The sequence below is a fragment of the Panthera uncia genome (assembly GCF_023721935.1).
Source record: "Panthera uncia isolate 11264 chromosome B2 unlocalized genomic scaffold, Puncia_PCG_1.0 HiC_scaffold_24, whole genome shotgun sequence".
NCBI lineage: Eukaryota > Metazoa > Chordata > Mammalia > Carnivora > Felidae > Panthera > Panthera uncia.
Window position 1 is genome coordinate 9,278,113 of NW_026057580.1, and position 62,286 is coordinate 9,340,398.

A 62,286-nucleotide genomic window follows, 5' to 3' on the forward strand; every position below is an offset into this window, starting at 1 on the left:
CTCACATTCACTGATGCCACCCTGATGTGTATGTGTTATGTGGGAGGGTTGGAAGTCTAAGCTCAATTGGCCTTTGCTGGTGGGGGTGGAGTCAGATTTTCTGTGGGGTTTGGCTGGAGTAGAGCAGTTGTCTAAAGTTTTCTGCCTTGCTAGGCTGCCCCCACCTCCTTTTTTCCCCTTGACTTTTGGTGTTTCTTGGTTGCTGACTTTTTGAGCTCTAAGTCTGAGATACATAAGGCAAAGGGGAATCTCAGGGAACTCACCATTGCGTGATTCCTTGGGTCCTGAAGTAGCTAGCCAGCCTAGTTTCTCTTCACCTTTCAGAGTCTTCTTATATTTGTTTTATGATAATGTCCATGGTCTTTAGCTATTCCTTTAGCAGGAGGAACAGGAAAAAGTACATCTACTCTCTATCTTGGAAGCAGAATTCTTCTCCCCATACATTTTGAAGTTGACAAGGAAATTCTCAGTTTTAAGTTTAAGTATATGTAAATTTATGGTCAATATTGGCATTTGAAAAAGAAAACTGTTAAGTCATTTAAAAAATGTATCCAAGAGTTTATACCTGGCATCTGTTTCATAAATATAAACATTCAGATTTTTTTATTAACTTGTTTTGTTTTTTATTTTTTAAAATGTACATCCAAATTAGCATATAGTGCAAGAATGATTTCAGGAGTAGATTCCTTTGTTTTGCATTGTTTTTCTTTCCTCCAGTTTCATTCTCAACTTGCCTAAATTTTATCCTAAATCTAAACATGCAAAATATTTTGGTTGAAAGCCATATTTACTTCTCTGCAAAAGCAAAATCTATAGGGATGCCTGGCTAGCTCAGTCAGTAGAGTACACGACTTTGATCTCTGGGTTGTAAGTTCTAGCCTCACGCTGGGTGTAGAGATTACTTAAAAATAAAATCTTTAAAAAAAGTCCAACAAAATCTATCATATAAAGTTTCTGTTGCCATAAATTTCTAAGAGTTAAAATGTTTCTTTTGTTTGACTTATTGCAATTGGGTATGTACACAACAGATCAAAACAGTATAAATCTATTACACATTTTTATAAGTAATTATCACCCATAAAAAAGTAAAATTATCTTGGCAATGAATCTCTTAATGGGGTATATGGAGCTTTTTCCAATTAAAATTAACGTATCTGTGGATAAATAATACCTTTTTCTAAAATGAGACAAAATGTAGCATCAGTTTTATTTTGAATTTTCCTTTTATATACATAAGTACTTGGAAACTTTGTGCACATAGGTAAGTAGGTGGTAATGGATGGAATTTTGCTGTAGCAATTTTGCTTAACTGTTTAAATTTTTGCATACTTTTATTTTTTAAATCACATAATGAAGCATCCTCAAAAATTATTTTAAATAATGTAACAGCTGACAACTTGGTTAAATCCTCTTTCTATTTTATTGGAAGCAAATTATAAACCACCTGACTTACAAAAAGAATTTATGGCGGTGGGGGCTGGGAGAAATGGGTGAACTAGTTTTGTTTTGGTTTGTTTTGTTAGTTTAAATAAACTGAATTTTAAGAATTGAAAAGGTAAAAGGTATGTTTGTGCTGTCCTTGACATAATGACCTCTTTGGTCCCTGTTGTTGAAGCCCGCAAACTTCACAACTGAAAATTTTGATCTCATTTTATGGCTTTGAATCAACTTTATTGAGGTATACTTTACATAAAACAAATGGAAACATTTGAAGTATCCCGTTTCATGAGTTTGGGAAAATGTATATACCATATAACCACTATCCCAACCAATATATAGAATATTTTTGTTGTTCCCAAAAGTTCCCTCTTGCTCTTTTAAGTCAGTTCTCCTATCTCTTCGCGCTCCCTACTGTAGGCAGCTATTAATTTGATATTTATTTATTTTTATTTTACTTATTTTTAATTTGATTTTTATCACTGTAAATTGGTTTTGGAGAAAAGAAAGGGATTTGTTCCTTGTTCTTTAACTCATTTGTTGTCTCAAGTTTTTGGGAAGCAAACCTAAATATAAACATATGCAGCTAATCTAATTATCACAAGACATGCTTCTATTTTTTTTTTTTAAATGATTGATTCTTGTGAACTTTAGACAATGCTGCAGATCATTTGACTTAGTTCCTCCACTTACTTTCTTTGTAAAATTTAAAAATTTTGCCTCTTGGAAAAATTTGTAAAATCAATAGTGATTATGTCTCAACTTAAATGATTTTGTGACTTTGGATTAAGTTGAGTTAATCAATAAGTGACTTTTGATTACCTACAAAATTCTGAAAAGAAATAATTCATAGAGAAGAGAGAAAGAGTACTGGGTCATCAAGCAACTTTGTTGTATACACTCTTATCTGTATCTACTTTTGCACAACTCAAATTAAGGTGGTAAATTCAATGGGGGCACACACATTGGTGTATTGTATTAGTGAAGTTAGTTACATCTTAAAGCTGAAGTTAATTAATATTGTCATATAACTACATACATATTTCTGTATGTTTAAAACACATACATAATGATGAATTAAAATTAACAAGCAAAAAAGGAGAGAGCTTGTCGTTCAAAACTGGTCTTGGAATATTCATTATACTCTTTTTTTTTTTTTTAACGTTTACTCATTTTTGAGACAGAGAGAGACAGAGCATGAATGGGGGAAGGTCAGAGAGAGAGGGAGACACAGAATGTGAAACAGGCTCCAGGCTCTGAGCTGTCAGCACAGAGCCTGACATGGGGCTCGAACTCACGGACCGCGAGATCATGACCTGAGCCGAAGTCAGACGCCCAACCGACTGAGCCACTCAGGCGCCCCGGAATATTCATTATACTCTTAAAGAGGGGTAGAAAAATTTCTTTTTTCTTTTAGTGTAATCTTCCCAGCTAGCAGAAATTTATCTTAGAATACTTTCACTCAGAATCCTGATAACTTTGAGTGCTTTGTGCTGATAGTGTCATTTTCTTAAATTATTTTTAAAACAAATACAATTCCTTTGTTTCTGAGAGACCTAAAACTTATATTTAGTTTTAAATATTTTATTCTCATTCTGGTTATTGGGGTAGCAAAAGCTAAAACAATTGTTCACTCTCAGGTATCTGTGCACTTAAATAAGTAATCAGTTTCTGCCTAAAATTCTTTTTTGTTGTTGTCTTCCTGAAACCCAGATCCTGGACTTAGAATATTAAAACTGTCAATATTTTTTACTCTTAAAAACAAAAACAACAAAACAGCAACAATGACAAAAAACTTTGGTTTTTCCCGTTAGGTAGCCATTACCCACTTGACCACTAGGTAGCACAATGGCTTAATCTTTTACCTTATAAAATGCAGGAGGATATAAGTAATTAAGTGCATTTGGCATGCTCTATATACTTTAAATTAATTCTAAACTATCAAAAGAGCTACCCTAACGAACCCATGATGTGGGAAAAGCTAACAAATAAAGAACAGTTCAACCTTCCTTCATCAATTCTGTTCAGGTAGAAAACAAGAAATGTTTTAGAACTGTGTATGTTTCAGAAAGGGTAAATGCATATATATTCTTGTTCAGATTCCAAGTTAGGCATGGTGACTTTAATATATTTGTCTTTAAGAAGATTTTGTTTCTGGGTTTAAGATACTCAGGTTAGGGGCGCCTGAGTGGCTCAGTTGGTTAAAAGTCTGACTTCAGCTCAGGTCATAATCTCATGGTTTGTGGGTTTGAGCCCCACGTCAGGCTCTGTGCTGACAGCTCAGAGCCTGGAGCCTGCTTCGGATTCTGTGTTTCCCTCTCTCTCTGCCTTTCTCTCTCTCTCTCTCTTTCTCTCTCTCTCTCAAAAATAAATAAACATTAAAAAAATTTAAAATACTCAGGTTAATTGGTAGGAATCCTAGTATGCACTTTACAGGATGGATTAGAAGACTGTGGAAAGTTGTTAATACCCTATCTAGAACATGCTCTTACCTTCTGAATAATGACTTATAAGTCTTTGTGAAATTGTGATATATAGAAGATTCTACCCCTTTATTCAGATATTGTTGGTTACTGTAATTGATTCAACAGAACGATCTCATTTTGTTACAAACAGATATTTTCTACTTTTTTCTCATGCTTGCCTGAAGGACTCTGCTATAAACTACCATTAAAAATTTGGTCTTCTGAGCTTTATTACAAAGCTGTAATCATCAAGACAGCATGGTACTGGCACAAAACGGACACTCAGATCTATGGAACAGAATAGAGAACCCAGAAATGGACCCACTAATCTTTGACAAAGCAGGAAAGAATATCCAATGGAATAAAGACACTCTCTTCAGCAAGTGGTGCTGGGAAAAATGGACACAGACATGCAGAAAAATGAACCTGGACCACTTTCTCACAACATACACAAAAATAAACTCAAAAATGGATGAAAGACTTAAACATAAGACAGGAAGCCATCAAAATCCTTGAGGAGAAGGCAAGCAAAAACCTCTTTGACTCTGGCCACAGAAGCTTCTTACTCAACACATGTCCAGAGGCAAGGGAAACAAAAGCAAAAATTAACTATTGGGACCTCATCAAAATAAAAAGCTTCTGCACAGCGAAGGAAACAATCAATAAAACTAAAAGGCAACCAATGGAATGGGAGAAGATATTTGCAAATGACATATCAGATAAAAGATTAGTATCCAAAATCTATAAAGCACTTATCAAACTCAACACCCAAAAAACAAATAATCCAGTGAAGAAATGAGCAAAAGACCTGAATAAACACTTCTCCACTTCTCCAATAATAAACGCCATCCTCCAGATGGCCAACTGACACATGAAAAAAATGCTCAACATCACTCATCATCAGAGAAATGCAAATCAAAACCACAATGAGATATCATCTCACACCTGTCAGAATGGCTAACATTAACAACTCAGCTAACAACAGATGTTGGTGAAGATGTGGAGAAAGAGGATCTCTTTTGCACTGCTGGTGGGAATGCAAACTGGTGCAGCCACTCTGGAAAACAGTATGAAAGTTACTCAAAAAATTAAAAATAGAACCACCCTATGACCCACCAATTGCACTACTGGGTATTTATCCAAGGGATACAGGTATGCTGTTTCGAAGGGGCACATGCACCCCAAAGTTTACAGCAGCACTATCAACAATAGCCAAAGTATGGAAAGAGCCCAAATGTCCATCAATGGATAAATGGATAAAGAAGATGTGATATATATATACATATATATATATATACACACATATATATGTGATATATATATGTATATATGTATATATGTATATATATGTATATATATATGTGTGTGTGTGTGTGTATATATATATATATATATACACACACACACACACACATATATACATACACACAATGGAGTATTACTCAGCAATAAAAAAAATGAAATCTTGCCATTTGCAACTACGTGGATGGAACTAGAGGGTATTATGCTAAGCAAAATTAGTCAGAGAAAGACAAACATCATGTGACTTCACTCATGTGAGGACTTTAAGAGACAAAACAGATGAACATAAGGGAAGGGAAGCAAAAATAATATAAAAACAGGGAGGGGGACAAAACATAAGAGACTCTTAAATGTGGAGAACAAACAGAGGGTTACTGGAGGGGTTGTGGGAAGGGGGATGGGATAAATGGGTAAGGTGCATTAAGGAATCTACTCCTGAAATCATTGTTGCACTATATGTTACCTAATTTGGATGTAAATTTAAAAACAAACAAACAAACACATAGACCAATGGATTAGAACAGAGACTACAGAATTAGAACCACAAATGTATGGCCAACTAATCTTTGACAAAGCAGGAAAGAGTATCCAATGTAAAAAAGACAGTCTCTTTAACAAATGGTGCTGGGAGAACTGGACAGCAACATGCAGAAGAATGAAACTAGACCACTTTCTTACACCACTCACAAAAATAAACTCAAAATGGATGAAGGACCTGAATGTGAGACAGAAAACCATCAAAACTCTAGAGGAGAAATCAGGAAAAAACCTCTCAGACCTCAGCCACAGCAATTTCTTACTTGACATATCTCCAAAGGCAAGGGAATTAAAAGCAAAAATGAGCTATTGGGACTTCATGAAGAAAAAAAGCTTCTGCACTACAAAGGAAACAATCAACAAAACTAAAAGGCAACCGACAGAATGGGAAAAGATATTTGCAAATGACATATCGGACAAAGGGCTAGTATCCAAAATCTATAAAGAACTAATCAAACTCCACATCCGAAAAACAAGTAATTCAGTGGAGAAATGGGAAGAAGACATGAATAGACACTTTTCTAAAGAAGACATCCAGACAGTCAACAGACACATGAAAAGATGTTCAATGTCACTCCTTATCAAGGAAATACAATTCAAAACCACACTGAGATACCATCTCACACTGGTCAGAGTGGCTAAAATGAACAAATCAGGAGACTATAGATGCTGGCGAGTATGTGGAGAAATGGGAACCCTTTTGCCCTGTTGGTGGGAATGCAAACTGGTGCACCCACTTTGGAAAACAGTGTGGAGTTTCCTCAAAAAATTAAAAATAGATCTACCTAGGAATAGCACTGCTAGGAATTTACCCAAGGGATACAGGAGTGCTGATGCATAGGGGCACTTGTACCCCAATGTTTATAAACACTTTTAACAATAGCCAAATTATGGAAAGAGCCTAAATGTCCATCAACTGATGAATGGATAAAGAAATTGTGGTTTATATATACAATGGAATACTACTTGGCAATGAGAAAGAATGAAATATGGCCCTTTGTAGCAACTTGGATGGAACTGAAGAGTGTTATGCGAAGTGAAATAAGTCAGGCAGAGAAAGATACCATATGTTTTCACTCATATGTGGATCCTGAGAAACTCAACAGAAGACCGGGGGGGAGGAAAAGGGGGGAAAAAGTTACAGAGAGGGAAGAAGGTAAGCCATAAGAGACTCTTAAATACTGAGAATAAACTGAGGGTTGATAGGGGGTGGGGGTGAGGGGAAAGTGGGTGATGGGCATTGAAGAGGGCACCTGTTGGGATGAGCACTGGGCGTTGTATGGAAACCAATTTGACAATAAATTTCATTAAAAAAAAGAGTCTGACTCTTGATTTTGGCTCAGGTTATGATCTCATGGTTTGTGAGTTCAGTGCAGAGCCTGCTTGGGTTTCTCTCTCTCTGTCTCTGGCCCTCTCCTGGTCACATGTGTGCTTTCTCTTTCTCTCAAAACAAATAAATAAAGTTAGAAAAAAAAAAGAGTCAGATGCTCAATCCACTGAGCAACCGAGGTGCCCCAGGACTAACTAGATTTTAAAACAAAGATGGTAACAGGAGATAAAGAAGGGCACTATATCATAATAAAAGGGACAATCTAACAAGAAAACTTAACAATTGTAAATATTTATATACCCAACATTGAAACATCCAAATATATAAGATAATTACAAACATAAGGGAACTAATTGATAATAATACAATAATAGTAGGGGGAGACTTTAATACCCCACTTACATCAATGGAGAGATCACCTAAGCAGAAAACCAACAAGGAAGCAATAGCTTTGAATGACATACTGGACAAAATGGACTTATATACTCAGAACATTTCATCCTAAAAGAGCAGAATACAAATTCTTTTCAAGTACACATGGGACATTCTCCAGAATAGATTACATACCAGGTCACAAATCAGGCCTCAAAAAGTACAAAAAGATTGAGATCATACCATGCATAGTTTCTCACCATAATGCTATGTAACTTGAAGTCGACCATAAGAAAAAAATTGGAAAGACCACAAATACATAGAGGTCAAACAACATGATACTAAACAATGAATGGGTCAGCCAGAAAATCAAAGAAGAAAAAAAAATATGGAAACAAATGAAAATGAAAACAAAATGGCCCAAACTTTTGCAATGAGCAAAGGCGATCCTAAGAGGGAACTACATAGCAATACAGGCCTACCTCAAGAAGCAAGAAAAGTCTCAAGTAAACAACCTAATCTTACACTTAAAGAAGCTAGAAAAGAACAACAAACTAAGTCTAAAGCCAGTGGAAGGAAGGGCATAATAAAGATTAGAGCAGAAATAAATGATATAGAAACTAACAAAAACTAGAACACATCAATGAAACCAGGTGCTGGTTCTTTGAAAGAATTAATAAAATTAATAACCCCCTAGCCAGACTTCTCAAAGGGAAAAGATAAATGACCCAAATAAATAAAATCACAAGTAAGAGAGGATAAATAACAACCAACACCACAGAAATACAAACAAGTATAAAAGAATATTATGAAACACTGTGTGCCAACAAATTGGACAACCTGGAAGAAATGGATAAATTCCTAGAAACATATAAACTACCAAAAGTGAAACAGGAAGAAATAGAACACTTGAAAAGACTGATAAGCAAGAAAGAAATTGAATCAGTAATAAAAAATCTCCCAACAAACAAAAGTCCAGGGCCAGATGGCTTCACAGAATTCTACCAAACCTTTGAAGAAGAGCTAATACCTATTCATCTCAAACTATTCCAAAAAACAGAAAAGGAAGGAAAATTTCCAAGTTCATTTTATGAGGCCAGCATTATCCTGATACCAAAACCAGATAAAGACTCCACTGAAAAAGAGAATTATAGGCCGATATTCCTGATGAACCGGATGCAAAACTTCTCAGTAACATACTAGCAAACTGAATCCAACAGTACGTGAAAATAATCATTTACCACAATCAGGTGGGAGTAATTCCTGGGCTGCAAAGGTGGTTCAATATTGGCAAATCAATCAATGTGATACACCACATTAATAAAAGAAAGGGTAAGAAGAACCATATGATTTTTGAAATAGATGCAGAAAAAGTATTTGACAAAATAAAACATCCATTCATGATAAAAAAAAAAAAAGCCCTCAACAAAGCAGAGTTAGAGGGAACATACCTCAACATAACAAAGAACATATATGGAAAACCCACAGCAAATATCATCCTTGATGGGGAACTGAGAATTTTTCCTTTAGAGTCAGTAACAACACATGGATATCCACTCTCATCACTGTTATTTAATATGGTATTGGAAATCCTAACCACAGCAATCAGACAACAAAAAGAAATAAAGGCATTCAAATTGGCAAGGAAGAAATAAAATTTTCACTATGTGTAAATGACATGATACTCTATATAGAAAACCCAAAGACTCCACTAAAAAACTGCTAGAACTAAGAAAAAAATTCAGTGAAGTTGCAGGATACAAAATTAATGTACAGAAATCTGTTGCATTTCTATTCACCAATAATGAAACAGCAGAAAGAGAAATTAAGAAAACAATCCTATTTACAACTGCACCAAAAATAACAAGATATCTAGGAATAAACCTATCCAAAAAGGTGAAATACCTATATTCTCAAAACTATAAAATACTGATGAAAGAAACTGAAGATGGCACAAAGAAATGGAAAGACATTCCATGCTCATGGATTGGAAGAGCAAATATTGTTAAAATGTCTACATTCCCCAAAGGATTCTACACATTTAATGCAATCCCTATCAAAATACCAACAGCATTTTTCACAAAGCTAGAACAAAAGATGCTGAATAGCCAAAGTAACCTTGAAACAGGAAAGCAAAGCTAAAGTCACAATTCTGGACTTCAAGTTATATTACAAAGCTATAGTGATAAAGATAGTATGGTACTGGCACAAAAATCAACACATAAATGAATGGAGCAGAATAGAAAACCCAGAAATGAACCCACCACTATGTGATCAATTAATCTTTGACAAAGCAGGAAAGAATATCCAATGGAAAAAAAAGTCTCTTCAACAAATTGTGTTGGGAAAACTGGACAGCAACATGCAAAAGAATGAAACTGGACTACTTTTCTTATACCACACACAAAAATAAATTCAAAATGGATTAAAAACCTAAAAGTGAGAAAGGAAACCATTAAAATAATAGAGCAGAACACAGAGGAGAACCTCTTTGACATTGGCTATAGTAACTTTTATTTGATATATCTCCTGAGGCAAAGGAAACAAAAGAAAAACTATTGGGACTACGTCAAAATAAAAGGCTTTTGCACAGCAAAAGAAGCAATCAACAAAACGAAAAGGCAGTTTATGGAATGGAAGAAGATATTTGCAAATGACATATCTAATAAAGGGTGAGTGTCCAAAATCTATAAAGAGCATATCAAACTTAACACCCTCAAAACAAATAATCCAACTAAAAAAAGGGCAGAAGATAAGAATAGATATTTTTCCAAAGAAGACCAACAGATGACCAAAAGATGCATGAAAAGATGTTTGATATCACTAATCATCAGGGACATGCAAATCAAAACTACAATGAGATATCACTTCACACTGGTCAGAATGGCTAAAATTAACAACATAAGAAACAACAGGTATTGACAAAGATGCAGAGAAAGGGAAACACTCTTGCACTTTTGGTGGGAATGCAAACTGGTGCAGCCACTCTGGAAAACAGTATGGAGTTTCCTCAAAAAGTTAAAGACAGGGGCATCCAGGTGGCTCAGTCGGTTGAGCCTCTGACTGCAGCCCAGGTCATGATCTCACAGTTTGTGAGTTTGAACCCCGTGTCGGGCTCTGTGCTGACAGCTCAGAGCCTGGAGCCAGTTTCAGATTCTGTGTCTCCCTCTCTCTCTGCCCCATCCCCACTCATGCTCTGTCTCTCTCTGTCTTAAAAATAGATAAAACATTTAAAAAAATTAAAAAAAAGTTAAAGACAGAACTACCCTGGGATCCAGCAATTGTACTACTAGGTATTTATCCAAAGGTTACAAGAATGCTGACTCAAAGGTCCACATGCACCCCAATGTTTATAGCAGTGTTATCAACAATAGCCAAATTATGTAAAGAGCCCCAAACATCTATCAATCGACGAATGGATAAGAAAGATGTGGTAAACACAGACACAGACACCCCCCCCACACACACACCGGAATATTACTCAGCGAACACAAAGAATAAAATCTCGCCATTTGCAACAATGTGGATGGAACTAGAGGGTATTATACTAAGTAAATAAATCTGTCAGAGAAAGACAAATATCATGTGATTTCATTCATATGTGGGATTTAAGAAACATAACAGATGAACACAGAGAAAAGTAAGGAAAAATAAAATAAGATAAAAACAGAGAGGGAGGCAAACCGTGTGAGACTCTTAAGTATAGAGAACAAACTGTGTTGCTGGAGGGGAGATGGATGGAGAATTGGCTAAATGGGTGATGGGCATTAAAGAAGGCACTTGTTGGGATGAACATTGGGTGTAATATGTGAGTGATGAATCACTAAATTCTACTCCTGAAACCAATGCTACACTGTATGTTAACTAACTTGAATTTAAGTAAAAAAAAAAAAAAAAGAATAATAAAAACAAAAACCAAACCAAACCAAACCAAACAAAAAACCAAAACCAAACAAACAAAACAAACCAGGCCCTACGATCCAGCAATTGCACTACTAGGTATTTAACAAAGAATACAAAAATACTGATTCAATGGGATACATGCACCCTGATGTTTATAGTAGCATTATCTAAAATAGCCAAATTATGGAAACAGCCCAAATGTGCATAGACTGATGAATGGATAAAGAAGATGTACTATATATATATATATGTATATATATATATACACATACATATATGTATATGTATGTATATATATACATATATATATAATGGAATATTATTATTATATATACAAATGGAAATCTTGCCATTTGCAATGGTGTGGATGGAGCTACAAAGTATTAGGCTAAGTGAAATAAGTCAGTTAGAGAAAGACAAATACCATATGATTTCACTCACGTGTGGAATTTAAGAAACAAAACAAATGATCATAGGGGGAAAAAAAAGAGAGAGGCAAACCAAGAAGCAGACTCTTAACTATAGAGAACAAACTGATGATGGTTACCAGAGGGGAAGTGAGTGGGGGAAATGGGTGAAATAGGTGATGAGGATTAAGGAGTGCACTTGTGATGAGCACTGGGTGTTGTATGGAAGTATGGAATCACTGAACTGTACACCTGACTAATATTACACTGTGTATTAACGAACTGGAATTTAAATAAAAACTTAAAATTTTTGGTCTTGGGCACCTGAGTGGCTCAGTCAGTTAAGCATCTGACTTTGGTTCAGGTCATGATCTCATGGCTCATGAGTTCAAGCCCATGTCGGGTCCTGTGCTGACAACTCAGAGCCAGGAGCCTGCTTTGGATTCTGTGTCTCCCTCTCTCTGTCCTTTCCTCATCGCACTCTGTCTCTCTCTCAAAAATAAACATTAAAAAGAATTTTTTTTGTCTTCTGGCAGAAATAATAGAAAACAATCTCAGAAGCTCATTGGAAATGACTCTATTAAGTATTGTTGATTCTTGATATTGCAGATATTAGAATGAGAGAACAAACTTACGGGTTTAAGCACTGGAATTATAGGACTGCTTTAGTACACAGAAAAACCTTGAAAAAGCACAAACACAAGGAGGCTAAACAGAAATGCTACTAATCAACCAATGGGTCATTCTAAAAAAATCAAAGAGTAAATAAAAAATAAATGGAGACAAATAAAAATGAAAACACAATAGTCCAAAATCTTCAGGACATAGCACAGGCAGTTTCTAAGAGGAAAGTTTATAGCAACACAGGCCTCCCTCAATAAACAAGACAAATCTCAAATGAACAACCTAACCTTACAACTAAAGGAGCTAGAAAAAGAACAAACAAATCTTAAAGCCAGTAGAAGGAAGGCAATAATAAAGATTATAATGAACTTAATAAATGTAAAAGAGACCAAAAACTCAATAGAAAAGGTCAATGAAACCAAGATCTGGGTTTTGAAAAGATAAACAAAATTCATAAACTTTTAGCCAGATTCATTAAAAAAAAGAGAGAGAGAAAGATGCGGGGTGGAAAATAAATGAAATCAGAAATGAAAGGGGAGAAGACTCCACCAGAAAATTTTAGAAGAACAAATGAATTCAGTAAAGTTGTAGGATACAAAATTAATATGCAGAAATTGGTTATATTTTTATATCATAATAACAAACTATCAGAAAGAAATTAAGAAAACAATTCCTTTTGCAATTGTATCAAAAAGAATAAAATACATAAGAATAAACTTAACCAAGAAGGTGAGACTTGTACTCTGAAAATTATAAAACATTGATGAAAGAAACTGAAAATGATAGATATAAATGGAAAGATATGCTGTGCTCATGGATGGGAAGAATTAATATTGTTGAAATGTCTGTACTACCCAAAGCAATATAGAGATTCAATGTAATCTCTACCAAAACACCAATGGCATTTTTCACAGAACAAGAACAAATAATCCTATAATTTGAAGTTCCTCAAAACATTAAAAATAGAAGTACCATACACGCAATTCCACTTCTGGGTACTCACCTAAAGAAAACAAAAACCTTAATTTGAAAAAAAATGCACCCTATAGTTATTGCCGCATTATTTATGACAGCCAAGATATAACATGAAAGCAACCTAAGTGTCTATCAATAGATGAATGGATCAAGAAGACATGGTTTACACACACACACACACACACACACACACACACACACACCCACGCGCACACACACAGAGGAATATTAGTCAATCATAAAAAGAAAGAAATCTTGCCATTTGAGACAACATGGATAAACCTACAGGGTAAAATAAGTGAAATAAATCAGAAATACAAATACTGTATGATCTCACTTATATGTAGAATCTAAAAAACAAAACAAAATGAACAAACAAAACAAACAAAACAAAACAAAACAGAAATAGATTTATAAACACAGAGAACAAACTGGTGGTTGCCAGAGAGGAGAAGAGTGGGAGGATGAGTTAAATAGGTGAAGGAGATTAAACAGTACAAATTCCAGTTATAATAAATCACAGGGAAGTAAAGCACAACATAGGGAATATAGTCAATAATATTGTAATAACTACACATGGTGACATATGATAATAGGACTTATTGTGATAGCCATTTTTTAATGTATATAAATGTCAAACTACTATGTTGTACATCTGAAACTAATATAATATTGTGTGTCAACTATACTTCAGTAAAAATAAATAATAAGACCTTGCCTTTGTCAAACACGCAATGAGGAAGTCTTTATGTCTGAAATCTAAACTGGCTGAATAAAAGAGACTGTCCATCTAATGATACTGAATTAGAACATTACTGAAAATGTTCTGAAAAATCTTATTTATACAGGAAAAACTGCTCTAAAAATTAGAAATAAGGCAAAAATTTTGCTTGCTTGATTATTCACTCTCATACTTGAATACTTTCTCATAATTCTGCCTGATCACAATCTGGGTGTGTTAGGGATTGTAACTTGACTAAAAAGAACCCAGCCAGCCTTGTACTATTAGAGATTAATCTGTAGAAAGCTGATAAGGTATGATGGCTTTGCTTTTTCTCTGGTAAAGAAGATATGTCAAGGTTGTGATTTTATTGCTCTGTTGTACATTAATCATTTTGAATCTCTAACAGCAATTTTTCCTGACTACATTCATCTTGGTTTTGCAAATCTCTCTCTCACCCCCACCCCCTTTTTTTTGTCTTTGAATCAAGTCTCTTTTATTCTTCCTGGGTCCTTCATTAATGAGTTTGATAAGACTTCAAAAAGTCCAAAAAATACATTTCTCTCAGACTTAGGGTTTTAGAGTAGAAATGTGGAGACAACAGATGGAAGGCTCATTATAAACAGGACAAGACACACACACCCCCGCACCCCTTCCCCCACCCAGACACAGAATATGTCTGATAAACTGCATCACTGCTGCTGTCCCACTTCTTCTAAAGCTTGCTTTTTCCTCTGTTGTTAGGAACGGGACTTTACCACAATTGGTATTGAAGACACCTCCTCAACCACTTCTGTTCCAGGAACTTCTTTTTTTTTAACCACTGCTTCCCCAAAAGCCAGTTACTTCTTCTGTCACCTTTGTTAGTGAAATAAGTGCAGAGTGGACCTCCATTTTCTTCTGTTGCTCGGTGTTGAACTGAAGTCACAGGTGGATGAATTTGATTGGTGCCCTAGCTTTAAAGATGGCCTAGGGAATTGAGTTTTCTGATTTCTACTCTGGGGAGGCAGGACTCATAATGCAGGGCAAGTTTTAGAGTATTCTAAGGATTGTGGAACCCCATAGTCAGCCAGAAAACATAACTGTTGTCCATATATGGAATGTGAGATGCTGTGTGGAGGATCTGCCATGAATAAATGCTTTGGTTCATGGGCTACATCAGTACTTCTTAAAGCCCAGTTAACCTACAGACTCTCAGGAGATAATAAAATGATTGGTTTTGTTTTAAGTCATGAAATTTAGGGGTGGTTTGCTACACAGCAATATATAACTGAAAGATACTTGTATATATTTTTTGTGTGTCTGCCTTCTTCACTCAATATTGTTTCTATCAGATTTATCCATGCTATTGAATTATTAGTTTATTCATATGGATTTCTTATATAGGATTCCATTGTGTGAATATAGTACATTTTATTTATCTATTTACCATTGAGGAACTATTTTGTTAAACCATTTGAGAATAATCTGTGGACGTTATGACAATGCATCCATCAATAGTTTGGCATGTGTGTTTCAAGAACAAGGATATTTCTCCTACATAACCACAATACCACCAGCATCACCCCCAAGACACTTAAAATTGATACAATATTATCAAATACACAGTCCATATTCAAATGTCTCCTATTGTCCCAATAATGCCCCAAAGTAAATGTTTATTATTTTAAGCTGCTAAATTTTGGTGCCATTTGTTACACAGCAATAGATAACCAATAGAGTGGGTATGACAGGGTAATAAATAACTAATGCAATGGGTCTGCTTCTTCCAGCAAAGATGTTTGGGAGATTGAGGATTCACAGTTGTCTGACTTCCCTGTGTCTGTTCATATATCACCATGTCATATCTCAGGGCCCGAATCTTCCCAACCAGTGGCCTTACCTTAGCATAAGAGACACTGTGGGGTTATACAATTAATGGCTCTATGACCCTCATCTACATCTGTGCTAGGGTACAGAAGAAAAGGTATCCTTTAAAACTGCTACAGCGGTTTTTAGAATTTCTCATTCATGTCTTGAGTTTGGATGAAAAGCTTTTAATTTGTTCTTTTTTCTATGTATGCTCTCTAAGGCAGTCTAAGGCAGCTAGCCCATAAAGGTAGGGACAAAAAATCCTCAATGAAATCACTCAGTATTTGTTTGATACCTAACTTAATCTAAAACCTGTTTGCATGTTACCTGGGATGTGAGGTCAGTCTGACACTTCAGTGATCTTTCATCTGTCCTAATGGGTTAGCACCTAGTCCATTTCCTTCCTCAACATTCCCACCACATTTATCTCAAAGTTGCACCTTGAGCCATGTGATGGCTGATTTTGTGTCAATTGGGTTATGCTATGGTACCCAGAGGACTCTGACTATTACATTTCCTAGAGAAAGCACTTCCCAGAGAAATCCACTCTCTTCCCTGCCAACACAGTTTAGATAAACATTGAATATCTGTACTTCATCTCTGAGTTTTTGAGAGCATATAGTCTGTATTACACATACCTATACTCCACATACAACTCTGTCATAAACATTGTTGGGTAAAGTTGAATATTGTTGAACCAATTTCCAATGCTTCTGAATAAGGTCAATGGAATTAAGACAGTTTTCTTCTTACAATGTATGCCCATAACCAGCAGAGTTAAGAATTTGGTAAAGAGGACCAAAGATAATCCATATATTCTGGCTCATTATATAAAAAAGAGGATGTTTATTAGATTCTAAAATACTTAGAATAAAAAATACATATTACTGGAGATAATTAATTGGAAAGAGATGCTGTAAATGTAGGGAGGAATCTAAGCTTTTTTAATTTCTATCTCCCCTGTCTAAATCCTGATCCTCAACTGAACACTTTAACTATATTCCCTGTATTTAATTAGATGGAAAAAATAGGGAATTATCGAATATTTGTCATGGAAATATAGAATAAATTGCTCTCAGAGCTATGATTTTCTTTGAGTCATTAATTTTAAAAAAATCTTACACACAAATATTAGAATTATATTCCTCAGTTCGTGGCACATGGTCATCACTGGTCCATACAAAATCTTCTCTATGTTTGTTACTATTTATTTCTCTTGATGCACGTTTCCCAAATTCCAGTTTCTTTCCCTTCACCAAAGGCAACCCTTCTCCTGTGTTTTGTATATATCTTTTGGTTATATGTATTCTTGAAAAATGTGTATTGTTTTGTGTGTATATATTCTTTATTCAAAGTGAGTTGCTTTGTGCTTAACAGTTCATTCTATTACCTTTTTTGTTCCCCCGCCTCTTTTAAAAATGTTTATTTATTTATTTTGAGAGAGAGAGAGGCAGAGAGAGAGGGAGAGAGAATCCCAAGCAGGCTCTGTGCTGTCAGTGCAGAACCTGACGTGGGGCTCAAACCCACTAACCATGAGATTATGACCTGAGCTGAAATCAAGTGAGATCATGACCCAAGCAGAAATCAAGAGTAGGACACTTAACCAACTCAGCCACCCAGGGGCCCTCCCCATACCTCATTTTGAAATCAAGATTATGCTAGCCTAATAAAATTAGCTGAACAGCTTTAATCTTTTTTCTATTTTCTGGAAAAAAGCACATATGATAGGAGTTGTATACTCTTTGAATGTTTGATGGAACTCACCTGTGAAACCATGTGGGCATTTAAAAAAATTATTTTTATCAGATGCTATTAGCAACTTTTTTCATTTCTTCAATATTTATTGGTATTCTCAAATTTTTATTTCTTGTACAAATTGCATTAGTTTAAATTTTTCTAGAAGCTATCTGTCTCATCGAAATTTTTCAATTTTCGATTTGATAATTTTACCCTTTAAGTTTCATATCTGTAATATTTGTAGGCTATTCTCCCCTTTTCATTCCGTATTTTGTTTCTTCATTTTCTCTCCCCTTTATTCATCATCAGTCTTGTTCTAAATTTGAGTATCTTACAAATATTTTTTTAAGAAGGAGCTTTCGGTTTTGTGAATTTTTACTACATAGTTTTTGTTCTCTATTAAATTGCTTTCTATTCTTATCTTTATAATTTCCTTCCTTCTTATTGCTTTAAGTTTATTCAATCACTCTTTTTCAAAATTTTGGAGAAATTTTAGGCCATTTATATTTAACTTTTCTTGTTGTAATAAATGTATTTGAAGCTGTAAAATTCTGAGTACTGCTTTAACTGCATCTCATAAAATTTGATATGCAACATTTTTACCACCTAGTTCTAAACGTGTTATTTTCTCTCATGACTGCCTTTTATTTTTTAAAATGTCGTTGCCATTTATCATTTACTATTATTGTTATTTTTTAACACTTATTTATTTTTGAGAGACAGAGTGTGAGTGGAGGACGGGCAGACACAGAATGTGAAGCAGGCTCTAGGCTCTGCATGGTCAGCACAGAGCCCGAAGTGGGGCTTGAACTCATGGGCTGTGAGATCATGACCCGAGCCAAAGTCAGACACTTAACTGGCTGAGCCACCCAGGCACCCCATGACTGCCTTTTAAATCCACGTTATTCATGAATACTTTCTTAGTTTGCAAACTGTGAGAATTTTAGGTATCCTTTTGTTATCAAGTTCTACTTTTAGTATAATATGGCTATAAAATGTAGCTTTTTTCAAAGATACTGATACTTTGGAATCTACTGTAGTTTCCTTTAGGGTATCATGCATATCCTGTTTTTGCAAATCCTCTATGTGACTTGAAAATTTATTCATGCATATAGAGTTGTTTTTGTTGGATGGTTTCTTTTTAGTTAATTTTTAAAAATTGAAGTATGGTTGACACATAATGTTATATTAGTTTCAGGTGTATAACATAGTGATCCCACAAGTTTATGTTATGCTATGTCCAACACAGGTTGTAGCTGCCATCTGTCACCACACAACACTATTACAATATCATTAATTATATTCCCTGCGCTGTACCTTTTATTATTTTTTTACATTAAAAAAAGGTTTATTTATTTTTGACAAGAGAGAGAGACAGAGAGACAGAGAGACAGAGCATGAGCAGGGGAGGGGCAGAGATAGAGGGAGACACAGAATCAGAAACAGGCTCCAGGCTGTCAGCACAGAGTCCGATGCGGGGCTCAAACTCACAGACTGCGAGATCATGACCTGAGCCGAAGTTGGACACTCAACCGACTGAGCCACCCAGGTGCCCCAAGTGCTGTACCTTTTATATGAATCTTTTGAACCTCATACCTGATTTCCTTTCCTTCTTTGTTTTCACTACCTTGTAGCTCAGAGCCAATTGTTTTTTACCCATCTGTAGCTGGTTGATAAATATATGCCCTGTTAAACTGGCTCTCTGGGGAAAAAAATTCTGACGTGTAACATTCCTGGTTTCTGTAGAATAAATACTTCCAATCATGGCCAATGTTAAGATACCCATGGTTAGCAATTGTCTTTCACAATTTCTGAATATTTTACAATTTGCTCTTGTTTGCCAGTATAAGACAAATCCAGTACTCCATTTCTTTTCTTTTCTTTTTGATGTTCATTTTTTTAATATGAAATTTATTGTCAAATTGGTTTCCATACAACACCCAGTGCTCATCCCAAAAGGTGCCCTCCTCACTACCCATCACCCACTCTCCCCTCCCTCCCACCCCCCATCAACCCTCAGTTTGTTCTCAGTTTTTTTTTTTTTCAACGTTTTTTTTTTTTATTTTTATTTTTGGGACAGAGAGAGACAGAGCATGAACGGGGGAGGGGCAGAGAGAGAGGGAGACACAGAATCGGAAACAGGCTCCAGGCTCTGAGCCATCAGCCCAGAGCCTGACGCGGGGCTCGAACTCACGGACCGCGAGATCGTGACCTGGCTGAAGTCGGACGCTCAACCGACTGCGCCACCCAGGCGCCCCTGTTCTCAGTTTTTAAGAGTCTCTTATGCTTTGGCTCTCTCCCTCAGAGTCTAACCTCTTTTTTTTTCTCTTCCCCTCCCCCATGGAACTGGAGAGTGTTATGCTAAGTGAAATAAGTCATACAGAGAAAGACAAATACCATATGTTTTTACTGTTATGTGGATCCTGAGAATCTTAACAGAAGATGTTCATTTTGTATTTTAGTTTGATCCCCTGGCTTTACTTATTTCCTAGCTTTATTTTCTCTCTGCCCCAGTTTCTTCTCTTCCTTCCCCTTTTTCAGTTGTGTTTGTCTCTGTGAACTGCTACAAGTCCTTTTTGGAATGAGGGACACAAGACACAATTCATTGGCCAATAAAGAAAAAGACAGCTTTCTAATTTTAAAAGGCTTAAATCTTAGTTCAGCTCTCAAAAAGTCCGTGCTGTGCCTCACGTTTGTGTATCTCAGGGTCACTCGGTACTCGTGAGAGTTCCAACCTAGACTCAAGGAATCCCCTTCTCCAGCCAGCTCCCTCATGTGGGAACCTCCCTGCACTCTCCCCCCTACACAGGGTTCCTTTTTCCCCGGTTCCTCCATTCCTCCAGCCAGAACAATGGTTTCTCTAGGCAATTTAGGGCACTGCGGCTTTGCACCCGAGGCCTGACTTCAGGACAAAGCTGGGAGATGAAAGAGGGAGACAAATCCAAAACTACCCATGGGGAGCGTTCCTCTCCAAGTTTGGGCTCTCCTCATAGCCCACCTGCTTTTGTCTACTGTTCAGAGTCCTTCCGCACTTGCTTTTTGTCTGCTTTCCAGAGTTTCTAGTTATGATTAGTGGGAGAGATAGGTTCTTAAGCTATTACTTTAAACTTCAGAATAAATTAAATATCATGGCTAGAAAGAACTCAAGTCTCTACAATTTTAGATTTTTTTTTCTCCTCCAAATGAAACACATACTCCCGAGGGCATAGGCTTGTTTTAGGGTACTTTGAATTTATATGTTAAGCCCGAGATCCAGAAAGAAAAGCAGACAGCAGCTTCCTGGGTAGCCTACTATGATTTCTGTTAAATATATCTCTTAACTGCTCACTTATTAGCAAAATGACATTGGATATCCAAGCCATATCCCACCTTAGAAGTAGCTCAACATCTTTACCTGACAGAAGAGGAAGTGAGGGCTCACAGAAGGGGAATAACTTGTCCTGTCACTTGGTAAGTGCATGGCAAAGATAGGGCTGTAAGTCGGCCTGTTTAACAACAGTTACTCAGGCATCTGGTAATAACTTCTTAAGTGTCAACTACTGTGCTGGTAACTGTTGCAGATTTCAAGGAAGACATGATATACGATGCTTGAGGGAATGGAAAGTTTCATATAGTGGGAGAGGAAGGGCATACGGTAAAAAAAAAGAACTAAATTCCAGATTTCTGCTTTTGAATTTGCTTTGACTTTGGTTAAGGGACTAACCTTTTCTAAGCCTTCATCTGTCTGTAAATGGAAGTAGTAGTCTAATCCATGTACGTTCTTTTGTTTGGGTTATAAGAGATAAAGTTTATAAGCATTTAGCGAATACCTTGCTCAGTGTTTTGATGGCTGTTATTGTTCTTTGAGACTCACAAATCATTCAATTTTAAGCAATTGTCATGTATTGATCTTTAATGTGAATGAACACATTAAGAAAGGGTATCTAACTTCTGGGAGGGAAGAAGCCCCCTCCCCTAACCTTCATCTCCTTGAGCACCCATTTTCCATTGACCATACCAGGTTCTGGTCCCAGACAGTTTATTACAAAATAAGGAAAGGAGGTCTGAGGAAGATTCACTTGTCATAGAATTTCGGCAGCTCATTACCCAAAATTACTTGATGGTCCACACCAGCAGCTGTAATAGTGGCCAGGTAGATGACACCCCCACTAGAGCCATCCCGGTTCATGGCCAGAGCGATAGCTGCAGAGGGTTTCAGGTTGGAGAGAGGGAAAGAGAATGACAGCCTCAGAAATCTTTTCCTTTCCGTCCTGTCTATAAGCTTACTACCACTTTCAGACCTCAAAACCCATCTCCCAGGGACACATATCAAGTGGTGTGCTGGTAAACCAACTTAAAAAAATAAAGTCTTTATATGTAACATCTCCTGGTGTTGGTGGTCTCAAAACTCTCACCACAAAAGATTTCAAGTTATGAATAGCTAAATAAGCAGCTTATGAATCCTTGAATATTTAACAATTGACTCTCATGAGCTAGCCCAAGCCCACTCTAGCACACCAGTGATTCTTAGAGTAACTGTATATTTTAATATGGGGTACTCAAAAAAAGTCAGACTTATGCCTTTGTTCTGAAGTCCCATCTAGTGTAGCATTGTCCTGCATTCTTTCACTCTCAAAAGTGTTCCAGTTTGGACATTAAATGGTCATTCATGTATTCCTCATTGTGTTCCTTACTCTTAACTTCCTTCCTGTGTTTGAAAACCCTCCCCAGGCACCCTTCCACTTGGTTAGTTACCTTTGGTGGTGAAACACCTGCACTCCTCAGGGGACATGCCTGGTTTATATGCCGCATCCACATAACCGTAGATATAGGTGCTGCCAGAGCCACCGATGGCAAAGGGCTGCCGAGTCAGCATTCCTCCCAGGGTTCCATACACCTAGGGGAGGTGTCCTCAGGTCAGACTATGTAAGCATCAATCCTCTCCTTGCCACTGAGACAGTCAGGATATCTCTATTCTGCAGCGAAGCCCCACTATCTCTTTTTCCCGTCCGTTGAGATTATACTATGCAGTATAATCTAAGCAGTGTCCTTGGAACTCATTGCTAGAATGACATATGACCTCTATCTCCCTCTCTAGGGTAGTGGGGAACACCAAGGGAGGGAGTACATTGGGAAAGACTCACCTGGCCCCCGTCACGTTGGTCCCAGCCAGCTACTATGAGATGTGCAGACAGGTCCTCCCGATATTTATAAGAGATATTCCTTACCACGTTGGCAGCAGCTAGAACAAGCGGACATTCTTCCAGTTCCAACCTAAAGGAAGTGTTAGTAATAGGGGTCAATATAATTTCCAGACGTTCCACCCTCCTGTGCTGTTACCATGATCCCTGCCAAGGGACACCTGAAATCTGAAACCCATACTTGTAATAGTTCAAACTCCAGCTTCTCTCCCACATGTACAGGGAGACCAATCTCACACCACCAACTGTTAAGAAGATTTCAATGTTCCCCTCCTTTACTCTTTGTCCTACCCACCCATCCCCCAATTGTATAACTCTTGGCTGCAACGGCCCTGCCTCTATGGATAAAAGCAGATAAGCTTTATTTCTGCACCAGTGATCTTGGCTTCTCACAGGGTAACTGCCTGATAGTATGGTAGGCCACATCATCATCTTCTTTCTCGTTATTTATATTAGGATAGTGATTTACAATTTTCAAGTCATTTTCACATGGATCATTTGATTCTCAAAATAACCATTGGGTGAGATAGGATAGGTATTATTAATTACCTCCACTTTACAGATGCAGAAACCAGGTTTGGGATTCAAGTGCCAGTTCAAAGATAATAAAAACAGGAGTCCAAACAAGAATTTTTCACTTTTCACTGCAGTGCTCCTGGAATAGGACACTATAGTGGTTTTCTGGTTGGGAGAACTCTAGTGATTGTGAACTGAGAACCCCAAAGCTTCATACCCATGGAGCTCCAGTTGGTAGGCGGCCATGTCAACCATGGCTTGGGCATCAGCAGCCGAACCAGAGAGAGCACAATAGATGTGTTGATGTAGTGGAGACAGCTTGTTAAACACTCGGTTTACCACTGCCTTTCTGCCGGGAAGGAGTCAACAGTCATCAGCGTTAGTGTTGCCACAATTTTTGAGGTTAATCATCCAGTGTTTGTCAAATTTATTTGACAAGAGAACAGCCATCACAGAGTACATGAAATTTAATACTTGGATTAGAGCAGGAAAAAAATCATCTCAAATTAAACAAAATATTGCAAGTAATGATCAAAATTAGACTTATTTTTCAGGCTTAGAGTTTATAATAAAACAAAAAATAGTACCTTAAGAATAATGTGCTTAAGCAATTTTTCTTTACTATACCCATCTAGAGGAAGTTGTGTGTTCTTTGGGACATAAAGTAAGCAATATTGACCTAATCCCATATACTCATTTCGCATATGAGGAAACTGGTCAGGATGGAGGAGACAAAATTAGTTCAACATGTACCGGATGAGAAGCTAGGATATCTGCTTGGCAGAACCATCTTTTCTTTCCTTTCTACTTTATTTTATTTTATTTTATTTTATTTTATTTTATTCTATTTTATTCATCTCATTTCATTTCATTTCATTTTAGAGAGAGAGCATGAGTGGGGGAGAGCATGAGTGGGAGAGAGAGACAGAGAGAAGGAGAGAAAGAATCTTAGGCAGGCTTCACACTCAGTGAGGACTTGGGGTTCGATCCCACGACCCTGGGATCATGACCTGAGCTGAAATCAAGAGTCAGATGCTCAGCTGACTGAACCACCCAGGTGCCCAGAACCATCTTTTCTATTTCTAAACATAGATGGAAGGAGGGACCCTGAAATCTTTGTATCCTACCTCCTTCTCATACCTTATTCTTATATACCCACTCCTGTAGGGACAGGCCACATAAGCATTCAGGCTCCTGATTCTCCTCCATGAATTCAGGGACCCATACACTTGCCATATATCTCATTATAGGGGCCTTTCTGAAAGGTTAACTCAATTTCTTCAAAGTTCTACTTTACCAATCTCTTCATGAATGGGTAAGAAAAATATGTTTTGGGAGCCATTGACTTCCTTCCAGAAGAATTCACCTTGACGGGTACTTACCCTACAGACACCCGGGAGTCAGAACCCACCACAACACCTCCGTCGAACTCCACTGCCATGATGGTCGTCTGCGGAGATGTGGAGGATGGGATGTCAGAGCAAGAAGAGTCTTGATTCTCTCATGTTACAGATGAGGAAACATTCCCAGAGAGGGGAGGTGACTGGCTCAAGGTCATACAGTAATTTAGGCCAAGATGACTCCCAATATGGGATTTCCCTTCCATCTTCCCATTTTCTCTATCTTCTCTCCTAGCTGCAAGAGAAGGTCATAACCTGGTCGAAAGAATCACATCCGTAGGTCCCAACCTTCCTAAGTAGAATCCTTCCCAACTATAAAGAAAGAGGTGGGATGAGGTTTTCAGAGGTAGACATTTGGCTTGGGGGGCACTTTCAAGCGCTGGCGCCCCAGTACTTGTGGTGCAAGGCAGCCCCACAGGTGAATTACTTCCACCACGTGTGCTTGGTGTGTGTGTGTGCAGATATGGTACGGACCCAACACAGAGCAAGTGGCTGTGACCTTGGGAAACAGGGTCATGTCTTCTTTTGGCCCACAATTCTCTACCCCACATCCCCCTTAACTAGCTTATTAAACAGCAGAAAACATCAAGGGCCGCAGTGGTTAGCAGGGTCATGCATTAGTAAGGAGGGAAGAAGCCAGGAACATGAGATGATTTAACATGAAGCTTTCATTTAAGGATTTCTGATCAAGAGGTCAACAGTAGCTAGGGGAAGAGATCTGTACCGTTGAGGCGGCTTGTTGGGGGAGTTTTTCAGGTCAAGAAAAGCTGACTTTTTCAGGTCAAGAAAAGAAATTAAGGAAAAGAATTCAGGAAGGTGAAAGGAATAAAGCTATACGGTTTCTACTCCTGTTGAGTTGGAAAGAGCCTTAAAGATTCTTGGTTCAAATGAGGAGACTGAATCATAGAGGAGGCAACTGACTTATCAAGGTCACCCAGAGTTAATAGCAGACTGGGACTAAAACCCAGGTCTAACTCCCACCTCTTGTTTTGACTTCTGTTTCCTACTTCCCACTGCTCATCAGGCAGGGAGGGGAGATTTTCTGCCTTATAAATGGTTTTAGTGCATTCTCATCACCCCATAAGTTACTCTGGACCCCAGGGCTATAGCTCTGAGTGTGCTTTCAGACATATTGACTTACCATGAAGAGAGGGCCATTGAATAAGGGCAGCCCCATTCTAGAGGTTATTTCTCTAAGACAAAGCTGCCCCCAAGCCAAGGGTAGTGGCAGTAGTTTGGGAGCAGAAGCCAGCCAGCCTTGAGCCTGGGCGGGCGGATGGGAGTGGGCAGGGACGACCCAGGGAAGGGAGCACAGCGGCACCTGGGCCAAGCAGGAGCCTTCGTGGATCAGGCTGGTGAAGGGCACCACCAGCTCACAAGGAACCCCCATTATCAGGGCTGGGGGTATGAATTACGCAGGGGCCAGTTTATCAAAGATCTGTGTGATGAGCTGTCCCTTCTCAATCAGTGCCCATATTCTCCTCTCCCAAGCGCGCTCCTACTTCACCCAGGGCACCATTTCTTCATCCATCTGCACCTTCTCCGACCCCCTTCCTTGATTTAACCAGCCCCTCTCTCTAGTCCAGAGTTGAAAGCGAAAGCGCTTCAGAGAAGCTTCCCCTCGACACTTCCAGCTAAGAGCCAAAGCACCTCCTTCTCCACCAGCCTCGCGCGCCTAGTCCTTCGCGGACCCCTTCAAGACCCCCTTCAGAATAGACATGCCCTGTATTCATCGCAGGGCATCTCTACAGGCACTGACTGGCTGCCACAAACTACCTTCTCACTCTGTTAGTTACCATATTCACACCTCAGAGCTTTCGGGGTCCCCCTGTCTTGCCACCTTCTCCACCCCTCTGCTAAACCTCTAGCACAGACTACTTACCCCAGTGTGGACCTCGCCAGACCGCAGCATCTCCGCGAGGCGCCGCGCTCCTTGCCTCCAGGGGCACTGGTTTTCTTCCTGGGACCGAGGGCAGCACTCTGCCTATATAGCCCCGCGCCCTCACCAAGACCGCTAGGGGGCGCCGGGGTCCTTTCGGTGCGGCTTCGCACCAGGCGCTAACCTACTTAGGACAGAACTGCCCAGAGACAAGTGACGAAAAGGCCTGGGGTTAAGCAAGTCCCAAGGCTGGGGTAAAGAAAGTCCCGACAAGTGGGGTCCGCAAGAGGTAGCAGTGAAAGGAAGGACGAGTGTGCTTGATGGAGAAGGCGGAGCCTCAAGACTTCTCTCTCCAGAACCTCAGATCGGATTCCCACGCCTTCTCCCAAAATAGTCTGGGCGGGCCACATTCTGAACGGGGGCGGATCTACAGATCCGGCCTGCCTACAGAGCAGCCTGCCGCTTTCGTTTTCCCTTTCCGCGAAACGGCTGGCTTCTAGCTAGCGCGGCCTGAACCTGGCGTTCCCGGGACTTTCCGAAAACCCTGCCTCCGCCCGCCCTTCCCTCTTCTCCCGGCCGCCGGCCCCTGCGCCCTCACCGGCACAGACTCGATCGGCACCCAGAGCCTCCGGCACGGCGGGGACAGCGGAGAGTCCCAGGCGGGGGCGCGACCCCCGGCAGCGCCCGCGCGCCCATGGCCAGCTCTGGGCCCCCCAGGCCTTGCGGGTGCCTCTGCCCTTCCCGAACTTCCCTCGCGTGGCTGGGGATAGCGCTGCTGGTTCTCGTCGACTGGGTGCTGCTCCGGGGCGCGCTCCCCGGAATATGCTCCGTGCTGGTGCCCACCGCGCTGCCGCTGCTCCGGGTCTGGGTGGTGGGCCTGAGCCGCTGGGCTGTGCTGTGGCTGGGGGCCCGTGGGGTTCTCAGGGCAACGGTCGGTTCCGGGAGCGAAAGCGCAGGAGTCCGGGGCTGGCTGGCTGCTTTGCAGTCGTTGGCGGCGGCGCTGAGCTTGGCCCTGCCGGGACTTGCCTTGTTCCGAGAGCTGAGCTCATGGAGAGTTCCCAGGGATTCTCACAGCTCCAGGATCCTGCACTGGGGAAGTCGCCTGGATGCCTTCGCCCTCAGTTATGTAGCAGCATTGCCTGCCGCTGCCATTTGGCATAAGCTCAGGGAACTTTGTGTGCCGGAAAGTCACGGAGGTTCAGGAGGTGCGGTGCGCCGGCTTGTAGGCTGCCTGGGTTCAGAGATACGACGCGTCCCGCTCCTGTTGGTCCTGTGTGTCCTCTCCTGTCTTGGTAAGAGGGATGCGGGTAAGAGGGACGGACAGTAGGGGACTGGGCGGGCATCAAAAGTAATGGGCAGTGAGATCGGTTAATGTGGGTTCTGGGAAATGTGGATCGGGGGAAGGCGACCCAGCTCTGGTCGTGAGAAGACCACCAGGAAAGAGCTCTGGACTGGGTCGGAGTCAGGAGTCGTGGACTCCAATGCTACCTCAGACGTTGCTTCACCGGCCACCTGGGGCCAGTCCTTTCTTCTGGTCAGCACACCCTATGACCTCTGGCCTTCCTAAGCAAACGCACGAAAGTCTGGTGGGGCTCAAGGTTGTGAGTTCCAAGGTGACCTGTTCAGGCGCAGGGCTGTGTTCTCAGTGTCCTCTTTCTGCTGGTGCCCTCAGGATACTGGTGACAGTGAAACAGTGGGATGGGCTGGAGGGGGGGGAGCAGTCTGGTTGGAGCTTATCTGCTTGGCTGACCGGTCCCTTCTTTCTTTCTCCAGGGGAGATGGCCATGCCGTTCTTCACCGGCCGCCTTGTTGACTTCATTCTGCAAGATGGGACAGCTTCTGGTTTCATGAGATACATAACGCTCATGTCCATTCTCACCACAGCCAGGTCTGGGGGCTGAATGAAGGCGGAAGGTTGAGAATGGGGGGCCCAGAAAAAGGGGGAGATAGAAGTTGGGGCAGCTGTCCAAAGTGCACTTCTTTGGGACCTTCTCTCTGTCCTCTGAACACACCCCGATCCTTTTTCTCTCCATCTCTCTCTAGCGCAGTGCTGGAGTTCGTGGGTGATGGGATCTATAACAGCACCATGGGTCGTGTGCACAGCCAGTTTCAGGGAGAAGTATTTCAGGCTGTTCTGCGCCAGGAAACAGAGTTTTTCCAAAAGAACCAAACAGGTGTGTCATGAAACTCTTTCGTTCTAGATCTACATTCTCCCTATATGCGCCATATATCCTCTTTTACTTATAACTTTGGTCTCTCTCACACATAGACATTGTCATTTCTTATTCTCGATATACCTCAAGAGCAAAAATATTATGTTATGTTATGTTATAATATTCTGAATTTTTTCCATCTAAGATTTTTCCATGATTTATCCCTATGTGTCTATTTAGATAGAAGCTACAGAATTTCAAACCTGGAAATTTGGAGGTCACAGAGTCCAACTGCCTATTTTACAGGGAAGGAAACTGACACCTGGACCCTAAATGCTGAAACTGGCATGGTCACCTATGGATAGAGAGGAGCTTGGGGATAGAACCCGTCTCTTGATTCCCAGCCCAGTGCTCAGTATAGTTTTCTGGACTGCTTTCTAGCAGCACCCTCTGTTTTTCTCCAGCTCTGTTGTGTGACCAGCTTAAGCTCTTCTTGCCCTTGTATGCAGCATGGGGTATTCGTGTTCTTTAAGGAACAAAAATCTGTCAGAGAAATGGAAATTCACATGGGCAGCCTGCCTGCCTTCCTTCCTTCCTTCCTTCCTTCCTTCCTTCCTTCCTTCCTTCCTTCCGCCAGGCTTTCTCCTTTCTCTCCCTCCCTCCCTCCCTGCCTTCCTTCTTAAATGTTTATTTTTGAGATAGAGAGACAGAGCACCAGCAGGGGAGGGGCAGAGAGAGGGGGAGACACAGAATCCAAAGCAGGCACCAGGCTCTGAGCTGTCAGCACAGAGCCCGACATGGGGGCTCAAACTTACAAACTGTGAGATCATGACCTGAGCTGAAGTCGGATGCTTAACCAACTGAGCCACCCAGGCGCCCCTAGGCTTTTTCTTTCTAATACTCATTCTCCCTACACTGAGATCCCTCAACTGCCCTCTCCCCCTTACCTTGTTTTCCTCAGCCTCCTCAGAACATCATGTTGTCCCCCCTTCCCCTCCCCCTGGCTCATTGCTAGTCCCACCTACCAGAGCCTCTCATTAATCCACTGTCTTCTTCCCAATCCCTGGCAGGAGCCATCACTTCTCGGGTGACAGAGGACACATCCACCCTGAGTGAGTCTCTGAGTGAGAAGCTGAGCCTGTCTTTGTGGTACCTGGTGCGGGGGCTGTGTCTCTTGGGGCTCATGCTCTGGGGGTCACTGTCCCTCACCATGGTCACCCTGGTCGTCCTGCCTCTGCTTTTTCTTATGCCTAAGACGCTGGGGAAATGGTACCAGGTATGTCCAGGGAGATGCGTCACCCTACACAGACCTTCGTTTCCCAGACTAGGCAGAATTCATTCCTCTCAGGGTTCTTTCCTGGCTCCCTCACTTGATTCCCCATCTTCACAGGACTCCCTGGCCCTATAAGCCATGTTCCTGGATTGCTCAGCATTGAGCTCCATGTTCTGTGTGTACTCTCTTCTAACTTCTGCCCACAATCTTCCTTTACAAACATGATCACTGGTCTCAAGATTATGATTCTCTACGACCCTTCTCAGTGATTTCCTCTCCTGTGTGCCTCTTTAGTATCCAGGGAGTATAACGGTGCCCCTTTTGCTTTTCTTCATTCAGCTGCCTCTTCTCACCTTTAATCTCCAACTAGGTAACTCAGGTATTAGTGTCCCTTACGGTCTGCCAACCCTGTGTGACATCTCTTGTCCATGTCTCCACAGGCACTGGCAGCACAGGTCCAGGAATCTCTGGCAGAATCCAGCCAGGTGGCCATTGAGGTTCTGTCAGCTATGCCCACAGTCCGGAGCTTTGCCAATGAGGAGGGTGAGGCCCAGAAGTTTAGGCAAAAGCTGCAGGATATGAAGACACTCCATCAGAAGGAGGCTCTGGCCTATGCAGTCAACCTCTGGACCATCAATGTGAGCACCCGGAGATAAATGCCTATTCCCTTGCCCCTGAGATGCCTTGACTCCATTCCCTTTTCCATGACTCTGTTCCACACTCCTCCTCCACTGGGCAATGGTTGGTTTGGTGTTCTCATCCTACTCAGTGTTCCTAACTGCCTCCCTCTTTTTAGGCCCTCTGGTTGGCTTCCTTTCACCAAGGTATGCAGAGTCCATCCAGCCCCCTTTTTAGGGAGAGGCCACGTTTTCCAGTCCCAGGGCCTTCCTTTGCCTCTCAGGCAGCACTCAGGGAGCCATAAATTCCTGCACCTGGTCCTGCATCATGCTGGGACTCTGTGGATCTGCTAGTGAGAGCCATTATATAATGGAAAGAGAACCAGAGCCATATTTGGGAATTCCTGGCTTGGTGGCTGCCATTTACTAGGTCTATGACCATGGGCTAGTAACTTATTTTCTCTTGAGACCGTTTCCTCATTTTAAAAAGTGGGATTGGTATGACCTTGTCTACAGCGTTGTTGATATGAATATTAGATGGCACTACATTCACGAAAGCCTTTTGTGAAGAGTAAAATGCTCCTGAAAAATGATAATGATGGTGATGGCTTCTGTGGTGTAACCGAGGAAGACACCATGGAGCCCCCACGCGGCGTTCTTCCTTTCCCCCTGGGGAGCCTCCAGCTCTTACCTGGGGGAAAGGGACTTTACATCTTCATAATGACTAATGAGTCTAGTTCTTTGCACCTCTCTCGAGATTTTTCAACCCCATCACTTTTCTCTGTGGCTTTCCCACAGCTCTCAGAGATGCTGCTGAAGGTGGGAATCCTATACATCGGTGGGCGGCTGGTGACAAGTGGGGCTGTAAGCAATGGGGACCTTGTCACATTTATTCTCTACCAGATCCAGTTCACCGAGGTAGTTCAGGTGAGATCCTTCCATTTTCATTCTCCTGTGCTTTTCTGTCCCACGTTCTGTCCCCACCTGTGTCACCTTCCTTCTGTTCTTTACCCTTCTCATATCACATAACCTTGGCAAGCAGATTCGTTCTCCCCCTTCTCAATACTCATACCTCGCCTCCAGGTACTGCTCTCCACCTACCCCAAGGTACAGAAGGCTGTGGGCTCTTCAGAGAAAATATTTGAATACCTGGACCGGATTCCTCGCTGTCCTGCCAGTGGTGTATTGACTTCCGTAAACCTGAAGGGCTGTGTCCAGTTTCAAGATGTCTCCTTTGCCTACCCAAACCGTCCAGATGTCCCAGTGCTGCAGGTACAACCTACCGATCCTTGGTGTTCACTGGCCGCACTCTCGACTCTGCCATCCTAAACTTCCTTCCTGCCTTCAGCTTGCTTAACACAAGGTTCAGATAGATGCTTCCTAATCCTTTGAAGGCAAAGATGAGCACCTTCTACTCCGTACAACTGCCCCACACTCAAGAACGGGTTTGGATTTCTAAAGAGGATGGGAGAAGAGGCTCTCAGGGGGAAGGGTCTCACATCCTAAGGAATTGCTGAAGCAAAATCTGTCTCTAGTCTTCTTTTCTTTTGGTTTCCAGTTGTGATTTAGAATGTGATTTTTTTTTCTGCTTTCTCATGATATGTAATACCAAGTGTGTGGCATAGCAGTCCTTGGTCCTTGCTCTGGTTTTTGCCTCACCTTCCATCTCTACTCCTTGGGGAGCTGTCATCCCTGAGGAACAGAGGTCTATGCCTATGGGAGGGTAGGAGTGGCTGTATTTCCCAATTTTTTCTCCCTTTCTTCTCTGGGGTAAGACATCATGCTATGTAACAAGACAATGACAGACTCAAGGCCTTAGTCTGCCTCTTTTCTTTTTTGATTCTCTGGCCTCCAGGGGCTGACATTCACCCTGCATCCTGGTCAGGTAATGGCTCTGGTGGGGCCCAATGGGTCTGGGAAGAGCACCGTGGCTGCCCTGCTCCAGAATCTCTACCAGCCCACAACGGGGCAGCTGCTGCTGGATGGGAAGCCCCTTCCCCAATATGAGCATCGCTACCTGCACACACGGGTGAGCAAGAAGATGGCATGGGGGAGGGCAGGGGGCATTGAGTAAGAAGAACTCTCAACGAACACTGTCACCAAGCACTCTGAAAGGAGGGCTAAGGAGTGATGGACCTTGAGTGGAGATGGCGTGTAGTCAGGAGAGAGGCTGTGGTGTGGAATTTTGTGATATGCTTTCAGTAAAGATTTTGAGTCATCAGTCTCTGGATAACCATACTCCTGTGTTCCTTGTTCTATGCCTCTTCATCATATTTTGTCCCAGGTGGCTGCAGTGGGACAAGAGCCACAGCTATTTGGAAGGAGTTTTCGAGAAAATATTGCCTATGGCCTGGTCCAGAAGCCAACTATGGAGGAAGTCATAGCTGCTGCAATGGAGTCTGGAGCCCATAGCTTCATCTCTGAACTCCCTCAGGGCTATAACACAGGTGCTCTCTTAGCTCGTGTCATTACCCAGACATCTTTACTGAAACCTTTATTCAGCATTCTTCCCAACACACTGAGATCAGTTTGAAGTTGTAGGATCTTGTTCCTATGGCTTCTTCATCCTCACATCTTCCGAACTTCTTCACCTTCCCAGAAGGAAAGTGAATGCATCCAGTCCTTGGTGTGTGTGTGGGGGGGGGGGGGGTGTGGGGGTGTGTGTGCATGCGTGCACGCACCCGCAGGCAAGCATGTGGATGCACATGTGGTTGTCCAGGCCTCACCTGGGCTCTTATCTCTGCAGAGGTAGGCGAGGCTGGGAGCCAGCTATCAGGGGGTCAGCGACAGGCAGTGGCCTTGGCTCGAGCACTGATCCGGAAACCACGTGTACTCATCTTGGATGATGCTACCAGTGCCCTTGATGCAAATAGCCAGTTACGGGTGAGAGAGACATTTTGTTAGTGACTATATCCCACCCAATCTTCCCTCCTTCATTCATCCTGTGTGAGGTGTACTAACATAATTATCCAAACCAATCCTTGGAATTCTCAGTTCCTAACAGCTGCTCCCCAAGATGCTTAGAACCAATTCAAAGAGACTATCTACAGACTCTGAATCTCTGAAGCCAAACATAAGAAGACCATCCTAACAATATTAATATCAATTGAGCTTTTACTCTTTTACTATGTGCCAGACATGCTACTAGGCTCTCTCCATGTACTGTCTCACTCATTTACTAATCATAAATGCCTGTGAGCTGGGTGTTGTTATCCTCGTTCTACAGACGATAAAATGGAGGCTAAGAGAGGCTGAGTAGCCTGCTCACTGTCTTAGAGCTGTTGAATAGCGGAGCGTAGACCCAAAGGCAAGCCTGCTTGAACTGAATGCTCATGCTCTTTACCACTAAGTTATATTTCTTTAAAACAGAATAGAAAATGCCCAGTTTATAGGTAGAGAGGAGAGACTATTTGATACCCTTTACTCTTCCCTTATGGGTTTCACCACAGGACTCTGACTTTTATTCTGCTGTCACCACCTCATGTAAACAGTCCTTAACAAATCAAAGGCTGGACAGAGGAGCACTCAGAACAAGAATCTTCAGCTCCTTGGGGTTGTTGGCAGAGGTGGCAGTGATCCTGGTGAGATCTGCCCCTGCTCTGGAAACACAGGTGTCTCCCTGGGTTCTTGACAGAGTCTGTGTCTTTTCTCAGGTGGAGCAGCTCCTGTACAAAAGCCCTGAGCGGGGCTCTAGGTCTGTGCTTCTCATCACCCAGTGTCTCAGCTTGGTGGAGCAGGCTGACCAAATCCTTTTTCTGGAAGGAGGTACCATCTGTGAAGCAGGAACCCACCAGCAGCTCATGGAGAGGAACGGACGCTACTGGGACATGATGCAGGCTGCTGACGGGTCAGGTGCTCCAGAATGAAAGCCTTCTCAGACCTGCACATGCCACCTCCCTCCCTTGTTTTTCTGCCCTCTGTAGTGGAGAATTTGGGAACAAAGGTGTTACCAGAGCTGCACAATAGACAGCTGCTTCTAGGAGGAGTGACATCCTAGAACGATGCCTGAAATTCTGCCACGAGTATTACCCCGTCTCCAAGCTCCTCTTGATAATGCAGATTTCTTGGAAGAAAACAGAGTTCATAACCCCTTAGTGTAACTGGGTTTAGAGCCAGGTTTGTTGTGGATAGAACCCTGAAAATGAGAAGAACTTTAGAACATACAGAAAGAATACTTTCCAATAGGACTAAAGGCATATGCTGGCCCATAAACACACTCTGGATTCTTGGTATTTATAATAAAGGTGGTGTTTTATAACTGTGGTTTCTCCTGTTTTCAGTGCACCAAATGGGTCACCAGCATTTGCACACTTCACAGTCCTAAATATGCCATATCCTCCCTTAAGTTTTCTGTTTCCTATGGTTGCCCCTCCACTTCCCCATGCTCCCATGTCCGCCCCCAAGGATGAGTCAGAGTGGGATACAGCGCCCTCCAAGCACTAGCAGTTCCGGCTCGGAGCGGTGGCCTTTCTGAGGTGGAAGATGGAGGGCGAGCGCAACTAGAGGAAGTGCGAGCGCGCCAGGCGCTGAGCTCAGTTTACCACCTGCCCCGCCCCGCCTGGGTCCTTTCCCCCAGAGCTCACCGGGCTCAGAAGTGGCACCTGCCGAGGGTAATTTCAGCCTAGTGGGCGGGGTGGTCTAGTAAATCTCGTCCATTCTGGGAGGGCCATGGTCGGGTGACGTAAACAGTTGCCGGGCAGTTTAGGCCAACACAGGTTGCAAGGAGAGGCGGGGCTTAGAGAAGTTCCCTCACCGTGCTCAGTCGAGCGGGAGTCGTGCGAAGAGGTGCGAGCAGAAAGGGCGGTTCTTGCGAGTGGCTGTAGGTTAGAGGGATCGTTGAACCGGGAGGGGCCCTGAGGGACCAAGTCGAAAGGTTCAGACACTGAGCCTTCTCCTTCCCCCAGACGCTGCGGGTATATTCCTTTGCCGGTTGTCCCAGAACCTGTCCTCAAGACTCACTGCCCCCACGTCCTCCTCTTTCTCCTATTTTTATAAAATGATGCTTCTATGAACACCGCAGCTCCCGGAGGTGAAACTGCTCCCTACTTCTCACTGACTTGTAGCTTTCTGGTTGAGGCTAAGCCTTTAAGACCATACAATCCCATACCCACTTCCTAAGTGTCCAGAAGATGCCCGGCGGCGTGTTGGTGTCTACTGAAATCTCAGCGCCAAGAGGGCTTTCGAAGTCGCCCCCTCTTTCTCCTTTTCTTCTGACAGTCTATCATCCATGGTTTCCTCAACCCGTATAAGGGCGGCGCAGAGAAACCTGTTCCTAATATTCCTGGTCTCCAGCCGCCCACTGGCCTCTTCTTGGAAAGGGCAGGGGGATGCGGAAAAAATTCTGCTTCCCTCCCCTTAAGGCTGCGGGCTTTCGCTTTCGCTTCCCCTTTCCGACACATCTCCGGGTCCTAGGCGATCATGGCGCTCCTGGAGGTGTGCGGAGCCCCCCGAGGGCAGAGGAAGGATTGCGCTTTCTCCACCCTGGGCAGTCAGCTTCGCTCGGACCCTGGACACTACAGTTTCTCTCTGCGATCTCCGGAGTTCGCCCTCCCCCGAGGAATGCAGGTCAGGGCTGTAAGACACCCCGAGGGAAGGCGGGGAGGAGGGTGCATGGGGATGGGGGGGTCTCCCTTGAGACTACCCAGAGGCCAGGAAACCCAGAGCGGGCCATCCTTCCGTCAAGGAGAGCCGCGTCCAGCGCGCGGTGCCAGGGCGGGGGCCACGTGGGAATCAGGGGCCGACCGCCTGAGGGTTAGAAAGTACAGATTAGGGCAAAGAGTTAGAGGTGTGGTGGAGGAAGACCAGAGAGCTTTCCTGCCAGTTCTCCATCACACGCAAATCACGGAGCCTTTGGCATGGGGCTATTGTATGCCATAGGGGCCGTGAAGTGCCTTGGAAAACCAGCGAACTTTGGCTGTTAGCCTCCTCTCAGCCACTCAACTGTTGTGTCTTGGCTCAATCACTTAGTCAAGCAAGGTCTGGGGCATCGCTTCTGTAAAATGGGGATATTATTAACAACACCCGTTGTGGGGGTTAAAGGACTTATGAATGGAAAAAAAAAACCCATTAAAGCCACCCTTACAATGTTTAGTTACGGCTAACATTTATTTCCTTTCATATCTATTGTGCTGGAAAATGGAAAAGGTTGGTGTCACGTGCTTCTTCTTTTCCCAGGTCATTTCCTTGTAGAGATTGGTTATTAACCGTTCCAGTTATTGGTGGCTGGAGAATCTCTGCCTATCTCTTCGTTCTCAAAACTCTCCTAAGCCCTTTCCTGGAGCCCCGTGATTCACAAGTTTTCAGTGCCCCTTTCTCTGCCTTTTCTCTCTCATTAGCCCACTGAATTCTTCCAGTCTCATGGTGGGAATGGAGAAAGGAATGTTCAGATCGAGATGGCCCATGGCACCACCACGCTGGCTTTCAAGTTCCAGCATGGAGTGGTTGTGGCGGTGGATTCTCGTGCTTCTGCTGGGACTTACGTCGGTGAGTGTGTGTGTTCCAGCAGGCAGAACCTGGGGAGCTGGGCCCCCCTCTCAGCAGGAGCCCAACATCTGCACCAAGGCAGAAGCAGATACTGATTTTGGGCACACAGGGAGAGTTGCAGGGTCATTCCTCCTCTCTCAAAACTCCATCTTCTTCCAGCCACCTTAAGGTGTAATAAGGTGATTGAGATTAACCCTTACCTGCTTGGCACCATGTCTGGCTCTGCGGCGGACTGTCAGTACTGGGAGCGTCTGCTGGCCAAGGAGTGCAGGTAGGCGAGGCCTCTCATCTCCCTCCTAAGCCTTTTGGTCAGTTCTGAATCTTGGAACCTCCAGATCACTGCTCCTCATCCTTTCCCCCTGTGCTAATGTAGTACTTCACAAAACAGCCTTTTGGTGATAAAGGCCTTCTCCCAAATCTCAGCCTGTGCTCCAGCTAGTAAGCCAGATAATTTGTCAGTCGTTTAGCCCTGGCGTCATCAAACCTGGTGGGACGGTATCATTTACTAGGATTTCTTCACGTGGTTTAGATACTTTAAATCCCAAATCTCTCCCTGATCCTTAGATCCTACAAAACCATTCCTCCCAAATGCTTATCTCTTTAATCACTTCCTGTGTATCAAGTGGGTTGCTCAGAGATCCAGCCTTCTGCCACCTCTGAGTGTTCTGCCCCCACTACCCTGTTGTACCCAGGCTGTACTATCTGCGGAACGGGGAGCGTATCTCAGTGTCGGCAGCCTCCAAACTGCTCTCCAACATGGTGTTCCAGTACCGGGGCATGGGCCTGTCCATGGGCAGTATGATCTGTGGCTGGGATAAGAAGGTGGGTGCTTTCCATTCTCCATGTTCCCTTCGAACAGATGAGAGGCCAGGTTCCCCATCATACATTCCCACTCCCTGCCCTACAAGACGCACGGCGCATAGAACACTGGGTTATAGAACCGTTCCGGCATATCCATGGGCTGTTTCTGGGTCCAGATGTGGACCATTGTTTCATAAGCTTGTCCCTTTCGATAAGATAGCTGATTCTAACTTTTTTTCCTCCCGAAGTTCTGTGATTGTTACTAAGATGCGGTTCTGCAGTTATTCTTTTATCTACTTTTTTGGCTCATACTCGAACCCGTATGTTACTAAAAACTCCCTCCCCAATACCAACCTGGAACCTTCTTGCTTCCTATAGGGTCCTGGACTCTACTATGTGAATTCAGATGGGACTCGGCTCTCAGGAAATATGTTCTCCACTGGCAGTGGGAACACCTATGCCTATGGGGTCATGGATAGTGGCTACCGGCCCGATCTGAGCCCTGAAGAGGCCTATGAGCTGGGCCGCAGGGCTATCGTTTACGCCACCCACCGAGACAGCTATTCTGGAGGTGTTGTCAATAGTAAGAGACCAATGCTACCACTACCACACTCCCGGGTGGGGAGGGGGGATTTGAGATTGGGAGTGTCAGGGGAGGCACAGTAGGGAGGAGGTTTTCAGCATCAGAAGAGGGGCATTGACGTTCTAGTAATAAGGTATGTTTGGAGCCTATGTTTCAGCGTCTGCTATTGTCACCTTCCACATAATACCATTGACAGAAACTTGCTGAAGTGAAAGGTGACTCCATGTTCATTCTCATTTGCCCACAGTGTACCACATGAAGGAAGACGGCTGGGTGAAATTGGAAAGTACAGACGTCAGTGACCTGCTGCACCGGTACCGGGAGGCTAGTCAGTAATGGCGGCGGCCAGACACGCCTTCTCTGGCAAAACGTGGCCGACTCAGCGACCAGGCCAGCTTACACCCCACAGGAAAGAGGGGCCTGACCTGAGCTCTGTGGAAGCGAACCAGCGGCCAGTGGGGGCAGGGTGGATTTTACCCTATTGGGTGTTCTCTGTTTCAGGGATCATTCCCCCTCCCCCAGCCTCTGGTTGCCCCACTAAACACAATAAAGGAAAATGGTTATAAGTGCCTCTGTGTCGTGGCCGAGTGGGCTTGAGGCTGGGGTTGTTGGGCGGAGGGGCAGGAAATAGAGAAATTTTCCCTGAGAAGAGACCCAAACCCCTACCTAAGAAATGGGGCTTCACCAAACATTTCTCTTGGGCTTTCCTTCCACACTCCTCTCTCCATGCCCCCAGGAAGGCCAATCATTGTCTGTGGACACCTATTTGCCATTTAGTTTAGGTTAGGATCCTTTTTTTTTTTTTTTTTTAATTTTTTTTTCAACGTTTTTTTTTTTATTTATTTTTGGGACAGAGAGAGACAGAGCATGAACGGGGGAGGGGCAGAGAGAGAGGGAGACACAGAATCGGAAACAGGCTCCAGGCTCCGAGCCATCAGCCCAGAGCCTGACGCGGGGCTCCAACTCACGGACCGCGAGATCGTGACCTGGCTGAAGTCGGACGCTTAACCGACTGCGCCACCCAGGCGCCCCTGGGATCCTTTTTTATAGGGACGCGACCTGAAGACTCCTGTGTGGTCCATTGTTAATGGTCTGGGTGTCTGGGAGTAGGGTACTAGAGCAACTGTTTTTGACTTTGTGAAGGCAGATGAAAAAGCTTCCACCTCACGTGTCTATGGTGATTGTGAACATGGTACCATTTACCTCAAATAACACTTTGGAGATACTGGATATTGAATGCAAAGATGGACACTAGGGGTTCCATTTCATGATGGGTCATAAGATGACAGGACCATGACTGAAGAGGAAAAGGACTCTCTGAAGAGGAGAATATGAAGACAAAGTAAGCAGGTTAGAAATATGAAACAGACATGAGGAGATTTTTTGAGTCACGCTGGAGGTGCGTGTCATGGGGTATGTCACCTCTTAAGGAGTTAGTCAAAGGACAAACCTGAAAGTAGGAAGTAGCTGAACAGGGAGCTTTTGCTCAACAGGGAGAGAGCCTTCAAATCCCAGAATGGCAAGGTTGGAGTGATTTCAGTAACCCCCTACTTCAAATCCCCCACCCCTCTTTAAACCAGAAGTGCCTCATTGGTAAACACCCCAGTAACAAAGGGGTAGTTTGGAATGCAAGTGATCCTTACTTGGGGGATATTTTGAGTTTGGCAGGTTGTTTCAATCTGAAGAGTTAGTTCTGGAATAAACAAACCTGCATGTTCCATAGATGGGCCCTGGGTCAGGCGGGATTTAGAATACTGTTTACGGCTTAATCACTGTTAAAATACACCAGGAAAAAAGTCCATTTTCCTCATATGCCAAAGGTGCTGCCAACGTAATTTGAAATGCAAATGTAGAGGCATCTGAACAAGTGCTCTGCTCAAGGTACCATGTTGAGGGGGCAGATGAAAATGAAGAATCAGGGCCTTTTGGCTCAAAATCTGGTTAAGTGGAAACCCACGTAGGCCCTGGTGAAAGTGTCTGGAACCTTCTATCTAGGAGAGGTCCTGAGCGTTTTTCGCTCAGGATCTGGCCCTGTTTTGATCCCAGACCCTAAAACTGGGGCTTGGTTGGAGGAAGAGGCAGATCTCAAAATAGGACCAGAGCTTCAGGTAGTAAGAGCTTGAGGCGAGAAAATCTAGTGGTTCTCCAATGGCAAAACATCTCAGCTCTTGAAATAGCTTTATTTTACTTAATGACAATTTAAAACACTTGCAACAGTGTTCTGTTCCAGAGTAACTGTTGCTAAGGGCAGGAAGCTCACTGCCAGGCTTGGCGAATGCTCGCTCGGCTCCACACGGGGGCTCCGCGGTCGGCAGGTGTCGCGCGTCCCCTGCTGGCGGCCCTGCCCGGAACCGGGGGTAGGTCTGGGGAAGAGAAAGCGAAAGCGGCGGGCGCCGGGACTCCCCAGCTCGAGGAGCGTCGCGGGCAGACAGAAGGGGGAAACGAAGGTGAGCCTGGGCGAGCGAGTTTCAGAGCTCGGGGCTCAGCACGTAGCAGAAAGCCCTCCGGAACTGCAGTCCCGAAGCCGCCGCTGGTGAGTTCGTGCGGCCGGAAGCCTGGAGCGCTAACGGACGCATCTCAACCCGCCACCCACTCCGCGCCCCCTGCTGCCCGTCCCCCTGGACCCCGGGGAGTGCGAGGGAGCCGGGCGGGGACCGCAGGGCGGCTCTTCGGAACTCGGCTGCGGCGGAAGGGTGGGGGTGGGGGTGGGGGAGGGGTCGGGGTCGGGGATCACGGGAAGTTTTTTTAAAGGATGAGGCTCCTGGGGCGCCTGGGTGGCTCATTTAAGCGACCGATTTAGGCTCAGGTCATGATCTTGCGGTCCAGGGGCTCAAGACCCGCATCAGGCTCTGTACTGGCAGCTCAGAGCCTGGAGCCTGCTTCATATTCTGTCTGTCTCTCTCTCTGCCCCTCTCCCGCTCATGCTCTCTCTCAAAAATAAACAAACATTAAAAAAAAATTAAAAAAAAAAAAGGATGAGGCTCCCTCTGCTCGGCAGAATGCCTTGTATGGTAGGAGGGACGTACTGATGGGCACCGGGGACCCAGGGGATCTTTCAGGGTAGGGGTGGGTAAAATGAGAAGCCCACGGGCGGGTTGGGCAGAGTCGGGATGGTGAGGCTAAGGGGAGGATTGGGACCCCAACCTCTGTAATTCCTCATCTTCCACCCTAGATAGCACCATGCGCTTCTGTGGCCTGAGACCCTGGGCCTTCCTGCTGCTGGCCGACTTGGCTCTACTCTGGCTGCTTCAGGGGACTTTGGGGGCTCTGTTTCCCCGAGGGCTTCCAGGCCTGTGGCTGGAGGGGACCCTGCGACTCGGAGGGCTCTGGTGGCTGCTACAGGTGGGAGGACTGCTAGGATTGGTGAGAACACTGCTGCCCCCTCTCTGCCTGGTGATCCCGCTGTTTCTCTCCCTGAGGGCCCTGGTCCCAGGGGCCTTGAGTGCTCCCCCAGTCAGAGTGGCTTCGGCCCCTTGGAGCTGGCTGCTGTTGGAGTACGGGGCTGTGGGGCTAAGCTGGGCAATGTGGGCCCTGCTGAGCTCTCCAGGAGCCCAGGAGAAGCAGGGCCAGGAGAACAACACAGACTTGATGTGGAAGCTGCTGAAGCTCTCCAGGCCAGACCTGCCTTTCCTCCTTTTGGCCTTCATCTTCCTTGGTGGTGCCGTATGGGGTGAGTCAGGAGAGGGCATCGTGAATTGGGGGTTGGCAAAGGTCCTTGGTGCCAGCACATGCATCTGTTCTCCTTCACACCTCTTTCAGGGGAGACATGGATCCCTTACTATACTGGTCATGTCATTGACATCCTTGGAGGGGATTTCAAGCCTGACGCCTTTGCCAGCGCCATCTTTTCCATGTGCGTCATATCCGTTGTGAGGTAGGTGATGTTTGGGTCCATTTGGTAGTCCCACATCGTTACAGGTACCCTCCATTTCCTAACTTTGTTTTCATATCCTTTTGTTCACAAAGCATAAAATAGTTAAACTAAAATATGCCTGCGTTTATTTATCCACCATTCTAGTTTACACACCCATTCACTCCTTCTTTCGTTCACCATATTTGCCCAACATTATACTTGCATTCCATCCTTGCTGCCCTTTGCTGAAACCAGTTACTCAAAAATACTTATTGGTCAAGCCACTGCTTTTTTTTTTTTTTTTTAAATCAGTCCTCTATTCTCTTTGCTTCTTTGTAGCATTTGGCATTTGAATAATCTCTTATTATTGATCTCTTTCTTCAGTTAGCTTTTATAGACTCCCTTTATACTTCCCAATCCACTCTATATCCTCTGGAGAATTTTTCTCCTTCTCTGGACCCTCAAATATAGTCTTTCCTCATGACCCAGTTCTTTGATTCTAAGAAAGCGTTTTCCTCTTGGGCGAGCTCAGCTTATCTGTGCAGGTGACTCCGGGATCCATATTTCTACACCCAGCCCCAATCTTATAATCCGGTCGCCTCCTTGTCCTTCCCATTGGATAACCCACTCTCATCTCACACTCCACATACCCAGAGCTCCAAATGTATCATACTCCCTCCTGGTCTTCTTGAAAGTGGCTTCCTCTTCTTATTCCCATTTATGAAATGATGAGTTTCCTAGGCTCCAAGCAGCAGTATCATTGATGGCTTTCTGAAGTTCAGACACTAGCCCCATCACTCTCTGCTTTCAAAGTGTTTTTCCTGTGGCTCTTTTCTGTCCATTCTCACTGTGATCTCCAGAGTTCAAACCCTCCTCATTTTACATCTGACGACCCCAGCAGCCTTCTAAACAGAGTAACTAGGTTTGTGTTAGAAGCCATATTTTGTGAAGTACTTGCTTCTATGCTTTCACATTTTTCCTTTAAGTTTTGTTGGAAAAGTGGTTGGTCTAAGAGGAATTCTCAACAGCAGGGACAGCAGAGATGAGGGAACAGCATGACTCTGGGGCTCCAGAGAATGGGAGGGCAAGGGAATTCATTGCTGTGGTTCCCACAATAAAGTATGTGGGACGAGGAAGAAAGACTTCAGAGTGGGGAGGAAAGAGACCAAGACAGAGGGGAAGGCTGGAGGGACAGCACCGAAGGAGGCCAGGTCAAAAGCAAGTCATAGGCTATTTCTCTTGATGACATCTCTTCATTGCTGTTACAATTTTCCCTTGTGTCTTGCATGGAGTGAACCCCAGAAATGCTCATGGATTTGTATGTGTTATGATTTTGTTCCCATATCTAGCTCACCATGACCTGTTTTTTCTTTCTCTGTTTATTCCTGCCCCTCCCCTTGTCTCCCTCTCTGTTTCTCTTCTGCCTCTTGTGGTACACTTTCTCCAACCTTGCATTTCTTTTCATTCCGTGATTTCTCCTCTGCTTCCCTCACTCATTTCCTCCTTCCCTGCATCTGTTTTCCTGTTCATCCCCTTTCTCCTCCCTACCCCACAGCTCACTGTGCGCAGGCTCCCGAGGAGGCATCTTCACCTTCACCCAGTCCAGTATCAACGTGCGGGTCAGGGAGCAGCTTTTCTCCTCCCTTCTGCGCCAGGACCTCAGTTTCTTCCAGGAGACTAAGACAGGTGGGGCCTGGAGTCCAGGTGTGGGATTCCCCTGGACATTTCTTGCCCCTCAGTGACCACTACCCCTCCCCGCCTCCAAACAGTTTCTCTTCCCGCCTCCACCTGCTGTGCCGCACAAGGAGCTGCTGTGCTCTCTTTGGGACAGGGTAGTGGGGTGGCTTCCACCGGTCTCTCTGCAACTGAGGGGGGTGTTTGGATGAGGGGGCTGTGTCAATGGGGAGGGTCGGGGCGGGGGGGGGGTGTCTCTGGGGCTCTTCCATTACACACCATTTCCTCACCGGCTCTGTCCTCCCCAGGGGAACTGAATTCAAGGTTGAGCTCGGATACCAAAATGTTGAGCCAGTGGCTTGCTTTTAATGCCAATGTGCTCTTGCGAAGCCTGGTCAAAACGGTGGGGCTGTATTGCTTCATGATCAGCCTGTCCCCTCGACTCACCCTCCTCTCTTTGCTCGAGATGCCTCTGGTAATAGCTGGTGAAAAGATGTACAATGTCCGCCATCAGGTATGTGTGGCTGTTGGGGAATCCCCAGGGGAGAAGAAAGCTCTCCCAAAGGTCTTCTCTTCTCAGCCCCAAGAGCAGCGATTCTGACAGGCTTCAGAAGGGCCCTGACCCCTGGGACTTTATATAAATGTGTGTGTGCATATGTGTGTGCGCACGTGTGTGTGTGTGTGTGTGTGTGTGTTTGAGAGAGAGAGAGAGAGAGAGAGAGAGAGAGAGAGAGAGAAGGAGACAGGAAGGAGAGGGAGCATTTTTCTGGGGAGAGGATAAACTTTTTTTTTAATTTTTAAAAAATATTTTACTTATTTTTAAATAGCATACAGAGAGCAGACAGGGGGGACAGAGGATCAGAAGCAGGCTCCATGCTGACAGCAGAGAGCCCAACATGGGGCTCAATCTCATAAACCCTTGAGATCATGACCTGAGCCGAAGTCATACACTCAACCGACTGAGCCACCCAGGCGCCCCGGGAGAGGATAACTTCTTATCAGATTCTCAAAGGAGTCTGTACATACCTTCCCCACAAAAGATTAAAAGTGCTGTCTTAGAGGGTTTTAGATAGAATTTTCCCCTTTATAATTAGAGGAGGGAATTTGGATGGAGTGTAGAGAAAAGTAGAAACATGGAGTCAGGAAGTCCTGAGTCTGAATATCAGCTCCACTTTCTCTCTTTTTAGAAAAATTGTGGTAAAGTATATATAATGTAAAAATTACCATTTTTACTGTTTTTAATTATGCCATTTCAGTGGCATTAAGTGCATTCCACATTGCTGTGCAACCATCACCACCCTCCATCTCCAGAACTTTCTTCATCTTCCCGAGCTGAAACTCGGTACCTAGTAGATGATAACTCCCCATTTCCCCTCCTCCCAGCGCCTGGCAATGACCATTCTACTTTCTGTCTCTATGAATTTGATTACTCTAGGTATCTCATACAGGAGGGATCATACAGTAGTTGTCTTTTTGTGATGGCTTATTTCATTTACTGTAATGTCCTCCAGGTTCATTCGTGTGGTAGAACGTGTCAGAATTTTCTTCCACTTTAAGGCTAATCATCCATTGATGCGTAGACCACAGTTTGTTTATCTGTTGCTGGGCACTTGGGTAGCTTCCACCTTTTGGCTATAGTGAATAATGCTGCTGTGAACATGGGTGTGCAGATATCTGTTCGAGTCTCTGCATTCAGTTCTTTTGGGCATATATCCAGCAGTAGAATCACTGGATCATATGGTGCCTCTGTATTTAATATTTTGAAGAGCCGCCATACTGGTTTTCACAGTGCCTGTACCATTTTACGTTCCCACTGGCAATACCCAAAGATTTCTGTTTCTCCACATCCTGCTCCGGCACTTGTTATCTTCTGTTTGTTTCTTCTTTATTACATTCCCCAGTACTTAGCATAGAACTGGAAGTTTGTACCTTTTGACCACCTTCCTCTAATCAATCCCTTATTGAACCTACAAACCGCAAGATCATGACCCTTGCCACCCCTGCCTCCGGTCTGTGGTAACTGCAGATCTGATGATCTCTTTTTCTGTGAAATTTTTTTTTCTTTAGATTCCACATATAAATGACATCATAGAGTATTTGTCTTACTCTGTCTAGCTCATTTCACTTAGTGCAATGCCCTCAAGTTCCATCCATGTTGTCGCAAATCGTGGGATTTTCTTCTTTTTTATGGCTGAATAAAATTCTGTTGTATACATATATGTACCACTTTTTAAAAAAATAAGGACTGGGGTGCCTGGTTGGCTCAGTACTTCGGCTCAAGTCATGATCTCATGGTTCGTGAGTTCGAGCCCCATGTCGGGCTCTGGCTCTGTGCTCACAGCTCAGAGTCTGGAGCCTACTTCGGATCCTATGTCCTCCTCTCTCTCTGCCCCTCCCCCACTCATGCTTTGTCTGTCTCTATCTCTGTCTCAAAAATAACATAAAAAGCATTAAAAATAAAAAAAAGAATAAAAAATAAGAGCCATCCTAATGGTTATGAAGTGATATCTCACCATGGTTTTGATTTGCATTTCCTTAATGATTAGTGGTGTTGAGCATCTTTTCATGTGCTTATTGGCTATTTTTATATATTTTGTGGAGAAATGTCTATTTAAGTCCTTTGCTCATTTTAAAAATTGGATTGTGTTTTACTTGTTGAGTCGTAGGAGTTCTTTCAATATTCTGGAGATTAGCCCCTTATCAGATACATAATTTGGAAATGTTTTGTCCCATTCTGTGGGTTTCCTTTTCTCTCTGTTGATGGAGTCCTCTGATACATGAAAGTTTTTAATTTTGATGAAGACCAACTTATCTGTTTTTTCTTTTGTTGCTTGTGCTTTAAGTGTCATAGCCAAGCAATCATCGCCAAATCTAGTGTCCTGAAGATTTGCCCCTATGTTTTCTTCTAAGAGTTTTATGGTTTTAGCTGTGGTTTAGGTTTTTGATCCATTTTGAGTTACATCCCCACCTTTTGTTGACTAGCTGTGACCCTTTAGGAAAACTACCCCTTCTTTCTTCATTCAGACACTGAAACTGGTGTGAATTACCTTAAATGAAGGAACACAAATAGCCTGTATCTCCCACATTACCTAGCACTGAGAGCTTGGTAATATTTTGTTCCCTTCCTCTCTACTCTCATTAGTCCTTCTGGAAAGAAATGGAAGAAGAGTGAAAGAGGACAGTTTGATATTTTTAGGTAGATCAGCAGAGCATCCCAAGGGCAGGAATGAGACCTGGGGGTGTCCTATCTTCTCCCAAGTCAGCCCCTCATATCCCCTGCCCTCCTTTTCCAGGCAGTGCTCCGGGAGATCCAGAACGCAGTGGCAAAAGCAGGGCAGGTGGTGCGGGAGGCAGTTGGAGGGCTGCAGACTGTGCGCAGTTTTGGGGCCGAGGATCTGGAGATCTGTCTCTATAAGGAGGCCCTGGAGCGATGCCGGCAGCTGTGGTGGCAACGAGACCTGGAACGTACCCTCTATGGGCTCTTTCGGAGGGTGAGAAGGCTGCATGGCAGGGGATGGAGGGGAGAAGTGAGGGGGGTGGGGGTCAAGGGGGCTGGGGGTGTGGGGGAGTGAGGAAAGGTGGGGGGTGGGGGGTAGGACCTAGGTAGGGGCAAGGAAAGCAATGGGAAACTTCCAGCTCATCCTGGGGTCTCTGCTGTTCAATGTGGTAGGAGTGGGGAGGGCAAAGAATGTGGACTCTTTCTCAGTGCCTTTCTCTTTTTTTAAGTTTATTTATTTTGAGAGAGAGAGAGAGAGAGAGAGAGAAAGAAGAGAGAGAGAGCGCATGATCAGGGAGCAGGGGAAGGGCAGAGAGAGAACATCCCAAGCAGGCTCCGCACTGTCAGCATGGAGCCCAATGCGAGGCTCGAACTTACAAACCGCGAGATCATGACCTGAGCCAAAATCAAGAATCTGACACTTAACGGACTGAGCCACTGAGGTGCCCCTCTCAGTGCCTTTCTTTTCACCTTCCAGATGCTGAGTTTGGGAATGCAGGCACTGATGCTGTACCGTGGACTGCAGCAGATTCTGGCTGGGGACCTCACCCAGGGTGCACTGCTCTCCTTTCTGCTCTACCAGGAGGTGGCGGCCAAGCATGTGCATGTGAGTCAGGAACCTGTGCATACTGTTTGTCCCCCTGTTTTCTTTCCTCTCTGGCCTCTGGGCCTTCGGCTTTATCTGCTGCCCTTAAAAATACAAAACAAAACAAAACAACCCCCAACTCATTGTGTTATGGAGAATTTCAAACATATGCAAAAAAAAAAAAAAAAAAAAAAAAGATAAACTGTAATGAATCTGCATGTACCCATCACCTACTTTAAAATTCTCAACTCATGGCCAGTCTGTCTCCTCTGTACCCCCACCCATATTATTTTGAGGCAAATTGAAGATATAGTTTTATCTGTAAATGCTTTAGTACGTATCTCTAAATATCTCTATATTTACAAAATCTGGTCACAAAGCCCTCATCACACCAAAAAAAAAAAAAAAAAGTCACAGTAATTCTTCAAATTCATGCACTACAGTGGTTTCATACAGGTAACATGTGTATGTACTCCATTTATCTCTCTCTTGTGTATATGTGTGGGGGCGTCAGCCATGAATGCTCAGTGCCTATACCCCTTGAATTATTAGGATTTGCAAAACAGGGACACATTCCCCTTCCTCCATTTACTAGCCTATGCAGGGAGACTTCCCCTCATCTGCTCTTTGGTTACCCAGTGGTACAGGTTGAGTAGGAAAGGCAAAATAGCATTTAGTTCTTTCCCAATATTTACTGGTTTTCAAAAAATAATTAGTTACTTGGTCTTGATCTTTATTGTATAATTTTCCTAGATGTTTGTGAAACATCTTACATGTATGGAGAATTGGGCTAGGTACCCTGGTGGCTGTAAAGATGAGGTGGGCACCGTGCCTGCTTTTCAGGAGCTCCCTATCTATCTAGTTAGACAAGGCAGAGTGTGCCCAAATGATACAGAACAGTGATAGGAAGGGTCTGGGGATAGAAATAGTGCCATATGGGAGGAGTGTGGACCTCTCCATCCTTTACGTTGTGAATTGGCAGAAGTGGGGTTTTGGGTTGCCTTTAAATTCCATCTAAATTATACATTTGAAGGTAGGGAATCCTTTTTTTTAAAAAATTGTTTAAGTTTATTCATTTTTGAGAGAGAAAGAGAGAGACAGAACGTGAACAGGGGAGGGGCAGAGAGAGGGAGACACGGAGTCTGAAGCAGGCTCCAGGCTCTGAGCTGTCAGCACAGAGCCTGATGCGGGACTGGAATTCATGAATCGCGAGATCATGACTTGAGCTGAAGACGCTTAACACACTGAGCCACCCAGGTATCCCTAGGGGATCCTTTTTGGATGAGGGGAGGAGAGACTTGGCCAGGGTGTCGCAGGGGAGTGTGTGAGGAGCTGGGGATTTGGCGTCTTGGGAAGCTACGTTTGATTAGCTGACCCCTCCCTTTCTGTTTTCCAGGCCCTGGTATACATGTGTGGAGATATGGTCTGCAACATAGGGGCTGCTGAGAAAGTTTTCCAATACCTGGACCGAGAGCCAAATATGCCTCCTTTGGGGACGCTGGCGCCTTCCACTCTGCAGGGGCTTGTGGAATTCCAAGATGTCTCTTTTGCATATCCCAATTGCCCTGACCAGCCTGTGCTCAAGGTGTCTGAAAGGGGGAGGGAACCTGGACCCCTCGCTCCCAGGGGGTGAGGCCTGTAGACCATTTGCCTCTCAGAAGTTGATCTTACCTCTGATAGAAAGAGAAGGGGAGGGTCTGGAGGCAAGCCTCTAACTGTTTCCTGACTTTTCTAGGGGCTGACGTTCACCCTACATCCTGGTCAGATGACTGCACTGGTGGGACCCAATGGGTCTGGGAAGAGCACCGTGGCTGCCCTGCTGCAGAATCTGTATCAGCCCACTAAAGGGCAGGTGCTGCTGGACGGGAGGCCCGTCTCCCAGTATGAACACTGCTATCTGCACCAGCAGGTGGGTGGGGAGGAAGAAGAGGGTTGGGAGAAGATAGGAGGGAAGAACCATGTGCAGACAGCATGGGAGATCCGTGGAAGAAACACAAGGAGCCCGTTGTTTTTTTTCTTTTTTAAGTTCATTTATTTGGAGAGAGAGCAAGTGTGTGTGTGTGAATGGGGGCAGGGCAGAGAGAAGGAGAGAGAGAGAATTCCAAGCAGGCTCCATGTTGTCACGTGGAGCCCAACTCGGGCCTCGATCTTATGAACTGTGAGATCATGATCTGAGCTGAAATCAAGAGTCAGATGCTTAACCGACAGCCACCCAGGTGCCCCATGAAGAGTCCATTCTGAGGGAGGCAGACGAGGAGGTAAGGATGATCCCTGCCATGGGGGTTTACGCACAGCCCTCTGCGCCCATCGCCTCTGCACAGGTGGCTTCGGTTGGGCAGGAGCCTGTGCTGTTCTCGGGTTCTGTGAGGGACAACATTGCTTATGGGCTGAAGAGCTGCGGTGATGAGAAGGTGATGGCTGCTGTCCGCGGTGCCGGTGCAGACAGGTTCATACAGGAGATGGAGCATGGACTGGATTCAGGTACCTTCGGTCAGAAGAGAAACTGGAGATTCTTGGGGGTGTGGGTTGTGTCCCCGCAAGTCCATGTCTGGTGTTTCCTTGCCCTTTGCTTGGCTCCGACTTCTCCTTCCCCAACACCAGGAGTTCTTTAGTTGCCCGTCCTGTCCGGGAATCTTTGTTCCCAACAGCCGGTGGGAGTAGTGCTCCCTCTATGAAGCGTGCTCCCTCTGTGAGGGCAGCCCCCACAGGTCCTCACACCGGCTCTCATACCCCCTGATGCGTGCGAGGGGAAATACCAGTTGTACACTTGCCCCTGCTCCTGAGGAGGATGTTGTTGTGGCCACTGGTGTCTGAAGAAGGGTATTTCTCCATTTCTTCAGATGTAGGGGAGAAAGGGAATCAGTTGGCTGTGGGACAGAAACAATGTCTGGCCATCGCCCGGGCCCTTGTGCGGGACCCACAAGTCCTCATCCTGGATGAAGCCACCAGTGCCCTGGACGTCCAGTGTGAGCAGTCTGTAAGTACTGGTGTGGGAGGGCAGGACAGTGGGACCTGAGGAGGCACGTTTGAAGGACCAGTCTATGCAGAATTGGGCGGATGAGTCTCTGTGCCTTTTCAGGGGGTGGGGAATGGAATGGAGAATTCCGGGTGTGGGAACACCCCCTCTTTCTCCACAGCTCCCTTTTCTATCCGCCTCCTGCAGTGGGACAGCTGAGCGGGAAGGGCAGTTTATCTTGCACTCATTCCAACTTTCTGGTCTTTCATGCTTTCTTCACCCTGTGCCACAAGAGATGGTGCCCACTGGGGACGTGGTGCCCACCCCGTTCTTACCTTTCTGAGGTGTTGTGACCCTCCCCCTCCAGCTGCAGGACTGGAGATCCCGCGGGGACCGAACGGTGCTGGTGATTGCGCACAGGCTGCAGACGGTGCAGAGTGCGGACCAGATCCTGGTGCTCAGGCAGGGAGAGCTGCTGGAGCACACTCAGCTCGCCGAGGGGCAGGACCTCTATTCCCGTCTGCTGCAGACACAACTGGAGGACTGAGGCCCCAGGACACCAAGCCCTCTCATGGCCACCTCTGTGACCCAGAGCAGCTCGTGCTTTCAGTTTCCCTGGGCTCGTGTCTCTGGGTAGTCATTCCTGGAGTCTGGGAGGCATGCTGGAAGTTTGGACCACGTGTGCTCTTATTGCGGCTGGCAGTGGGTGGGGGGGTGTTATCTGTGACCATTTCCCTGGTGCTGAGTCGTGTATTGTGATATAATACATCTATTTAAAAATTGTTTTCTTATTAAAAGAGACTCATAAATATGGAGAACAAACTGAGGGTTGCTGGAGGGGTTGCGGGAGGGGGGATGGGCTAAATGGGTAAAGGAGCATTAAGGAATCTACTCCTGAAATCATTGCTTCACCATATACTAATTTGGATGTAAATTTTAAAAAATAAAAAATAAAGTCAAATTACAAAAAAATTGTTTTCTTATTACGTAAATGGCACATATTCGTAAAACTAACCCTTGTTTCACTTTCCAGAGGTAACTATAGCTACTACTTTGCCAGCTATCCTATCAGTGTCTTATCTGTTCTTTCAGATAAATATTAGCCAATATGACATAAATATTCACCAGGTTGCCTCTCTGTATCTTTCCCCATTCTCACTGATGTCTGTAGAGTATGGGGTGGGAGTAGAGCACAGTTCCCTAATTAACAGTGTTAATAAGACATTTGATAATATCTACCATTTATTAGAGTTTTAATATGAATAAGAACTATGCTAAATGCTTTTCAGGTATTATCATATTTAGTCCTTTTCCTCTCAACCCTATGAGATTGGTTGTTATTATCCCCATCTTACAGATGAGGAAACAGTCTCAACGAGATTAAATAACTTCCAAGGTTATACAGTGGTGGAGTTGGAGTTGAATCCAGGCCTGACCTCTGAGTCCACAATCTCAACCAACAAATTATATTATATCTTGTGTTCATAATCTTGAATTCATAATCAGATCAGGTAAATGGCTCTGAATCCACTCTCTCTCTCTAGTCCCGTTGTTATTATAACTTGTATTTAGTCTTAGGGGCATCTGGATGGCTCAGTCAGCTGAGCATCCGACTCTTAATTTCGGCTCAGGTCATGATCTCATGGTTTCGTGGGTTCGAGCCCAGCATCAGGCTCTGCGCTGACAGTGTGGAGCCTGCTTGGGATTCTTCCTTTCTGTCCCTCTCCAGTTTAAGCTCTCTCTGTCCTCTCTCAAAATAAATAAATAAATAAATAAATAAAAACTAAAACAAACAACTTTCATTTAGTCTTACATGATCTCATCTCCAAAGAAGTTTCCACACCATTGGTTCATCTCCTCCAGCCATTATTCACGAAGTCATTGTTTTCCTAGCAGACACATAGGGTGATGTCACTTCTGTGAAGTCCTTCAAGTGATCTTCATTCTTTTCTGCTCAGATCTTCCTCAGAGTATGCAAGGTGGTCCAGCCCATTTGTAGCCCCCTTTCCTGTTGTGTTAAGCTTTAGCCACAGCTAACTTCCTGCCCTCCTAAGTTCTTTGTGCCTTTGCATATGGTGTGTTCTTCCCATTCCCTGAACCACCCTCCCAATTTATCCCAAGTTCTTCAAGATTTAACTCAGCGGTCGGGTCTAGGAAGACTTTCCTTATCTCCTTAGTCTGGAGAAAGTACTTTTGTTGCTCCAGAGCTTGCCTTTTTCACAGCTTTTATTGAACTCTGTATCCTCCCACCACTTTGTTCTTCCACTAGACCATGAACTCCTGGATGGAAGGCTGTTTTTCTTATTAAGCTTCCTATTGACTACCTGGCACAGGGCTCCATTCATAGTAGACAATGAGCAAATGTCTGTTGCACAAATGAATAAATCTCAGTTCTCCCTACACACGCCAAGCACTGAAGATTCAAAGCCATGTACATTACTGCCTTTTGGGAAGGCCTTACCTTTGAAGGTTCCTATTCTAGGAAAGAGAAACTTTCACATTTCCAGAAACAGCAGGTACTTTCCAGTTCAAGCAATGAACTAGCCAGCATGTCTGCTGTTCTGGATTTTTTTTTTTTTTTTTTTTTTTTTTTTTTTTTACCTGGCAACTGTTGGGAACAGGGTGGGGTGAAAGTAGGTAGCTTCTTATGCAGATAAGCCTTTGCTTCATTCTGCTGTTTATGTCTTGACTATCACTGAGCATGAAATACCTGTTTGGAGGGAGAGAAATCTGGCCCGATTCCTTCCTTCCTCTAGTTATACAATAGGAATAATAATTCCTGTATCTCTCAACCTTATGGAAACTGTAGCCCTCTGGAAGAAGATAATCTGTTAAAATTCTTTGATATCTTCACTATAATGACACCCATATATTCCTAATACCTTAAGCCTGGAAGTCATCTTAAAAATAACTAGCAGTCAAATCTTATTTTAAAGAAAGGGAAACCAGCCTGAAATCACACGGCTAGTCAGTGATTGAGCTGGGAAGAAAACTCAGGCATCCAGATGGGCAGGTCAGAAAGTTGTAGCAGACCTTAGGATCTTAGGATATCTTGAAAGATGGCTATCTCAAGGAAACTCCCAGGTAGACCTGATGTCAGGGACACGTTCTGAAAATGTTCCCTGGTGGTGAAAGTGTGGACCTTAGGCAAATGCCTACAAGTGTGGTCTGTTTGGTAACCACAGATATTAATTCTGGTTTGTTCCTGAGTTCTAATTCTTTTTTAAAATTAATTAATTACTTTTTAATTTATATCCAAATTAGTTAGCATATAGTGCAACAATGATTTCAGAAGTAGATTCCTTAATGCCCCTTACCCATTTAGCCCATCTCCCCTCCCACAGTCCCTCCAGCAACCCTCTGTTTGTTCTCTATATTTAAGAGTCTCTTATGTTTTGCCCCCCTCCCTGTTTTTCTATTATTTTTTGCTTCTCTTCCCTTATGTTCATCTGTTTTGTATTTTAAATTCCTCATATGAGTGAAGTCATATGATATTTGTCTTTCTCTGACTAGCTAATTTCTCTTAGCATAATACCCTCCAGATCCATGTAGTTGCAAATGGCAAGATTTCATTCTTTTTGATTGCCGAGTAATACTCCATTGTATATATATACCACATAAATGAATATATCCATTCATCCGTTGATGGACATTTGGGCTCTTTCCATACTTTGGCTATTGTTGATAGCACTGCTATAAACATTGGGGTGCATGTGCCCCTTTGAAACAGCACACCTGTATCCCTTGAATAAATACCTAGTAGTGCAATTGCTGGGTAGTTCTATTTTAAATTTTTTGAGGAACCTCCATACTGTTTTCCAAAGTGGCTGCACCAGTTGGCATTGCCACCAGCAGTGCCAAAGAGATCCTCTTTCTCCACATCTGCTGTTGCCTGAGTTGTTAATTTTAACCATTCTGACTGGTGTGAAGTGGTATCTCATTGTGGTTTTGATTTGTATTTTCCTGATGATGAGTGATGTTGAGCATTTTTTCATGTGTCGGTTGGCCATCTCTCTGGATGTCTTCTTTGGAGAAGTGTCTATTCATGTCTTTTGTCCATATCTTCACTGGATTGTTTGTTTTTTGGGTGTTGAGTCTGATAAGTTCTTTATAGATTTTGGATACTAACTCTTTATCCAATATGTCATTTGCAATTATCCTTTCCCATTCTGTTGGTTGCCTTTTAGTTTTGCTGATTGTTTCCTTTGCTGTGCAGCAGCTGAGGTCAAAGAGGTTTTTGCCTGTTTTCTCCTCTAAGATTTTGATGGCTTCCTGTCTTATGTTTAGGTCTTTCATCCATTTTGAGTTTATTGTTGTGTTTGGTGTAAGAAAGTGGTCCAGGTTCATTTTTCTGCATGTCGCTGTCCAGTTTTCCCAGCACCATTTGCTGAAGAGACTGTCTTTTTTTCCATTGGATATTCTTTCGTGCTTTGTCAAAGATTAGTTGGCCATGCATTTGTGGGTTCATTTCTGGGTTCTTTATTTTGTTCCATTGGTTTGAGGGTGTGTTTTTGTGCTAGTACCATACTGTCTTGATGATTATAGCTTTGTAATACATCTTGAAGCCCAGGATTGTGATGCCTTCAGCTTCGGTTTTCTTTTTCTTTAATTTATTTTTGAGAGAGAGAGAGAGAGAGAGAGAGAGAGAGAGAGAGAGAGAGGTATCACCAATGGGGAAGGGGCAGAGAGAGAGGGAGACACAGAATCTGAAGCAGGCTCCAGGCTCCGAGCTGTCAGCACAGAGCCTGATGCAGGGCTCGACCCCACGACCTGTGAGATCATGACCTGAGCTGAAGCCAGAACTGACTTAACTGACTAAGCCACCCAGGCACCCCTTGGTTTTCTTTTTCAAGATTTCTTTGGCTATTCGGGGTCTTTTCTGGTTCCATACAAATTATAGGATTGTTTGTTCTAGCTCTGTGAAGAATGCTGGTGTTATTTTGATAGGGATTGCCCAAGTTCTAATTCTTTTCATTCACCCCACCTACCCTCCAATGCCATTTGATCTTCTGGCCCCTTAACTTCCCCATCTTGTCACTTACCTTCAGCATCTTTTCCATTCAGTCATATTTTAATATTTCCAAAGGAAGAAGGGAGACCTTAGGAAACTCTCATAGATTTTTTTTGGAGCCCCCAGAAAACCTCCCATTCCATCTGCTTTGCCCTGTGTGGAAATGGAGTTGAATTTCAAGTCCTTTATGCCCCAGCCCAATAGGGTAACCAACTTACAGTCCACAGTGCAGTTGTGATTCAAGAGGAGGAAGAGTGGAGTTGTCAGAATTTTGAGGAAAAGACTGGGGTGTAGGGAAAACAAAGATCTTCCCAGTTTTTGGTGCTGAGTGAGTAAAAAAGCACCCATCTTATTGAGTCTGATGCCCATCTGGTGGTCCTAGGAAATACTGGGTTTTGAAACTAGAGTTTTATGGACTTAAAAGTTGTAATAATTTAAATTTATTTTATTTTACATTTCTTTATTTTTTGAGAGACATAGAGAGAGCACAAGTTGGGGAGGGGCAGAGAGAGAAGGAGACACAGAATTCGAAGCAGGCTCCAGGCTCCGAGCTGTTGGCACAGAGCCCAGCGCGGGGCTCGAACTCACAAACCATGAGATCATGACCAGAGCCAAAGTCAGACACTTAACTGACTGAGCCACCCAGGTGCCCCAACAAGTTGTAAGAATTTTAATGTCAATAATCATTCTAGTGCTATACTACGTGCCTGACATGTATCTTCTTACTTTATCTTCAGGATAATCCTATGTGATATTACTATATCAATTCTAAGAATGAGAAAATGGAGGTTTATAGACACATTTACTAACTTGCCTGCATCACAAAGCTTTGGAAAAGATGGACTCTGCCCAGCTTTACTACAAAACTCCTTGAAAGAGTTGCCTATACTCCCTCTATCTGCTTACCTTCTTACTATTTCCTTTTTTAAAGATACAATTTATTTGAATAGGCCTTTATATTAATGTGATTTAAAATTCAAAAGCCACAAAAAGGTATACAAAGGCAACTCTCCCTCCCATCCTTCTCATGGTTCACCAAGACCCCTTGCATGCACAATCCATGTTCCAAGCTTTATGATTGTCCTTCCAGGGAAATTTTATGAAAATTTAAGCAAATATGTGTATATGTTCTTGTTCCCTATTTTTTACAAAGAGCAGGTCCTTAGACCCACTGTTGTGAACATTATTTTTTACACTTAGAAACATACGTCTATATAGTATTCTGTTTTATGGAAGTACCATATTTCATTTAGCCCGTTTTCTCCTATAGGTTATTGGAAGTCTTTGGTTTTATAAACAATGCCTTACATAGACATATTAATACACATGTGCAAGAATATCAGTAGGATAAAATTCTAAAGGGGGAGTTGCTGAGTCCAAGTGTATATATATTACTAATATTGATACTTGTTGCAAAATTGCCTTCATATAGTTTATATTCATGCACAGTTCCATCATCAATATACGAATTCATCTGTTTCCTCACCAACACAAAGTGTTAATTTAAAAATGTTTTTTAAGTTTATTTATTTATTTTGAGAGAGACAGAGACAGCATGAGTCGGGGGTGGGGGGCAGAGAGAATCCCAAGCAGCCTCCACACCATCAGTGTAGAGCCTGATGTGGGTCTTGAACTCATGAAACTGTGAGGTCATGACTTGAGCTGAAACCAAGAGTCTGGTGCTTTACCAACTGAGCCACCCAGGTATCCCAAGTGTTGTTAATTTTTTAGATTTCTTCAATCTTATGGATAAAAAATGATATTAAATGGTATTGTCATTTGTTTTTATTACCACTTACATAAGAAGGATTCTAAATTCAGCAAGAAGAACTGGGACACAAAGATGAGAAACACACACACACACACACACACACACACACAAAACAACAGCAGCAAAACATCTGTGTAAAATATTGGTAAATTAGGGGTGCCTGGGTGGCTCAGTTGGTTAAGTGTCTGACTCTTGATCTTGGCTCAGGTCATGATCTCACGATTCTTGAGCCCCATGTTGGGCTCTGTGCTGACAGTGTGGAGTCTGCTTGGGATTCTCTCTCACCCTCTCTCTCTGCCCCTCACCCACTCATGGTTACTCTCTCTCAAAATAAATAAATTTAAAAAAATATTGGTAAATCAGAATAAGGAAAGAAAAATGACTATAACTATAAAAATCACTAACAGATATGACTATTAAATGTAAGAAAATGATGGAACAATCACAACATGAGAATGAGGCAGATAAAGTAAAACATTGTAAAGCCTTTGTCTTATTTGGAAGGAGGGTAGAGATTAACTTTGGATATTGCCAATTTAGGTAGCCATGTTAAAAATGTAGGAGTAACTCTTAACAAATACAATTAGAATTTAAAATTCTTATTTATTTATTTTTATTTAAAAAAATGTTTTTAGTTTTTGGGAGAGATGATGTGAGCAGGGGAGGGGCAGAGAGAGAGGGGAAAAGAGGATCTGAAGCTGGCTCTGTGCTGACAGGGTGACCACAGCGAGCCCAATGTGGGGCTCAAACTCAAGAACCACAAGATCATGACCCAAGCCAAAGTAGGATGTTCATCCAATGGAGCCAGTAGGAGGAAATTAAAATTAGATTAAAAATTAATTAAAATTAAAATTAGATTAAAAATCTTATGCCAGTAGGAGGAAATTAGAGAATACTTTAAAATGTAATCAATTTAATATGAATGATGAAAGGAGAAAAAAAAGGAAGCAAAGAAAGAACATAACAAAATAGAAAACACAATAATAGTAGAAACAAATTCAGATAATTTAATAATCCCAGTAAATGTAAACAGCTTGAATATGGAGTTAAAAGAAAAAGGTTTTCAGATTGGGTAAATAATACAGTTGTCCTTATCTAAGGGGGATACATTCTAAGACCCCCCACAGTGGATGCCTGAAACCACAGATAAGAACTGAACTCTATGTATAGTTTGTTTTTCCTATACATGCATACCTTGGTAAAGTTTCATTTATAAATTAGGCATAGTAAGAGATTAACAACAAAAATTAACAATAAAATAGAACAAATGTACCAATATGCTGTAATAAAAGTTTTGTATTGTCTCCTTCAAAATATTGTATTGTACTCACCCTTCTTCACCTTGTGATGATGTGAAATGAGAAAAGGACTATGTGATGAGATGAAGTGAGGCAAGTGATGTAGGCATTGTGACCTAGCATTAGGCTGACCTTCTGACCTGATGCCAGAGGGAGGATCATTGACTTATGGGCAGTCACTGAAACTGCAAAAAGTGAAACTGTGGGAAAGGGGATCACAAAATCCAGTTATATGCTCTTCTCATTAATCACAAAGAAAACCTAAAGACATGAAAGGGTTAAAATCAAGACATGCGATAAGATACACAAAACTAACACTAACAGAAGACAATGTGGTCACTTTGATATCTAAAAATATAGTCTAAGACCAAAGGCATTAGTAGAGACAAAGACGATCACTGCATAATGATAGCAAGAAGTCACTAGAACATCATACTAAGACAGGGTCAATGTACACCTCGCAAAAATGCCACAAAATGTGTCGGAAAATATAGACACAATTATAAGAATAAACAAATAGAAACATATTTCTCAATAATTATAGATTAAATGGAAAAATGAGTAAGGATATAGAACAAGCTTACTGATAGCCTTGTCTGTAGTATTTGAAAAACTGCAATTCAGGAAACATGAGACACAATGAGGAGCACAATGGCTCAGTCAGTTAGGTGTCTGACTCTTGATATCGGCTCAAGTTGTGATCTCAGGTCAGTCATGAGGTAGAGCCCTGCATCGGGCTCTGTGCTGACAGTGTGGAGCCTGCTTGGGATTCTCTCTATCCCTCTCTCTCTTTGTCCCTCATCTGCTCATGCTCTTTCCCTCCAAATAGATAAATAAACGAAAACAAACCAAACCAAAACAAAACAAAACAAAAAACATGAGACATAATGAAAGACTTTCTAAAAGAAATACTCATATAAATGGCATATTTAACAGAAAATAGTGTTACTTACAGGTCACAAATTACACTGAATCTATTTGCTATATTAATTGTAAATGAGCTTACTGATACATAAAATAAAAATAGTTTTGGATTAGATTGAGAGAAAAACTCTGCTGTTTGCAATATACAAAAACAACAAACAAACAAACAAACAAACAAACAAACAAAAAACCCAAAACACCTAAAATAGAGTGACTCAGAAGGTCCACTTATTTATTCAAAAAATAAAATTATGAGAAGGCATAACAAGAGAATGTAAACAAAAAGGAAGCAGAGCAAAAGTCGTGATACCATTATTAAACAGATGAAATTCAAACAGAAAAAAACTGAGACAAGAAGGCACTTTATAATGTAAAGTGTAAAATTCATAATGCATATATAAGGGATACATTCAAGTTCCAAATAGCACATCAGCAACTCTAATAAGATTGAAATTAAGGGAGATACAAGGAAAATATTCAGAAGTGTTCTAGTGTTAGGTGACTTTAATTTACTTTTCTCAGTGGACAAAAATAAGGATGATCGCAGAAGATACTCCAACAGTATAAAATTAGATCTGATGGGTATACATTAAACTTTATTGATAAGAAATAGAGAACACATCTTTTCAAGTTCCAGCAGAACATAAATGAAAATGGACTACATATTACAGCACAAAAAGCCTCTATAAATTCCTAAAAGTAGAAATGCTATAGACACTATCTTCTAACCTTAATGGAACAAGCTGGATAATTATAAAAAAAAATCAGAAAAGATAAATACTTCTCCACATAGAAAGTTAAACTGTCTTTTTCTTGATCAGAGAGAAAAAACCAAAAATTTCTAGAAAAATTATAATTCAAAATCAGATTTCAAAGTTCTGAGATATAGCTAAGGCAGTGCTCAGTGGAGAATTTATGGCCTTAATCAAGTAAGGGAAAGAATGAAACCACATGGCTTAGTGAAAAGAACAACACAATCAGTCACATGAAAGCAGGAGCAGATAATAAACATAAAAGCAGAAATGAAGAGTTAGAAAGTGGGAAAACAGAATAAATTCAAAAGCTTAAAATTTTTCAATAAAATAAGCCACTGACAAACCTAATCAAGAAAAAAGTAGAGAAAATAAGAAATGACAAGGGAAAAATTAATACATGAACAGGAGAAAAATCATAAGAAATTATTTTGTTCAATTTTATAAAAACAAACTTGAAAACTTAGATTAAATGAATAATTAGTTTGAAAAATATACCCAGACCAATCTCTTTAGAGGTAGAATGCACATATAGAGTAATTTCCAATGAAGAAACAGAAAAAACTTGTCAAAGAGCTACCCCAAGAAATGCACGAGTTCCAGATATATAGGTCAATGTAATAATATCTTTAAAGAAAAAGAAAAAAAAAGAGAGAATTCTAATCCTAATTAAATGCTTCAACTGCAGCAAATGTATTCTTTTAGTGAAGTATAGTATCAGCATTAAACTATGACAATGCACCAAAATAAAAACTATAGATGAATTTACTTATTGATGCAAAAATCCTTAGAAATATTTACAATATTCTGTTTACAATAGAATCTAGTGCAAATTGAAAACAAAAACAAAAACAAAAACACATCAAGATAGGAAGCCCAGCCACATTATTGCCTGCAGGGGAGGAGTAAACAGGCTTGGATTTAAGCCTCTTCCACCCTCTCATGCCTTTGCTGCTTGGGATAATCTCCATGTCAGGTTCTCATTCACTTAGCTTGAAGTTAAAATGTTTTTCTCTACTTCCATATGAGATAAAATACATGGGAAAGATTAAGGTAAGTGTAGGTAGGAAGAAGGGAAGAGGTTAAAACTCGGTGGCTTGAGCTCTTTCTGATTGCCACTTTTTCACTCAGCGCCACACTTGCCCCCCAGGTGGAAGCAATGAAGCCACTCGCCTCCAGAAGAAGTACCCAATGTCATGGGTCATAAATCTGTGTACAGAGTCTACCAGTTTGGGGCTGGGCTCAGATTTCCAATTCATGAATATTCAAATCTACCTGAGAGATATGGAGGGGGCAGGTCAACATTCTTGTTCTTGTCCTATATTAGTTAGGTTAAGCTAGGCTAGGCTGTGATAACAACCTTCAGAGCCTTAATCAAGCAAAAGTTATCTCTTATTCATGTAGCATCTGTTGGGGTTT

At 42.9% G+C, this 62,286-nt stretch overlaps 4 protein-coding genes across 5 annotated transcripts; 3 read left to right on the top strand and 1 right to left on the bottom strand.

Annotated features, from left to right (window-relative positions):
- Window positions 1-13,557: 13,557 nt before the first annotated feature.
- PSMB9 (proteasome 20S subunit beta 9) lies at window positions 13,558-26,947 on the bottom strand. Of its 2 annotated transcripts, none has more exons than XM_049653487.1 (6): window positions 26,640-26,947; window positions 24,740-24,807; window positions 23,575-23,706; window positions 22,785-22,914; window positions 22,396-22,537; window positions 13,558-21,843 (listed from the first exon to the last, which is right to left on the bottom strand). In XM_049653487.1, exons 1-6 carry the CDS (start codon window positions 26,667-26,669, stop codon window positions 21,716-21,718), a joined length of 630 nt encoding a protein of 209 aa, XP_049509444.1. In that variant the 5' UTR covers window positions 26,670-26,947; the 3' UTR covers window positions 13,558-21,715. The 2 variants fall into 2 exon arrangements, with proteins under 2 accessions (XP_049509444.1, XP_049509445.1); XM_049653488.1 differs by having other exon boundaries at window positions 24,740-24,992.
- Window positions 26,948-27,115: 168 nt separating this feature from the next.
- On the top strand, window positions 27,116-34,937 carry TAP1 (transporter 1, ATP binding cassette subfamily B member). The gene is made up of 11 exons (XM_049653484.1): window positions 27,116-27,928; window positions 28,410-28,524; window positions 28,680-28,810; window positions 29,860-30,065; window positions 30,503-30,700; window positions 31,478-31,606; window positions 31,763-31,951; window positions 32,535-32,708; window positions 32,964-33,126; window positions 33,426-33,562; window positions 34,333-34,937. Exons 1-11 carry the CDS (start codon window positions 27,331-27,333, stop codon window positions 34,543-34,545), a joined length of 2,253 nt encoding a protein of 750 aa, XP_049509441.1. The 5' UTR covers window positions 27,116-27,330; the 3' UTR covers window positions 34,546-34,937.
- A 460-nt stretch (window positions 34,938-35,397) lies between these two features.
- PSMB8 (proteasome 20S subunit beta 8) lies at window positions 35,398-38,957 on the top strand. The gene is made up of 7 exons (XM_049653486.1): window positions 35,398-35,464; window positions 36,092-36,244; window positions 37,015-37,162; window positions 37,322-37,433; window positions 37,855-37,984; window positions 38,342-38,546; window positions 38,794-38,957. Exons 2-7 carry the CDS (start codon window positions 36,098-36,100, stop codon window positions 38,880-38,882), a joined length of 831 nt encoding a protein of 276 aa, XP_049509443.1. The 5' UTR covers window positions 35,398-35,464; window positions 36,092-36,097; the 3' UTR covers window positions 38,883-38,957.
- A 627-nt stretch (window positions 38,958-39,584) lies between these two features.
- On the top strand, window positions 39,585-51,933 carry TAP2 (transporter 2, ATP binding cassette subfamily B member). Its single transcript, XM_049653485.1, has 12 exons — window positions 39,585-41,079; window positions 41,719-42,216; window positions 42,306-42,420; window positions 43,955-44,085; window positions 44,382-44,587; window positions 47,367-47,564; window positions 48,048-48,176; window positions 49,552-49,740; window positions 49,891-50,064; window positions 50,477-50,636; window positions 50,996-51,132; window positions 51,479-51,933. The coding sequence occupies exons 2-12, from the start codon at window positions 41,727-41,729 to the stop codon at window positions 51,656-51,658; spliced, it is 2,109 nt and encodes a 702-aa protein (XP_049509442.1). The 5' UTR covers window positions 39,585-41,079; window positions 41,719-41,726; the 3' UTR covers window positions 51,659-51,933.
- The last annotated feature ends 10,353 nt before the right edge of the window (window positions 51,934-62,286 follow it).

What these genes read in the sequence shown, in the direction of transcription:
- TAP1 (XM_049653484.1), top strand. Translation starts at nt 27,331, where the DNA reads ATGGCCAGCTCTGGGCCCCCCAGGCCTTGCGGGTGCCTCTGCCCTTCC. An exon ending in TCCATTCTCACCACAGCCAG is followed by an intron (nt 28,525 to 28,679) that starts GTCTGGGGGCTG and finishes ATCTCTCTCTAG; the next exon opens with CGCAGTGCTGGAGTTCGTGG. An exon ending in ATGCAAATAGCCAGTTACGG is followed by an intron (nt 33,563 to 34,332) that starts GTGAGAGAGACA and finishes GTCTTTTCTCAG; the next exon opens with GTGGAGCAGCTCCTGTACAA.
- PSMB9 (XM_049653487.1), bottom strand. Translation starts at nt 26,669, where the DNA reads ATGCTGCGGTCTGGCGAGGTCCACACTGGG. An exon ending in CTGGCGAGGTCCACACTGGG is followed by an intron (nt 24,808 to 26,639) that starts GTAAGTAGTCTG and finishes ACATCTCCGCAG; the next exon opens with ACGACCATCATGGCAGTGGA. An exon ending in GACTCCCGGGTGTCTGTAGG is followed by an intron (nt 23,707 to 24,739) that starts GTAAGTACCCGT and finishes CCTTCCCGGCAG; the next exon opens with AAAGGCAGTGGTAAACCGAG.
- PSMB8 (XM_049653486.1), top strand. Translation starts at nt 36,098, where the DNA reads ATGGCGCTCCTGGAGGTGTGCGGAGCCCCCCGAGGGCAGAGGAAGGAT. An exon ending in CCCTCCCCCGAGGAATGCAG is followed by an intron (nt 36,245 to 37,014) that starts GTCAGGGCTGTA and finishes CTCTCTCATTAG; the next exon opens with CCCACTGAATTCTTCCAGTC. An exon ending in TTCTGGAGGTGTTGTCAATA is followed by an intron (nt 38,547 to 38,793) that starts GTAAGAGACCAA and finishes ATTTGCCCACAG; the next exon opens with TGTACCACATGAAGGAAGAC.
- TAP2 (XM_049653485.1), top strand. Translation starts at nt 41,727, where the DNA reads ATGCGCTTCTGTGGCCTGAGACCCTGGGCCTTCCTGCTGCTGGCCGAC. An exon ending in TGTACAATGTCCGCCATCAG is followed by an intron (nt 44,588 to 47,366) that starts GTATGTGTGGCT and finishes CTCCTTTTCCAG; the next exon opens with GCAGTGCTCCGGGAGATCCA. An exon ending in TGGCGGCCAAGCATGTGCAT is followed by an intron (nt 48,177 to 49,551) that starts GTGAGTCAGGAA and finishes TCTGTTTTCCAG; the next exon opens with GCCCTGGTATACATGTGTGG.